Source organism: Amblyomma maculatum, chromosome 4, assembly GCF_055883805.1.
Source record: "Amblyomma maculatum isolate TAMU_Amacu chromosome 4, ASM5588380v1, whole genome shotgun sequence".
Classification (NCBI taxonomy): domain Eukaryota; kingdom Metazoa; phylum Arthropoda; class Arachnida; order Ixodida; family Ixodidae; genus Amblyomma; species Amblyomma maculatum.
The window spans coordinates 181,149,887-181,221,975 of NC_139347.1; the positions used below are offsets into that span (position 1 = coordinate 181,149,887).

Below are 72,089 nucleotides of genomic sequence, written 5' to 3' on the forward strand. Positions count from 1 at the left end.
ACTTGAGCGCCGCCTACAGTTTCCTCCTCTCCTGGCCGCTTTGATGATAACGCGGACGCCAAAATTAACACCGACACAAGCAGTGTGGGTATAGGCACCGTTCTAGTTCAGAAGTGTCGGACAACAGAAAGTTATCGCACACGCTAGCAGGTACATATATAATCCGAATTCAATTTTTTGTCGACAGAGAAGGAGCGCATTGTGATCATTTGGGCCACTTCAAAGTTTCTCCTGTACCTATAAGATTGACCGTTTAAGGTGGTAAGTGATCACTAAGCGCTCTGCTGGCTCGCCAACTTGACAGAACCTTCCGGTCACTTTGCACGATGGAGCTTGCGCCTCCAAGTATTTGACATCACGGTGGTCTACAAGTCTGCTCTCAAGTATTTCGACACAGGCTGCTTGTTTCTGGGCCCTTTTGAAGCAGCGCTCAAAGACGATAGTTATGATGCCCTCTTAGGGCCGGTAGCACCAGCAGTTTTCCACAGCGGCAGCGCACGGACCCTGAGTTGAGAGACCTAGCGGATTACCTAAAAGGCACAACTACTTCTCCTCTACTGTGTTCAAGCGTCAGTTATTGTCCTTCGGGTTGCATAACGATTACCTAGTGGAGAACGTCGCACACAAGAGGACCACATGCCTCCTTGTCGTGCCAAAGGAACTGCCAAAGAAAATGTTGTAGGTTTGCTAAGATGACCCAAAAGCAGGACATCTTGGAGCGTCACGAACACTGCATCGAGTCCAAGAGAAGTAATATTGGTCGCGGTTACCTGCCGACGTTGCACATTACGTGAACAGCTGCCGTAAATGTCTACGGTGCAAGACGCCTCCAATCAGACCTGCTGGGCTACTGAACCCCATACCACTCCCAACTAAGCTGAATCAGAAAATTGGAATTGACCTTGTCCCCCTCTCCGACTTCATCTACAGATAACAAATGCGTCATCGTGGCCACCGGTTATCTTACCCGCTACGCTGAAGAAAACTTACTACCTAATGGTACCGCTAGAAAAGTAGCCAAGTGTTTTTGTCGAGGGCACTCTCCTGTGATTCAGTGCCACCGAAGTGTTCATCACATGAGGGAGCAGCATTTACAGCGGAGCTCATTCAAGCTTTTTTGAAGTACGGCCAGACAAGCCACTGGAGCACGGCCGCCTCCAAACCACAGACGAACGGATTCACGGAGCGTCTAAACAAAACTATAGCGGCCTTGCTAACCACGTGCGTCAATGTCGAACACTAGATATGGGACACCATCCTGCCCTAATTGTTATCTTCGCCTATAATAACACCGTCCAAGAGACAGCCCGGTCAGCCCAGTTCGGTTTTTTATGGCAGGGAGCTCACGACGACACTGCACGAAAGGTTGCCGCACGTAGCGGACGAAGATAACCTTGACGTCGCAGCCTAACTTCAGCTAGGTGAGGAAGCCCGACGACTCGCTGATATGTGAATATAATATTAGCAACGTACCGACGGCCGACAATATACCTTGCGATGACGCTATGTCAAGTACAAGCCGGTAGACGAAGTTTGGGTTTGGACACCGACACGCCATCGCAGACTGAGTGAAAAGCTCATGCGGTGATAGTTCGACTCACACAATGTCATTTGGCGCACCAGACAACTTCGCTACGAAATAGAGTGGCTTCTTGGGTGAGTTGGTTATACATTATTTTAAGACAGCGCTAGAACACGGACGGATGAAAGAGACAAACGCACATTGCGCTGAAATTATAACTGAATTTTTATTCATGAAGCATATCTTTTTATACACAGGGGAAGATAAAAAGTCGACAAGCAGTTCCTTCACATCTCCTAACACGTCACCCTCTCCGATCCAAAAACACTTTCATTTGCTTGAAGTATTAGCGAAGTGCTACTAAAGCATGTTTCTTTAGCATCTGCTCTGCTATGTTTACTGCCTCAATAATTTATCTCGGTCTTTGTTCTCGGTTTCGACCTTTTACTACCGGCATGGCAACGACTACTACCGCAACTTCGTGCCGGCCTTCCTGCAAAAGGCAGGGGGAAGGATCCACACCATAGGCGAAGTTCGTTTGCCTGAGGATGTGCAACAGGTGCTGTCGCTGCGGCCTAGGTTCGCCGTGCAACCACGCAAGACCACGCTGGAAGTGCTTTCCCTTCAACGGTACCTTGCGAACTTCGCTCCTGAAGCTCAAAATGAATTTTGCATCTTGGAGGGAGTGAACGTTCTTTCAAGGAATAACCCTGCAAAACCCAGTCTTCCAATATGCCGTGCCATTTTATACGTTTGCAATGAATGTTTATGCAGAAAATGTTTGGCCTAAATGCTTTAGAAGCTTCTAGTGCGGATTTTGAAAAACGTCCCTGTAGCTCGCTGTGCAAGTTAAAAGCAGAAGGGCAAAGGCTTTGCTACAGACAAGAAATGACTAGTCTCTCTTAAAGTATTGAAAAAAGTGAATGCAATAGCCCGAAATTTATGTTTGTTGCTAAACTAACAAGGCAGAATAACAGCTGGAAGGGCGAGTTGGTGCTCCATGATACCCAGAACTGCGGCGCAACGTAAGCAAAGACGTCAATAGAAACACAACTCAGGCGCACGCTACAAACTGTAACATGAACCTGAACACGCACTTTCTCTTCAACACTCAGCTACAAATTCCACTTCTACTTCCATGTACCTCTCACACGCGCACCTCTTCTTTACCAAGCAGATGTCCAGTCAACAATAAATGTTAGCAGTGCAATCGTCATCACTCACATTGTCCAAGCATAACAGCCGCCACTTCCACCATATATACAAAGATTAGAAAATCACCACTCATCTGCAGCTGCCACATATAACGTTCATGCTCACTCCTCTTCATACAGGCCAAGCTTCCGAAACGTCCTCAGTAAGGCATCAAGTCCATTCTAAAAGCACCTCTAATAAACACAATGTCTTCCAGGAAATGAGGAGAATACCTCAAGAAAGTAAATTAAGGCTTTGCGTAAAGAGAGTCAAGCTTCAAAAACACGTGCTATCTTTCTTTCGTATACAAAAAGCCTCTAAAATTTCTCCGGCAATCTTGTCCTGACTGTTACCCAAAATCTTGACCCTATTCAGCAGCAGCTCAAACTTGCACTTTTGACAATGAAGGTGTAAATTTGACCCCTCCCCATTCTCTAGGGATTTCTTATACTCCCTTGTTCTATCATTAATACACCTCCCAGTCTGGCCAATATATATTCTGCGGTTTCTGCTTGTGCATCGGCCACCAACCACCGCGGGTTCGAGCATCGCGCGAGGCGAAGCCCCGACCAGCCTTCCCCAAGCGCGCACTGAAACACCGCAGCGCGCACTGCGAACTCAACCTCCACAGGGAGGAGAGCACTTCGCTGCAAAGACACAACCCTCCAAGTACACAATGGATATGTTTATTGAAACGCCATCCTTCAACGGTACACACACATACTCAGTCACCGCGTACTGGGAGCGCGCGAGGAATAAGGCTCACCTGCGCGCACGAAGTGACAAGGACTGCTCGGCGCAAGCACGCAAGGGCATGCTGTCATCTCTCGCGGTGGCCAAACGGCGTCTGAGAGAGAATGAGCAACCACCGCAAGGTACGCCTGTCGCGGATCGTTGGATCACGATCGACAGGCTCGAGCTGCGCTCTCAGGTACGACCTGGAGAGGGCGAACTAGAGTACCACACTCATCTGCACAGACAAAAGCCGGCGGACAAGAACAATAGCGCAGGCACCTTGCGATGTCTCCGAAAAGTATCTCACTGGGCACCGTTCGGATGTTCGCGCGAGCGCGGTCGTCGAAGCTGCCATGTTCCCGCCAAGAGGCGCCAATGAGAAAAGCCATTTGGACGCAGGGTCGGAGCTGTGGCCGAGCGAAAATGACAAGTCGTCCGGACACTCCTCCACCGCATGATACGGGAGAAAGGGAAAGAGATGAATAGCAGAGGGACGGGTAGCAGCTGTTTAAAGGGCAGCCGCGGAAAGCCCGAATCTCACAAGTTTTACACATGTCAGTGGAATCTCGTAAGCCACTCCCACCACACAGCCTATAAAACGCTTCTTGCGTACTAACCACTCAGTTTCTTTGGCGCAGAAAACACAACCGGAACATCACACATGCCTGCCACCTCGTTCAAGCATTGCGCCACTCTGTGATTGTAAGGAAGTACTTGCGGGCGTTTATTTCTCAACGTTGCTTCAACCCTTCTTTTGCCCTTCAGTTTTTAAAGAAAAGCATCTCTCACCCCACAAATAACCGTACCTTGAAGTCACGCCACCTGAAGCCTTTGTATTTGATTACTAAAGCTAGCCTCAGCTATATGAACACAGGACATTGTGATTGTGAAGAAGAAAGCTAGCAGATGAAAAATGAAAAGGTATTGCGTTATGTAATGGTCTGCAGATTACCAGTTTGGTCAAAGTGATCAGTGAAAGCAAAATGGTTTGCCTCAATGTGTTTTTTTGCTCTTAAGACTCATAAACCTGACTCGCCTTTTAAATGTATTGTGAGTGAACGTGATTCGAGGCAACAGCAGATGAGCCGGTTTCTTCTTAAACATTTGAACGGTTTGGAGCTTCATGATCCCTTTGCTACCAATAATTCTTTTGCAGTGATCCATTTCTTAAAATATCAGACTAAGATTAAGTTCTTTTGTCTGTAGATTTAGAGGATTTGTTCTATTTGATGCCACATTTAGACTTGTTTGAATCGGTACTAGAATACATTAAGTGTAACGGTACTGTAGCGTTTCAGAACTCTGCTGGAGTTAATGTTGACCATTTTTTTTCCCTCCTTGACTTTTACTTTAAGCCCACAGTCGTGTCGTTTGGGGCAGATAAGTTCAAACATCGTTACGCGTTTGAAAATCTGAGACGTAAGAAACAGCACGAGACACTGAAGCGCTATCAATTGAAATTTTGTTGCAGAGAACACACGTATGAATGCTACACACATAAAAACTTCACAAAAACGGACAAGTCAGCAATGTTGCTACGGTACCATTGAGCAAACGTGTTAAGTCTGTCTTAGAAGTTTTCTACGTCTTAGGTTTCCAAAAGCGCGAAGATGTTTGAACATGGCATTACCAACTAGCCCAATTAGAAACATTTTTGATGGGACAGATATGTATGTGCAGAGAACGAGCATTTGTATTTGGTCGTGTATTGCCCCAGTCTATTGCGACATCTTTTTATCTTCATATGACAAATCGATTTCTGTATCCCTTAATGGTCAAGGTATTAAAATTTTAGGTATGTTGATTATTTCTTAGTGATCATGCATAAGGGTTCTGCATTAACGCAATGAGTGGGAAGTGCTCTTCTATACAGAGGGTAAATGTAAAACGGTTTGCTTTTACCCATTAGCTACCTGTGGATAACAGGCTGTAGTTCCTAGATATAATATAAAAATTTGTAATGGAAAACGTGTTGGAAGTATTTTCCCCCGGCTAAAAAAAAAACTACTTCGGTATGGGTCAGCCTATTCATAAACGTAAACGAGTTATTGCTTATCTTGGTCTCGATTTAGCGCTGTTATAATTATGTGATCATATGGCTGAGGCTAACATTAATAATCAAATTCAAAGGCTTCGGGTGGCCGGATTCGCGCCATCGATTATTTTTAGTGTGGCAGACTCTTCTTCAGAAAGTAAAAGGTAAAAGAAGGGTTGCAGCAAAGTTGGGAAATAAACGCCCACAAGTAGTTTCTTACATTCATAGAGTGGCGCATTGCCTGAAGAAGGTGGCAGGCAGGTGTAATGTTCCGGTTGTGTTTTCTGCGCCAAAGAAGCCGGGTGGTTTGTGTGCAAGAATAAAGAAGAGCAAGAAAGCACAACGTGATAAGAGACATGTCAAGCGTTTTATAGGCTGTGGGATGGGAGGGGTTTATGAGATTCGATTGACGTGTGGAAAAATATATATTGGCCAGACTGGGAAGTTTATTATTGATAGAACAAGGGAGCATCAGAAATCCTTAGAGATTGGAAAGATGTCAAATTTATCCGTTCATTGTCAAAAGTGCAAGTGTGAGCCTTTGCTGAGCAGGCTCAGGTTTTAGGTAAGAGACAGTACAAGATTGCCCGGGTAATTTTAGAGACGTTTTTGATACAGAAGATAGCACATGTGTTAACGAAGCCTCACTTTGTTGCGCAGAAAATAAATTTTCTTTCTTGAGGAAGGCTCCTGACTTGTTTGAGGAATTTGTGTTTACTAGTGGTGTTTTTAGAATGGACTTGATGTCTTACTGAGGACGTTTCGGAAGATTGGCTTATATGAAGAGGATTGAACATGAACGTATACGTGGCAGCTCTACATGTGTGGTGGTTTTTCTAGCCTTGCGCCACGTGGTGGAAGTTGTGGCTGTCATGCTTGGATTATTTGAGGGATGTACTGGGATGGTTGTTCTGCTCACATTTATTGTTTGCTAGACATCGGCTTGGCAAAGAGTAGGTGTGCGAATGACGTGTACTTTGACCCTTTGTACTTCTGGACCCTTTTCTATTTTGAGATACCCTCCATGTTTTAACCTTTCTTTGCGGTCGCGCAGACTATGGGCTGATTGCGTGCTCATTCGATTTTAAAGATTTATTATTTTATACCACACTTGAAGCTGCTTCATTCTCTGGCGGATTGCATGCATAGATAGGTTTGGTAATATTTCGTTTCAATATAAAACGGGCATGTCCGTGAATAGTTTCTTTAAATGTTATCTTTTTACCTCATTTTGTGTCACTAGGGACGACGTTGTGTTCCGTGAAAACAGGACGCCTGCTCAGGTTCATGCATCGGGCCAGTCTTAAGTGATATTTTTCTTGCTTACTGTGACAATCTATTGGCTCCTCGGCTGAGGAAATTTAAAACTAAGGGTGTTAAAGTGTTCAAATTTATGACTGATTTGTTGGTGCTTGATTTCGTGCCAGAAGACAAGCTCAAAAATCTTTGCCCCCCCCCCTCCCCCCCCCACCCCCTAAAAAACAGCAGCCAGCCAGGCTGCTTGTAGAAAAAAGCTAAATGCAGTCGTGATCCCATACATCCACAAGGTATCTCATAACCTGAAGAGATTTGCTGAAGGTAGCCTTTTCCACATCAGACAAGTTGGCAAAATTTTGTGAAATAATGCCCTCTCCACAAAGGAATGCCAGTTGTTGCTAAAAAAAAACACAAAGCCCCTGCGGTCGCATGCGAAATAGAAGCTGTGCATAGTATTCCGCTGACATGCGATAAGACATACGTTGGTCAAACGGGAAGGTGTTTAAATGATAAAATCAGTGAGCACAAAAAACATTTAGGGCGTAGAAGGCACGCGAATCTTGTCGACCATTATGAGGACTGCTAGTGTGAACCGTGCTTCCAGCGGACGATAGAAAGAAGCTGAAAACAAAGGCAATCGCCAGAGAAACTAGTGAGGCAGTAAACATAGCTGATAGTAAAGAAATGTGCTGAAGCAGCACTGCCCTAATACTTCGAAGGAAAAAAAAAGTTCTTAAAAGGGGAAGGGTTTTAATATGTGTGACAGAGCTGGTTGTCGACTCTTTATCAGCCACTGTGTATAAAAAGATAGGATTTATGAATAAAAATTCAGTTGTTAGTTCAGTGCAATGTGGTGTCTATTTCTATCTGTCCGTGTTCTAGCGCTGTTTTAAAATACTTTGATACGAAGCCATTCACTACGGCAAGATCTCACACTAGCGGCGCCTGCCACGTCTAGACATTGTCCATGTTGTGCGCCAGAAGCCTTGTTAAAGCACCGCCGGGGTTGCGCAGGGGTTACGGAGCTTGACTGCTGTTTTCAAGGATGTGGGATCGAACCCCGACCTCTGCGGAAGCTTTTCGATGGAGGCGAAAAGCAAGGTGCCTATGCGCTGTGCAATGTCAATGTACCGTCTTTGCCAAATGTAACCGCGCGGCATGATATGTTTTTTGGTTGTATTTTAAAGCCAACATGGATTTCCAGAGGATCACAGCTTGCTATGAAGTGAGGACCGGAGCTCGCCTTTGTTTTGAACTGATGTACAGCTTCAAAGTGGTATGCATTCTCTAATGCGCGACTGAGAAGCGAAACACGCAGCCTGGTTACTTTTGGAAAATACGGTACGTTAGAGAACCCAGATGATAACCAACCTTTTCGCAATTATTTAGCTAACATTGTATATTTAGGTGAACCTTGTTTGTATGTAATTTTACTGTATTTGTTCTAACTTCGTATTGTCTTGTACCACTCCCCTCTGTAATGCCCCTAGACCTGAGGGTAAATAAATAAATAAATAAATAAATAAATAAATAAATAAATAAATAAATAAATAAATAAATAAATAAATAAATAAATAAATAAATAAATAAATAAATAAATAAATAAATAAAGAGTTTAAATTCTTGGAGTTTTCCACTACGGCGTCTCTCCTAGCCTGAGTCGCTTTGGAACATTAAACCCCAAAAAGCAAACCGAAACTTAATACGCGTGCTAAAGGCTGCGGCTGTTTTAATTTGTAAAATTTTGTGTACCTTTTTACGTTTTTATAAGCATAGAGCCGATGCCTTTTTAAATGGGGAGTGAGGCCGCGAATCATTTGACAACCGCTGGCATGCGGACTCGTCACTGTGATTCTAGCGCCCGGATTGACCCTGTATTCTTTGTTTGTACTTACATGCTCTGCACGAGATGCAGCTTCATCATTGTTTATGTCGCTAAAGACGCCTCGACATGTACGTATATAGCAGATTCCGACCACTCAGGTGTGTTTAGACAATGTTCCAGGTTATAAGCGCAATGATAGAAAGATGCACTGTAAGCATCTTCTGAACTTTTTATTTATAACGGGATGTCATAGCAGCAAAACTCTGCAAAAATGTTGATAACATGCAGCTATTTAATACGTTCATTGCTGATGTTAGACAACATGTCTGCATTATTCTTGTACAAAAGGCTCATATGAAAATTGCTTTTCGTTCTGAAAATATATTATACTGCTCTACAAGCAATAAACAATCCCCTTTAAGACACTATTATAGATTCAACACATCATAAAACTTGAATTTATGTATTGCTGATTCATTTATTACTCGCAAAAATTTCGTTTGAATTGCACTTTGCAGTATTTACCTCTCCGTGCTGACTAATAAACAGCATGCAGGAGTGCTATTAAAACAGTGTCTCTGATGATTTGAAGGGTTCTTTTTTTTTACATCTGCAGATTTTATTCCATAAACTATGAAGCTACGTCTGTGCGGTCTGTGCCGATCGCTTGCACAAGTTGGGTATTGTGTACTGATATAGCTTGATTATAGGCTTGTAAAGATCTACATTCAGAAACGGTTTTTATTTTTTTTTCCATGCGGGAATAATAAACATCGAACTTGAAGGCAGCTAACATCAACAGTGAGCTTTAAAATTCTCTTAATCAGTATCTGGTGTGACAGGTTGAGCACCAAAAATATGCCTTGTAAAACTTGGAAGATGGTTTCCCATAACAACAGGGGGCGGCGAGTAAAGAGAAGGACGAACACAAGACAGCAGGACTGGCGCTGTACAAGGTAGCCATGTCGTCTTGTTATCGTCGGACCGTTTTCGCTCTGTCTTTCATTATTACGAATTCTCTCCAACAATCTCAACTGAAGACCAGTTCATCTAATTGGTTTTCCACTTAGTTGTCACTGGAATTTCTTCTTCTGTGAATGCATACACAGCTTGTGTTTTTGATAATGAAGCAACTAGAATTGGGTGACAATATAAAGTGCACAAAACATTTGTTTGATACGCAGCGTGGGAAATGAAAGCTCAGCGAGGTTTAAAATGTGCATTTAATAATTCATAGTTTTGAACTACGCTTTGCAGTAAGAAAATTTAAGAACTGGGGTCCCCTTCTATATTTACGAACTTCAGTTGGAATATATACAATTCCGCACATTAAAACAGGAAAGAAAACGTTCAGTCAATTTTGCTTAAGGTCGTAATTAGATATCTAATCATTGTGCAATACCACTTATAAGCTCACTTTACCATAATATCTAGCTGCTGAGTTTACAGCAAATCCTAATGTGTTATATAATTTTGATTTTCATGCGCACATCTGCAGCACTTATTTATTATTACTTCTCTGATGTAGAAATACACAGTCAATTTCAGTTGTAGAAGTGATACACGTCAAACAACCTTTCTGCGGAAACGTAAGTGTAAACATTGTAAATTTTAACTTCAGTAAAAAAAAATAGTATATATTGATAGCTCACACAATAAAAAGGCCAAAATATTCAGATCCATGTCTTCTTTGCTAAGCAGCTCAAAAAGATAAATGGTTCCAAAAGAAATTTAATCTCTGGGGTGTTGTCGAACAGCGTAGAACAATATCCTCTCTGATTGACAAGCAATGAGTAAGTGCCCACATTGTCACATCTATTTTAGAAATATATACCACACAGATGTTGCCGAGAGCAGTTGTGGAGGTTTGAAGAATTCAGGTTGATCTTTATTGGAAGGAGTAACAATAGTTGTACATCACAATCTTTATACTTCTAGGTGCTTTGCAATAAGGTATCACTCGTAATATTAGCACGATGATAGGTGGTAACTGGACAATTCCTAACAAATGTGAAAATTATAATCGCAGCACACATGTTACGTAATAGGTTTTCTATTTTGAAAATTAACTGAACTCCAGAAGCTACAAGACTTGTTCCTAGGCATGTGACGATGCTGGCCGCCTCTTCAAAACTGAAATAACTGACACAATTAGCTAGAGTCAAGGCTTCTCAAAATAGGTTGCATGGTACGAAGGGGATCCCTGCGCTGCTTGTGTAGGTTCGCGAGCTGACACTGGACACTTGTGAATGTAGTTTTCTGCGTTTTTGTCTTGAATTTCGAGGCCTGATCAGGAGAGATCTGTAGGTGTTTAAAGGGACAGTGAACAGATAACTGATGTGGGCTTGCATCAATAGAATATCATTTCCTGATCACAAAGAGAACTTTCTTGCTAAAAATAAAATTCTAGAAAGGTAGAAAACAGCAAGAATAGAGATATAGAGATACAGGTGTCACCTCCAGAAGCAAAGCTGCCGAAACTCGCAAGCGTGATTCCGTTCTCTCATCTATAGGGTCTAGGGTGCCTCAATGGAGCGCCGATATCGAGGCATGGATGGATGGATGGATGGATGGAATATAGGAGCGTCCGCTTTGAAACGGGGAAGTAGCTGTATCTATCATGCTCATTTTTCTCCCTATATCTTAATTATTGATTTAGATTGGTTAACTAAACGATCATTCTATTTATTAAATTTTTGTTTCTACATTACTAACATTATGTCACTTCTCTGCTTTTAAGCCACCAATCTTCCAGTCGTGTTTTGCTAGTTTCGACCACCGGTTTAGTCACCCGGCCACTGGTATCTCTAAACCCCGGAGCTGCAGGAACAGTGACTGCGCCTACATCAACTTCCGGATGAATACCATTACATTCGAGTATAATATGGTCAATTGTTTCACTGGAGTTACCGCATACAGCACATGCGTCATCTTCATTGTTAAGTTTCTTCTTGTAGCTGCGTATTCTAAGGCACCCTGATCTAGCTTCAAAAGGTAGGGCACTGCCTCTTGAGTTATCAAAGAAAGCTTCCTTCCTGATCTGCATTTTCCACTTTCGGTATAATTCCACACTCTGTTCCTTTCCATCGAATTTTTCCAATTTTTACCTTTTGTGTTTTTCCCCTGTAGCTTAATGCTCTTCATTTCTCCGTCCTTGTGACTAGCATACTTACTAGTTAGTTTCCTATTTATTTTCCTCCACTGTGAGTCAACGCTTTTTAAGTACAGGTATTTAAATACTGTAGCTGCCCATCTGATACTGTCCAATTTCCTCAGGCGTTCCTCACATAATATCTTACTCTGATCTTCCCGTACTTCGAAAGATACCCAGCCCATATCTCCCTGTACCGCCTCAATTGTGGTTTTGCCGTGGGAACCTAGTACTAATAGTCGAACAGCTCTCTGATTTATTTCTAATGTCAACTTTACCTCTGATTTTAGGCACAAAACCGCATTTCCACAAGTAAGTCCGGGCACCATAATTCCTTTAAAAGTACCCCTCAAACCCTCATACCTGCTGTATCAACACACTGCCCTATGCTTTATTATCCCGGCATTCCTTCGCCCTTCGGCCTTAACTGAGTGATCATGCTTTCCAATGTATGCCAATCCTTAATTTACCCATACACCCCGATATTTATATTCGGCTACACTGGGTATTTCATGGCCTTGTATTTTAAGACCCTGATCAGTTGAGCCGTTGAAAATCATCAGACCCAACTTAGCTGCGCTAAAACTGAAGCCTAGAGCGTCCCCTTCGTCTTCGCAATACTTTACTAGAGTTTGCTATTCTTCCACACTCTCAGCTAGCTGCACAATATCGTCTGCATACGTCCAACCGGGGAAGCGCTGCTCTACCGCCTTTCCACCTAATCTATATGACAGGTTAAAACCTAGGTTACTCTCTTGTATGCTCCGTTCCATGTTTATCATATAAAGCATGAAAAGCAGTGGTGATAGAGGACCACCTTGTCCTAATTCTTTGCATACTTTGACATCTTCCCTGCTTCTTGTCCCTTCCCATGTAATTTTTACTTTGTTATCCAGGTATATTTTCTGTAGGAACTCTATTATCTCGTAACCGATACCTTCTTCTTTAATATGTTCCACAGGAGTTCCCTGTTTACGTTGTAGTACGCCCCGTTTATGTCCAGGAAGGCCAAATACAATGGTTTATTTTCCACTATAGATATGTCGATGCATTGGGTAAGCACGAACAGGCTATCATCTAAGCGCCTACCATTGCTAAAGCCGTTCTGAAGTTCTCCGAGTACCCTGTTACTTTCTACCCAAGCTTCCACCTTTAATTTCACCGCCTGCATGGCCAACCTGTACATAACAGATGTTACGGTAATCGGTCTGTAGGATTTTATGTGCATCCTTTCTCCTTTTCCTTTATAAATCAAATTCATTTTACTCTGCCGCCAGCTGTCCGGGATTTTCATATTCGTTATGACTGTTTCCAGAGCTTTTAACAACGTTTCCTTACTTTTTGGACCAAGTTCATTAATCAGATTGATCGGAATTTCATCTATTCGGGTAGATGTGTTTTTAGGAATATTTTTTCTGCCTTTTTCCAGTTTAGATATGTCAGTTCTAAGCTGCTTTGTAATCTGCTACTTTGTGTTGCTTGCTGATTTGCGGAGATTACCTTATCGTCGCTCTTAAATGACTCGGCTATAACTGATGCAATATAGTTCACTGCGTTGCTTCCCTTTAAACCATTTCACTTGTTATCTTGAATCCGATCCTTCTTTCTTTGATTCTTCTTCCCTAGCCATCTTATATGGTTCCAGAAGTTTCTTGCTCCGCTTCTAGAGGCTTCGTGTATGTCAGCCATCTAGCGATCGGTGGACTGCCTTATTTTACTTTGGACGACAGCCTGTACCTCAAGTTTCTTTGGTCGATATGATTCCCATTTTTGGTCGATTTCCTCCTGAGATACCTGTGCGTTCTTTGCCACTCGGTGTTCCTTTGAGGCAGCTCGTCATTGTTCAATAGGTTCCCTGATTTCCTTATTCCACCAGCTCCGTGGCTTCCTCTTTCCATTTCAGCAGTTTGCTACTTCAACCTCCTTAATTTTCCTCCTTATGAATAGTTCTACCTTTTCATAATCCCAGTCTTGCATGGGGCTTTTCTCTATTGCTTCCTCTATGTCTGCTGCTATCTGCCCTATTTGATCGTCTTTTAATTTTGCGTTTACTCTTTGTCTAAGTTCTATTTCTCTTTTCATCAAGGGCGCCATCTGCAGACTAATACGTTTAATATCACTTCCCAGACTACACTCTCCTTCTTCGTCTATTTCCATTTTTGTGACCTTGCTATAAATTTCCTGCGACACTAGACAATAGTCAATGGTCGTCTGCGTGTTGCGGAATTCCCACGTGATTTGGCCTTAACCATTTTTTTTCTTATTTTACTATAACTAAATCGTGTGGCTCACAGAAATCTAGCATTAGCTTCTCGTTACAATCCATGTATCCATTCAGATCGTCGATGTGGCCGATCATGTCCCCCAGCTGAATGATATTGGCCCCGTCTCCAAACTGGCTCATATCGTCACTGAGACATTCAACAAGATCCTTGTTTTCTTGCCAGAATTGGTGTCCTGTTTCTAAATAAACTACCCCTAGTCATGTCATTATGCCGACAATTGTTTCTGATACCCAGATATGTTCTTTACAAGATGATTTAATTCTTTGCCAATTTGTTCCCTGGTGTATCAACATACCTACCCCTCCACCTTTTTTTTTCGTTCTCGTTCTATTGCACCCTTCCCAGACGTAGCCTTCTATAAACGGCGGATCTTCTAGATCCCTGAGATGAGTCTCGCAAAGAGCGTACACACCGATTTTGTCATCCTTCCCCTGCTGTTCTACCTCTAGCCATATCGCTCTTTTTCTAACTCGTTGCATTTTTACGTAGCTTTCTTCTTTCTACTTTCTTCTGCTTCAATTCTAACTACCTCTGTGTACGGAGTCCTCGCGGACCCCCTACAAAAGCTACAGCCCTGCCCGCCAGGCGGCAGCCGATCTCTGCTCCCACCCTTCTGTTAAGTTCAATGCCATCTCGCTGAGAATCCCTACCAAAGCCTGCTTTATGCACCTCTCTGTTTACCCCAACCACTTCGAAACGCTTCTCCAGGCTTAACTTTCCTATGTCCTGATTAACTGTCACCACGTCCTTTCCCAGCTTTCCGTTCAATCCTAGCACCTATGGTACTGTGCATACAACTATCTGCGCTTGCAGTGCTATCTGCCCGATATCGTCAACTCCCTTAGCTAAGCTTTCCACCACTCCTGTAGCGTCACCATTTAGGACATCGTTTAGCCCTGCGGCTACTATCACCATACTGCGCTCTGCGAAATTTTTCAACCGCCTATTTTTACTCTCTTTCAGCACTGCCTTGATTGTGCTCCCCTTGAAGGCCCCAGCTAACACTCGCTTATCACCCTTTACACGATCCAAGATATCTCGCTTGCACCTGCTCCATGTTAGAATCTCCGGCGATAAACACCTGGGCCTTCTCTCTCCCTCTCCCAACTGTTGGCTCCTGCTTTCGGTTATCTGTGCCCTTCTCTCTGGGATTTTCATTATTCCTCACTTTTTCTTTTTTTTTCTGGCTTATTAGTAGCTGCTTTGAAATAACTCTGTTAGTTCGGATCCGCCTGACCTACTTTGCTTATGATTTCCATGCCAGTGCTGGTCCCAGCCACGTGGCCCGCACTGGAATGTTCGTCCTCGTTGGTTCGAAGGATAAAGTCGGCCACTTTTTTTTTCCATTTGAGGAAGCTGTCCAATCAGTTTCTGATTTTCTGCCCTTAACAAACGTACTTCATTTTCTAAATCATCCACAAGAGACACTAAACTGCCCCTTCCTAGATCAAATCTATCTAGGCGTGGCACTCAGCACGCAACATCGACTCAAAAGGTCGCTGCCTTCCGCTTCACCTACAGAGTCAAAAAGCATTTCCTTGAGACTAACCTGCGCCTCACACTGAGTACACTTTACCTTCTTTTGATTGCAAATCTTAAGCGCTCATCGACTGAACTATATCTATTACGAATTCTCAGAATATACAAATTGCCAAAAGAAGACACAAGAAAAGACTAGGAAACACGCGTTCAAAATCAATTCTGCGAATGCCAATAGCCTAGATAAAAAGAATTTATCTAAACAAAATAGGCAAAGAATGAACGCCGAGAAAATCTAGCTGCCGGCACGAAAAACCAGGCCGCTAGTACAAAGAGCTAAAAGCTATTATTTAGGCTGCACCTAACCTAACTAGTTGAAAACGAAATAAAGTTAAAAAGAAAGAATCCTCTATTTGACGCTTCGGAAGCTCCCGCTGTCGCCATTCCGTCCATTTTCGGTAGCCACGTGCAATCGGAGGAGCGATGGAACACGCGTCCGCAACACACGGCTGTCAACTGTCAACTCCTCCTGTGAGCAGCGTCACCCGGCGGCAGATAGCGGAAATATCGTAAAAATGAATAAAAGCACATTTAACGCCTGCCGTATCCGTTGCTCCAGTGGCGCATGGAACCATGTGTTAACAGGTAGAGTTTCGGTCTGTAATATAAAGAAAAATGTTTCCGTGCAAAGAGAAATCTGCATTTTGCGCACCCTCTTTAGCAGATCATGACTCTTAAAGGGACACTAAAGACAGCCAAAGATGGTATGAAAATCTAATAAACCACATTTGGTGCCATTGTCGCCGCATATCCGGCAGCAAAAAATCGAATAATTGCTGAGATATTGCGATAAGAAGTTGAGGTTTTTTCTTGTTCCCGCCGGTCGAATTCAAACTGTTCCCTCCGACTACGCAGTCCGAGTTGAGTGACGCACACTATGACGTAAGCGGAGACTCCGTGATAGCTAGCGAGCCGGCACGGCCCGCGGCGTCGCATCCCTCAAGGGCCAACATGGCAACAGCGTACTCGCAATGACGTCCACAGCCGAAATAAATAAAACGATGAAGAGAGTAACTTACCGAGCGATGGGCCCATAAAGGAAGAAGAAAAAACATAGAGCGCTTGTAATGCACAATAATTAACATGTTTCTCAAGCTTTTGAGCTCCTTCTTGCACTGTGTATAAACAAACCGAGCCCTCGGTCATCGCAACGCTTCCCGACATGTTTACATACAAATAAGATTTAGTTACCAGCAAAATAGTGTCCTCGCTGCTGCGCTTGTCAGTTTTGAAGCTTCGTCGCACTTTTTTCCTTCAAGGCTTGTGCTACAGCTCCGTGTTCGGTGAAAATTGCGTCCACAGTAGCAGAGCATGACCGAAGAGCCGGCGCCACTAAATTTGCCAGCGCTGTGAAATTCCACGTGTTAAAATGGATCCAGTGCACAATATAGTGCGCATAGGCATTCAGAACATTACTTGCAATTCGTGAGAGCAGGCAGCATGCTCCGATGGTCAAGAAGTTATTATTTTTAGACCGGCAGCAGAAACATTTTATTGTAAATGGCGCCATGACATAAAGTGCAGAAATATTTCCGGAGTGCCTGTGGCGCGGCGTAGCCGAGCGTCTAGCGCCGAACGTTACGGGGCATACAGTGGTGAGTTTGATTCTTACATACTAATGTTTTTTTTTTCTACAAATCGATTTTTTCTACCTTTTGTAATGTATTTCTGGTGCTTCGTTATTTTTAGTTTTTACTTTTTACCCAAGGCCCTTTTCGCCGTGCGACGAGCGCAATATATCGACGCTCTCCTTGGTATGAGCGGCAAGTATGCGCCTTTTATTTACGATGCCTGCAAATAGCACGCTGAAGGTCTTGTTGACGCAGTATGTGGGTCATATGTGCCACAATTTAGTGAACAATTGAATGATAATGCGTTTTTCCTTCGGTACTTAGCATATGTATGCTTTTCGCGGCGTACGTAGCTGCAGTCGAGCGCTCCGGTCAGGGTTAACGGGAGCTCGCAGTCGAAACGGCGACGGCGGCGATACACACTAAACAACTTCTCACCCTTAAGGGTGGAAAAAAGGGTGCGCCGCGTATTTGCACCCAATAGCGCACCCTTGAAACACCCTATTTGGCAGTATCTCACCTTTAAAGGTGCGAAAAAGGGTGCGCTACAAAATCGCACCTTATTTCGGCCGATGCTCCCTATGTTAATGGTGCAGAACGGGCCTTTACCTAAAGGGTGCAAACGGCGGTGCTGAAAGGGTGCGGCAACAAATGCGTGCTGCAATTAATTACATGTATTTGTATTCACCCTGTATTGATACTGTCAGCCTTACGGCTGACAGTATCAATAAAAATAATAAAATAAAAAATAATAATATATTCTAATGGTGTACACGTCACAAAGCGCCGTTCTTAATATGTATCACGAAAAAATAAAGTGGAATTGAGCGACGGTAACCACAGAAAATATTGAACGTTTGTATAGATATTTAATCAGTTAGGAAAGTTGATTAGTTCAATTTTTTTTTATGCATTGCAGTTAGCATGCACATATCATTCACATGACCTTTGCATCAGCAAAATACAATCAGTACTGGTTTGTATAGTGCATGAAAAATTGTACTGATTATAAAAAGAAAGAGAGAGTTATCTGCGTCTTCTAATCTTTGTCGGCACATCTACCAGGCAGCTTTGTTCAGCACCGTATTACCTGCACGCATAGCGAGACACTGCTGCGCACAATACCTAGACAACGGACTTCCTACTCGGGTTCCAATTCTGCTGCTTCATTTACTGTGGTGCCGAATATATATTTCAGACAGTTGCCTCTTTTTCAAAACTACTGATTTTCTACAACAAAATTTTATGTGCACTTTGTTCGGCTTCGCTAATCCATCACCGGAAAAAGATAATCGTATTAATGATGTCATCTGAACTGGCACGTGCACTTTTCAAACCAAAGCAAGCAGCAGGTCGTTATTTCACATTGCCCCCAACTGGCAATTTCCTGGGTATTGCACTGATTTCTGCTGCCGTTATTATGCCTTTATGCCAAAATACGGCACTAGAAATAACACTAAAAAACAGAACACACTCAAGTTTCATTTTTTGTAACGAAACTGAAACAGAAACGAACTATGCTTTTACCATTTCACCACCAGGCGGCCGCCGGTAGTTACCCAGGCTACCTTCCTCTCGCCAACATGGCCGCTTGCACGCTGCTGGTGTGACCACGTTTCGACGACCGTTAATCTGCAGCATCGATTGCGAACCATCGTGAAATGTGCTGCGTTTCGCGTGCATAATTGCTGCAGAAGTGTGTACGCCTGTGAAGTGCCGATAGGTGATGTTTCGGGCAAACGGGCATTTGTCGTGCCGGTTAGTTTTCAGTGTTCGTGCTCTTTGTTTTGCTCAAGCGTATTTGTTGGTTCACCGTGTCACGCTTGAGAGGTTCGAAGGAAGAAGGCGTGGAAGTGTTTTTCTGCGTGACCAACTGAACTCACACTTGTTGGTTCGGCATCGGTGGTGCGAAGGCGAACAGCTTTGTGCATGTCTCATGCATTCGTCTGTAAAGGTAAGCATATTCAATCACATTCCGAGGCGGGCAGTGCGGGAACAGTAACAATGGCCTACCGCATTGCTTCACTGTTTGTCGTTTGTTTTGGAACGTGACAGAACGGGCGGGAACGGAACGCGCTTGATTTCAGCTGACTGCAAAAATGTTATCGCTCATGAAGTTGGATGTCGCGGCGGTTATGTTCGCAGATTTGCCGCAAGAAAATGGGACTCCTTCCTTACAAAAAAAATAAATATAAAAAAATATAAGCGTACTGGGCTTCCTTGCTTTACGCGCAGGAGGTTCACGAAACGAAATTTTCTTGGAAGTTAGGTGATGAGCACTGATTTGTCAAAGTCTCTCGGCCTCGAAACTCGTTTCTATTCGTGCTAGTTCACGTTATGGGGCAAAGTAAAGGAAACACAGTATGTTTGTACATTAAATGTTTAGCTGACTTTCGAGATAACGCTAGCACTTTGCGGACGTAGGAACTCAAACCACTTTCCCATCCGTTATCGCGGCTTTTCCTCTCCGCTGATCATCCCTAGGTAGCATGTTAGATAGAGGTGAAATGGAGAAGCGCATGGGGGGTATGGTGCCTTGGGAGTGCGCGTAGCGAATTTACTGAGGCCTAAAAATATTCTTTAGCCATCCTGTATGATCATATCCCATTTGCCTCTGCGGGACGTTAAATTTACAAAGCACCATTCTGAGTAGCTACTATGCCCAACCAATGTTATTTTTCCCATCAGGATTTACATATTTAATTTCTGTGGGGGGGGGGGGGGTGCAGGGACCTCTGTCAGGCTTTCACATAGCCTTTAGTCCCTGCCTCCTCTCGCTTGTACGAGGAATCAATAAACCAATTCCAAAATCGCATCATAAGCTGTTTTTATCGTGAGGGTCTTGTATCCACTTGCCTGGAGTGTAAAGTCTTGCTTTTGGGTCGTGATGCTTTTCTTATGGTTTTTACACTTGCTTCCTACAGTCCTTTATATTTTGTGTTGTCGGTAGTGGGCATTACAATGAATGGATATTTGCAGGTGATGCTTCTGCATTCAAGTAGAAGCTAACAGCTTGGATTCTAGGCCAGAAAGCGTGCAGTAAGTTGCTGTTACAGTGTTGCTATGTTTTTTGTTCTGACCAAATGTTCACTTTCTTTGCTCTTTTCCTTAAATCTACTATTTGGAGCAGTTCTATTTGCCTGTTACAAGAGCCATAATGTAGGCCAGCTAGTTTCTTTATTTCCAGTTTCTGCGTTTGGTTTTGAATCAGCATTTTCTTTGTGTTTTGTTTTCGTACTGTACTTGCTTTGGGCACAGGCCGATCGATCACAGTCATGGCTTCAAATTGGCCTCCTCCTGGAGCTGTTCTTGCACGACACAAGCTATGGATTTCGTAGTAAGTAAAACATCGCTTTATGAGTCTTGCGAGCAAATTGAGATTAAGATTGACAAACCGCTCTAGAAGCAGAAAAAAAAAGGAATGCATATTCTCTAGATTTTTTCATTTTTGTTTAGTCCGTAAATTTTGAAAACTTAACCTCCTTGGTTTTATGGCTCGCATTCTGTTTTCTTTCTTTCGTGTGATAGTATGCCTTGCAATAAAGAACGATTTTTTATAAAAATAAGTACGCACCGTATTGTTAAAGGAAGTATACCAAGCCCCATTGATAAGTGGCATTTGCTAGATTTTCTTTAGATCCCATTCATACTGTTCGATATTAACATCTCCATTTTTTTTTGTACCGAAAGTAAGGTTTCATATTCACAGTTGAATTTTATGCTGTCATTATTGTTTTTTGAACTTAATGGATGACATCTCATCAATTGGTTTCCTTCCACAGTTTCTGCCAAGATATTTAAAAACAACTTTCTTAAACACCAAATAATAGGCTTGAATAGGCTTTTTTTTTTTTTTTTCATTCCTTCTGTGGTCCAGTATACAAAGATCTGCATGTGTTAGAACTCTGGCAATGCCTGTGTTGTACTGGCACTCATGTAGCTTCAAAGCGCCTGCTAAAAGTTAGCAGCATTTGTGGCAAATAATATTTCTGATTTTTTTTTTTCTGGGACTCACAAAGCTATCGCTTGTAATATTTCAGCAAAGGGAGGAATATTCTGCAGAATGGGGCATCAACATTTGCATATGTGCTCCAGTTTCTCTCTGCACGCTGTGGAGTATAGTTTTGTGACTGGTTATATAACTGAATATGTAACTTACTTTTACATGTTTCAGAATACTTTTTCGCCAAATCTGATTGCATTTTAGGGCATGCCAATGCTATTATTACTGCTGATCAGTCTTTTGTAATACAGGCTTGTCTACTTTACCTGCAGCTACTTTGGAACCCTCTTCTATGTCACCACTCATCACTGACAAGGACAAGGTGGCTCAAGCTGCAGTGCATTCTGTGGATCCAGCTTCAGACCATTTCTTGCCTGTCGACTGTCCTGCTGCACACCCTCTGAGCTCTGTCATATTTATGCAAGCCATCACCCGCCTGCAACTGCTTGGGATGTGCAACTAGAGAGAATGGAGTCATGCAGTCACGTTTTCAACTCAGGTTAGTTACGAGACTGGTAAACAATTCTTAATTTTGATGTATCACCTTCTTTACCATTGACATTTGTTGCTGATTAGCGTAATTCATACACCTACATGGCCTATCAGGAGACGTGGAACTAAACCATACACCACACATAGCAGCCTGCCTGCATTCCGTGCAATTTATCTGAAAAGTTTTATTGTAGTTGGAACTTACAGAATACAAAATCTTCACTTAACTCACTCTTATTTCCTGCTCTATTGAAGATACATTTGGCTGTTGGCCATTTTGTGCTGGCGCACTAAAAAAGGCTGGGCAAATTGAATACCTGTGGAAAACAGGTGGAAAATGCCATTTTTGCCCTTTCAGAAAGTTGCAACTTTGGAGACCTGCTGCTAGCGTACAGAAATTTTGTCATCCATCCCTTTTTACCCACTGAATCTATGCAGCCTTTACCTCTATGAAAATGATTAAAAACCTGCTTTTCTGTTGCACTTGAGTTAATAAAAGATCGCAACAATTACTCCAGAAACAGCGTGCTACAAAAAAGTCCATTTTCAAACCTAAATACGGGCATGATGTGCTATGTCGTTAGCGTTAAAATCGTTTTCTGTTTATTATTCAGATTTTTTGCTTATTTGCTTAATTTCACGCAAAATTGGGAGCACCTTGAAAAAAAAATATCATATAGAAACAAGTTAAACAGTCCTGGAGTTCTCCCATGAAAGTTTAAGCAATAGCGAATTTAATCCACTTCAAGCAATCATCAACACTGGCAACAAGCAGAAAGAGACTTTATAAGCATTGAGAAGGCTTTGGATATTGCATAAGATAAAATGTAACTAAATTCAGCAAATAATAAATGGAACTTTTGACTCCTACTTCTTAAGAACAAGCCATAAGCACATCTACAGAGACAATATGCATTCAGTTTTATATTTATTTTTATATCTTTAGCTTACATAGCAGAACACATTTTTGTACTTGATATTTTTAAAGTACTTAGGATTGTTTTTATGTCAGTTTAAAGAAAAATAAGATGCTGTAGTTTTTTTAAATTCAAGTCACAGTTGTCTGTTTTTTGGTAATTTAAAATATTTGCCGAATGCAAGATGATATGGAGAAAGAACAAACAAGTCTAGAACTTCCAATTTTTTGAGAAATAGTGAACTAGGCCAGGGTAATGTGCAGAAAGAGTTTTAGTGGCAACACTGCAGTATCCTGCAGTATCTAAACTCTAAGACTACTGCCACTCTTCAAAGTTACCTCTCTTTTTCTTTTTTATTACTACTCAACTAGAGGAACTTAAAAGAAGATAAAATAATGATTCTCCTTTGTATTTGCTGTATCTGTACACATTGTTTCCAGGAATACTAAGAAAGGGTTGAGGGTGAGCCTCAGTCCAGTAGCCAGCATTTAAAAAAAAGTACTTGTCCTCATCTTGGCAGTGTGGTCATCGGTTGTGGAGCTTGCATATGCTTTTGTTTCACAAAAAGAAAGCAGGGGACGGAAGGTGAATAGAGCTAAGGGTTAAGAGAATGTTATTGTTTAAATAGCTTCCTCTGAGCTGGGCTACAGCAGCAGTAGCAGGGTACTTTTGAAAAACGTTCTGGAGGTGTCAAATTATATACCAGCGTTAGATGTTCAGGAGTGTAGTGATAAAAAAAGAATTATATGTCGCATGTGACTAGTGAAAAATTATCAAATGTTATCAAGGAGCAAAAATATAAAAAGACAGAACGTTGGGTAAACACGTGGAGTCATGCATTAGAAAAAGTGTTCATTACCTACTGGCTAGAATGCTCCTGCTATAAACAAAAATTAGAGACAGGGCAATGAATGAGCATAACATTAAATAGTCATCGGGCAGGCACAAGCAAAACATTCCTGATTGCAGTCTTCAGCCGTTAAGTGAAATTAGTCATAATTTTGATTAAATTAGGGTATTTATCTCAAGTCAGCTTTAATTCTACAAAAAGCAACTATAGGGAGCCATTTTTAATCCATGAATTTAGAGCAGTGCAAAATAAATATCTCAAAAGGAACATTTTAATCCCTTAAATACAATCCCCCCGCACCATAAGTAGTTTGCAAGGCAGTCACATGCACCATGAATTGGGCAATTTATTTATAGCAAGTGTATCTCCACTAGCATAGGCTCAACATGTTTAGTAAACATTTCCTCTTTATCACTGGTGACATTGGTTACCCCTTGAATCCTTTTCGTCTGGTAATGCCTTTTTTTGGCAGGTATAGTTTACTCAAAGCCCGCACCTGACTAATATCGGGCTTTGAGTAAACTATACCTGCCAAAAAAAGGCATCACAAACGCGAATGCAAGCCCAAGTGCAGGCTCTGTGGGGGACAGCATCCAACGGGCGAGAGGGAATGCAAGAACAAGTACAAGATGCCGTATGTGCTCAAAAAACGGCAATGGGAACGCAAGATGGAAGCCAAGCAGCAACAACTGGATCCGAAAAGCTTTCCGCCGCTTCGAGAGCCGTCTGCCGAGAGACCCCGCGGAGATTCGAGGCAGCGCGACAGCAGCCGCAAGAGGGACAACAACAAGGGAGGCAGGAGCGCCAGCCGCCACAGACCGTCGCAATCGGGGGAAAGAGTCGCTGGGCCGAAACAGTCAAGGCAAACATGGCAGAGAAGAGACAACCACCGGCCCAAAACGCCACGAAGAACTTCCAAGAAGAGAACGGGGTGGTAATAAAAGCCCTAAGAGACGAGAACGAGAAGCTAAAGCAGAGAATCGCCGAACAGGACGCAACCATCAAGGAAATCAACGCGAAGCTAACGACATTAATTGCGATGCAGCAAAAGCAGCAGCTGCTGCCGAAGCCCGCACAAGAGAGGAAACAAGAAGAGATAACCGAGGACGAACCAGAGGTCGAGGTGGACCCGAGAGCCACGAAAGCGGCGGGACCGGCTCCCAAGAGGAGAGCCATAGAGGGCGCCAGGGAACGAAAGACAATGGAGAGAATCGAAAAACAGGACGACAGACTCGACCGTCTCGAGGCGATCAGCAAGGTAACCAACGAAAGCCTTACTGCGCTCACGCAAACGGTTCAGCAGATGACAACGAACATACAGAGCACGATCCAGAACATGATGGCGCAAACGCAAGCACAGCTGCAGACGCAGATACAGGCACAAATACAAGGTATGGAAGCACAGATCACCGCCAAACTGCAGCAATCATGGACGGGACAGCACGTGCAGCAACATCCACACCACCAGTGAGAGACCTCGTTTGCTCTCCGGCCAAGTCAGAACTGCTGGTGATTCCCCCGAAAGGATCGGGCAGGAAAAGAAAGAATATGGAAGTCAAGTACGAGCGTCCCAAGATCACGGTCAAGACGGCAGGAGGACAAGTAATACCGGAGGTCGAGAAGATTCGAGTACTCGGGCTGCTCATCCAGCGAAACCGAGCCAACGGTGAAACGGTCAACAAGCTCGCGGGCAAAGCGGCTGCGGCAATGAGACTCATCAAGAGGGTGTCCAACAGAAAAGCGGGGATGAAGGAGGAGAGCCTGACTAGGCTCGTTCAATCCTTCGCAGTTAGCCACATAACGTACGTGGCCGCCTTCCACAACTGGAGGCCGAGTGAACGTAACAAGATAGACGCCACCATACGCAAGGCATATAAGGCGGCACTCGGTCTCCTCGGGAGCACGAGCACCGAAAAATTCATGGCGCTGGGAGTCCACAACACGCTGGACGAAATAGCCGAAGCACAGAGAACGGCGCAACTCGAGCGTCTCTCTGAAACGAGAACCGGAAGACAGATACTGCGGGACCTTGGCCTCGAACCGAGGGAAGGCAAGCAGCAGAAAGACGTACCTATACCAGATAGCATCAACAGAAAGCTCAGGGTCTTCCCGATCCCGAAGAACGTGAACCCCGAGCACAACAGGGAGCGGAGGTTGGCGAGGGCCAGGGCTCTCGTAGACCTCCACGCCAGAGAAGAAGGCGCCGCCTACGTGGACGCGGCGGAGTATCGAGGGAACACCGACGCATACGCGGCGGTGGTTGTCGGGGCATCGACGGGTGCAACGAAGACCGCGGTGAGCGTCCGGACTCGAGAAGCGCACCGGGCGGAGGAGGTGGCCATCGCCTTGGCCGTTTCCGACCCCGGATGCACTACAGTGTTGTGTGACTCTAGAACGGCAGTGAAGAACTACGCCAAGGGTAGGGTATGTAGTGAGGCCGCGCGCATACTGCGCAAGGCCGAAGACATCGAACGCAAAAGTCCTGTGGTGATCAAGTGGTTTCCGGCCCACATGGGCAGTGACGTGTCGGAACGCGGAAACGTGAACCACAACGAGACGGCCAACTCGGCCGCGCGAGGACTAACCAACCGCGCGGCTGCAAGCACGGCCGACTCGGAGTCTTGGTCGCGGCGCAGTGCCAAGGACAAGATGACCACCTTCAACGAAATAGTGAAATGGTACAGACTGAACAGACAGACTATGCCGCCACCTCACCCGGGGCTTACCCGGAAGGAGGCAGTGTTATACAGACAGTTACAGACAGGGTCCCTGCTTACCCCGGTGCTAGCTAAGCACATGTGTCCGAGTGTGCACGCGAGCGACATGTGTAGACTATGCGCGAAGGAGAGAGCCACCGCGGCTCACATCCTTTGGGACTGTAGAGTAAATCCGCGCGAAGCCAGCGAGAAGACGACGATCCCGCCGCAGCTAGAGGCTGCAACGAGGAGCTGTGATCAAGAGACACAACTCAAGGCCGTCCAGCAGGTCTCGGCAGCTCTAGAGAGGCAGCGACCGAGCGAAACCGAGGAGAGGGGGGGCAGCACCCCCAAGAAGGGGGCGGCGGCCCTCTCGAACCCGCGGAAGTAGCGAGGGACGTAACAAGACCTCAAGGAGCACAACGCACGAGACTGACGTAGTGGCCGCGTCGCGGTAAAAGCTTGTCCTCCCTGCGTGGAGGGAGCCTAACCGATTCTGCAGGCATTTTAAATAAAAGTTGTTCTCTCTCTCTCTCTAGTTTACTCAAATTTATTTTTTCAGTTGCCCTTTCTCCACAGCATTTCATTTATGTTTTGCATGGCATTCTTAGCCTATGCTAGTACTTAACCAATTCCAAATAGCTCTTAACAACTATTTAACTGCATCTGTATTGCCTGTTCCTTTCAAAACAACATGCGCCAGCATTGAACCTGCTTTAGATGCTGACTTATCTACCCCATACTGTAGTTTTGCCTGCTACTGCCATCTTTTTATTTTGTTTTTCTGGTGCTAGACCACCCAGACCCAAATCATAGAAGTTATTACCCAGGCAAACATAATTTCGCTTCTTGCTCTGCCTCTCTTTCCCTCCCCTTCCTCCCTTTCTCAGTTTTCTTCTTGGGAAGTAAAAGGTTCTTCCCTGCCAGTGATGCTCATGGTGTCCAGATAGACAAGTGCCTTTTCAAACTTTTGACTTGGCTTGTAAACTGAAGCTTTTCTGCTACCCTTCAATTCTCTTTCATGCTATGTAGCTACCTTGCTCTTGTTCTACCCTGGATCATCTTACAACAAGTAGTATGTATATGTGCAGGTAATGGCCACAGTTCTATGGGCCTCTACTGCCCAAAAGGGAGTCTATAATCTGCAAGACTAACAGTAGTCCTGTTAATCTACATGCCAAGTAAAACCATAAATAAAAGGTGATCTAAAGGCCTAAAAACATATTATTGGATAGCTGCTGAACGTCTTTTTGATTCCGTACCTTACTGTCTTCAGGATTTGTTAAAAGCTTTACCATATAGCATGTCAAATTGTATTGTGCAGAAGAAAATAATTCCTTTAGAGCTATGATGGTAAAGAACAACAGAAGCATCAAAGAGCCCTAGAACTGTAAGCAAGAGCGGGTGGCACACTGTATCTGCAGGTAGAGTGGTTTCCCAATCATACAACATGAAAAAAAAAAAACAACTGAAATGCCGCTTTCAACAAAAGGCTAAGTTTTAAAATGTGCAGTCTTCACCCACATACTTATTGTCAGCATTCCACCTGCACCCATGCAACTTTTTTTCTGTTTCATAATGCATTTTTATTGACATCTCTAAATAACTTGCAGATTACAGTTGGCAAGGAAATTGTGTCATGTTACTTTTCATCAGTGTTTAATTTAAATTACAAACATATTGACGTGAGTAAGTTTGGAATAATTACAAAAATCCGAAAGCTGCCAGTTTAGACATTGTAGGTAAGCAACTTTTGTGTGCATAAATATCAAAGAAGCCATTTGTATTGTTATTGTTAGCGTTCTTTGTATTATAGTGAGATAATTTGTAGCATTTAAGTAGCTGCCAAAAAAAGTGAGTTTGAAGGAATACTTTAACAAATCTTGAAGATGGGTTAGATGGTGCATGGCAACTTGACGAAAGGCAAAAGCGCACAGGAAGACACACACCCGAGCGAAGACAACACAGGACACGCGGACACACAGGACAGTGTGTGTTCTGTGTCGTCTTCACTCGAGTGTCTCTTCCGGGGCACTTTTACCTTTCGTTGAAGGAATACCTCTTCAGCAATCGGCACCCAATGCAATATTTTATTGCCACTGCAGGACTCGTGTTCCAGCTACTCCTGTCAGCATATACTCTGGGGAAAATATTGAAGATGTCGACCTGCTGTGCATCAAGGTGGACCGTGAAAAGCTGTTCTCTGCGACGAGTGGGCTGGAGTGACTGGCAGCTGTTTTGTCCGCCAACATCCAGTATGACTGCAAGCTATTTTACACATGTTCTAGAGCGCCTCTTCTTTATTACGCATTTATTGTACCTAGAGTGGTGGCTACGAAGTTCTTGAACAGTCACCTAAAGTATCTTAATTTTCATGTGCAGGGAGTTGCATGTTCTGCTGTCTTGTCATAAATATACTTGCCTTTTTTGTATATCTACACATTTCTTAGCCATTCCTGTAGGAGAAGGTGCCATTCACTAAATGATTGATGCAATATTTTTACTCTGTCATGTCATAACATTTTGATATGCACTGTAATAAATTGTAGACATTCCTCCAGCCTAAGTAATTTTGAGTTGTCCAACCCTATAAACCAGCCAGATAACTTGCTGATAGTGTGAATAAACTTTGCTACCAAAACTGTAGGTGTCACTTGTATATGATTGTAAAGCTGCCTCTGAGTAACTTTGCTGCACACACTTTTTCCCATTACTGTTTCAGGAATCGCCATGCCCTATTTTTGGTATGTTTTTGTTCAGCATGGTTGTCTGAACAGTTGCCAAGCATCTCCATGACATGCACAGATAGACCTTCAAATTGAGCTGTATACACGTCATTGTGCCTCATTGAAATTACATATACCTAAACATGGAAAGTATTTGTTAGATGCTTATAGGATGCTCTTCATAGACTCGCCCTGAAGCAGAAGCCTGGGATTGTGTGGCAAGAAATGCATACACAAATATTGAATTCTGTGGCCACATATTTTTAGTTGCATTGTTTTTGCTCTCAACTCATTGATAGAACCACAGGAACTCCTCGTCAATGCTGACTAGCAACCGAGCAGACTTCTCTGCAATTCTTTAACCAGTGCAGGGAAAAGTGAAAATGACACTTCGGACAGATCACGGGTGCATGAAAACTGATATTCAAAGCTTTAATGCATCCTGACCTGTCCGAAATGTCATTTTCACTTTCTCCTGCACTGGATAAAGCATTGCAGAGATGTGTGTTCGGTTGCCAGTCAGCATAGACGAGCAGTTTTTGTGTTTTTACAAATAAGTTTAGGGCGAAAACAATGCAAACTAAGAATATGGGCCAACAGAATTCTATATTTGTGTACACATTTCCGGCCACGCATCAACCCAGGCTTCTACTTCAGATTGAATCTATGTGGAGCACCCTTTTAGCACCCATTTGGTTAGGGTGCGAAGGAAAAACTGCACCCTTAGACAAGGGTGCAACCATCGCACCCTATAAAATTTTAAGCTGGGCACCCTTCTTTAAGGGTGCGGTATCTGTACCCTATTCTTTGCACCCTATTGGTTGCACCCTTTAGGCAAGAAAGGGTGAGCGTCTGGGGACAAGCCAGTTTCCACCCTTAAGGGTGAGAAATTGTTTAGTGTGTATGTTGGCGCAGAAATGTGAACGAAGGAGCGTGTCGGCGGCAGAGGATTTCGCTCGCTCGCGCCTCCGAATGCTCAAATGGGAACGAGCCAGGCGCATCTGCTGCTCCAACCTCGTAATTCAGGCGCTGCAGGTCCAAACAAACTATCCGAGTGCGCAGGAAATGCCTGAGCCGAAACATAACCAAAACTGAAGTGGGCGCCTGTGGCGCCTGCAAGTATATTTTTGTATTTGCCTTGCAACGTTTACGTTGTCTTTTCGCCGTCATTTACGTATGATAAAAGCGTGTTATTATATTCGAGACAAAACCTACGACCGCATTCAAACGGGCAACGTAATTCGCATTTGTCAGCCTCCGTGATCCCTAGCGCGTCACGTGATTTGTAGTTGCGAGCTTCGGCTGTGGCGTCGATACCTGTATTTCTGTTCTGCCTCTTTACTACCTTATAACAGCTCTGTTTTCAGTAAGAGTGGATTTTTTGAAATCAGGAATTGATGTTCTACCGATGCAAGCCCACTTCAGTTATGTCCCTTTAAGACCAAAGGCACATGTCTGTGTGATGCGCCTGAAATAATTGAGCATCGTTTCATTATTGCAAATACGCAATTCTCTTGTGGGACGTGCTACAAACAACTCTAAAGAAAGACTTTGTTCTAAATTCGTAAAGTGTGTGGTATTTTGCTGTTACGCAATCTGATTACGAGCCATATCACATGTTTTTCCTTATTGGGCTTCATAGCTTGTGGAAGACACGCATGTCGGATCGCAACGCTGAACCGGTTGTTCCACCTAGACTAAAGTTCAGCAGAATGACGCTGGTACTGAACGATATTTAGGATAAAAATGACTTTCAAACTGATTGGTTCCCGCTGTTGACACGGTGTTTATCTTTGCCCGCCTTTTAGTCGTGTTTTCTGCTGTGCAGCTCAGCAACGGATGAGTGCCTTGTAAATAGTCTGTGCACATAACAATTTCGGCACATAACCACGTGTAATAAATACCATGCCGGAAAAAAAGTGCTCCAGTGGCCCAATGGATTGACCCTACTCACCTCAGTACTGGGTAAATGAAACACCTGTTCGGATCTTGCAAGTCCCAACCTTTTCTGACTTGTTTTTAAATAGCAACGTTAAAATAAGCTACAGAGATCTTTCCTGGGGGGTGTTTCACTTTATGTTGCATTATGTGATGTTTTTAATTTTTAATAGTCCCAAAACCGGCCAAACCGGAGCCACGAGAGGACGGCATGACAATAATAGCACTATTCAATTACCTTCACGGTAATCATTTCCTGCCTTCAATCAGTGTATGTCCCCTTTAGGTTGCGTTCAGAGATACCTCTCGATAACAATCGCCGTTTAGCCTGCCGAGAGGCAACCAGTGAGGAGAAAGCAGTTGCGATATCCTACCGTTCAGAAAACGGAATTACGCAGCTAGGAAATGCAAGTCACGTGACAATAAATCTCGTAGGCTGACAAATTTTAATTGCGCTGCATGTTTAAATCGCGTAGTATGTTTTGTCTCCGATATATTACCATACTTTTATCACGTGGAGACAACGGCGAAAAGGCAACCTAAATGGGACAAGGCAAGGGTAAATATACTTGGCGGCGCCACAGGCGGCCTTGTTCTTGCTTTCGGCGGTGTTCCGGAGCAGGCGTGCTCGCATAGTTTTGTTTTCGCGTGCAACTGAAACGGCATAGTGCTGTTCGGAAGATAATGTTTCTTTGCGCAACTGCGCCACGTCAGGCCGAAAAATTTAATGTGTGACCTGTGGGGTTGAGGACGCTGAAGTGCAGTCCAGCGGTCGTTTAGAGAACTTCGATCGTTGTCGGATTTAGAAACTGGATCCATGACTGGTGCAAGAGAAACTAGGTTGACGATGGCACAACGCAAAGGCCAGCAGTAGCTTTCTTGCTTTCATTTTGACTGCTGCTACTATACTGCTCGCCGAGGGCCAGCAGCCACAGAGTCAGTATTACGTCATAGACGGCGTCATTTTATCCTACTGCGTAGTTGAGTTGAAGTGTTTGAACTCAACCAGCAGGTAAAAAAAAAATCTGCTCAACTTTTTATCGCAATATCTGATAAATAAATGCAACTTTTGCTGCCGGACAAGTTACAGCCATGTCGCGAAATGTCGTACTATCTGGTTCTGCTATCATGAAAGTTGTCCTCAGTGTCCCTTTAAAAAAAGCTGATTTCCAAATGCAAGGAGACAAATGCTTTTTAAACTAAACGAAAAGACTAAAAAAGAAGGGCAGATAATGCAACCCCATGCACAAGCAACATCAACATCGCCTGAGGGTGACGAAGGTGTCGGGAGGGGGAAGGCCTTGGAAAGTATCGAGGGCTACTGGGCTTCTTTGAGGCAAAGTGTTTGAGGACCCTATTTATGACCGAGCCCCAATGGCACAGTGAGAATATACCTTAGATCTAACGAGGGAACAGCTGAGTTGCAGTGAATTATCGTAAGGCTTTTAACACAGTTTTTAAAAATAACATTATGCACAATTGAACATTTTGGGGAATTATTCTATCGAGAGAAGAAACAAACAGAATATAAAGAGGAAGTATGTTGCGTTTGTTGCACCCATATACGATGACGTGACACCACAGACAGCGAAAATAATAGAACCTCTTACCTTGGCAAACACAACAATGACGACTAACAAGACTATTAATCCCCTTCATAAAACAAAGTCAACAACCCGTCCACTGCTAAGCCCCGGAACATATGTATACATTATACAGGCACATTAGTCATTCAAAAAGGTGGAAGAGCTGCAACTACCAGAGCCACATATGCCGAGCTATTCACACGTCGAGAGTACGTAAGGAATTACCCGGACGGACTTGTAATGGAGCTGCATGCTATCCCCGATGTGATGGAGGCTAAAAATATTATACCGTCTATAAGCGAAGCTCACATTTGCACTGAATCTCTAGCGTCGTATAAAAAGCTTCAGAGTTACAAAAACCGTAAGCTTTACTAAGGAGATACATGCTCTAATTAAAAAAATAACAAAACGCGTTCAGATACTATAGATACAGGAAGACGTCAAAAACATTCATCATAAAAATGACCGCCTTACACACCAAGCCCCTAAAATAAGTGGCTCACCCACAAGTCTCCCATTTGATCCCCGCTTCGCTCTCCCACTCTTGGCGTCTGTTGCATGGAAAAGTGCACGTGCTCTGACGAGAATGAAAGAGGTGCCCCTTGTCAGGACACGGGCTGAGGTAGCCCTTACGCCGTTGGTGACATACTGATGGGGCTCACATGAAGTCTAGAGAAATGTCTAACACGTCCCAAGTGTCCGAGGCCGGCCGCTGAGGTGGAATTGAGCCACCGTTTACGAACATGCCTAGGGTTACAGCCATCAAGAACACGACGACTGCAAGAGGTTGGACTGTCGGCTAGAAGGGAGGAAAACCTGGAATTGTGGCTAATGGACAAATTTAAGAGCTGGAGCTTGCTCAGGTTTCTTGAAATTAATTGACTACTTGACTTACTGTAAGTTTAAGACAATGCCATTCCATGCCGTATGGCAAGTCTTCGAATAAAAAAGAAGCTGATGAATGAAGATGTTTTTTGGTTAAGAGGCTGAAAATTTCACAAGGAAAAGATAAGCAAATACTAACACATTCCCACATGAAAAATATAAGTGACAACCACACTATTCCTATATCATCTGCAAAAAGCGAGTCAGATTATCTCAAAGCACTGAAGGAGATGACAGATGGTTTACTTTAGTGCAGATATATTTCATCACAGCTATTCCAGACTTTTCCCTTGATGAGTGATTTGAACGAGTCTAATATTTATCAGGAGCTCTTACAAACTGACGACAAGTTGCATAACATTGATAAAACACCTTGCACAAGACGCTACGCTGTAAACAATCAGTAAAACGTGCGGCACTGAGTAGCACATGCATGAGCGCCGGAGCGAGCGTTGTGCAGTTGTCGTCTTCGTTGAGCGTCAGGCGTTGAAGATCCCGGAGCCGAATGGCAGTCCTAACTTTTGCCGGGCAGAAAATAGCCATCCTGGTGGCTTATGGCGATGTAACGTTGGCGCGATCGTAGTACTGTTTCATGCCGCCACTGTACACTATTTCGCAGTTGCGGTAAGAGTGGTCGGTGGACATCGTGAAGGGTTCGATGAGATAGTTGACCGCGGATTGTTGCTTGAGAATGCAGTAGGGTCTATGTACTTACTGAGAAGTTTTGATGAAAGACTACGACTGGAGGAAGGTACCCAAAGCCAGATCAAAGAGTTGGACAGTAAGCAGGATAAACTGCAGATTGTGGATCACGAGAGGTTTTCAGCTGCTACTTGGCGTGAGAAGTAAAGGACCGGGCAAGCTGACGGAACTCTTGAGCATAAGTTGCGGGTTAGGAAACTGTCAGTTCGGAAGCATCCGCTCGGTATGGAAGAATTGTGTCTACTGTACAAGAAGGCTCACGCCAGTACTGGAGTAAGTATGGAAATAATTCGGCGATTTCTTGAATGGCAAGGTTATATGCGTAGGTGATGAATGGGAGAGCGCGCGGTTCCAGTTGCAGTGGTCGGAAGTACTATGCATTGCCAGCATGTCGCCGAGGGTTCGGTTGAAACGCTCAGCCAACCATTTGTATGCGAATTTGTCTTTCGTCCGCACCTTCGCCATTTGTAATACGAAAGCTACACAGGACACTATACTGCGAACAATGAGCAGAACGTTCGGCGATCAGTCGTAACTTTTTCCAGCACACGAACGAGCGTCGGAGAGAGTGCTAAGCGATTTTCGTCCTCGTCCTTGAACATCAGACGCTGAAGATTCCGGAGATGAATGCCTGTCCTACATAACAATATTCGCTGGCGAACGTGTTTATCAAATACAGTGAAACTCAAGGCATGATGAGTCACAGAGTGGCCGTGCAAACAATATTACAGGACATGAGGTAGAATGGGAACACACAACTAAACCATCATGAAACGTGATTTTTTTTGTATTTTCTGTTTAGTCTATTGCCTTTTGTGACATAAATGCTCCGTAAAATAGGTACTATCCCGTCAGAGTAAAGGAAGTGAGGTGAATAGGAAGGAGCAATCTTGAGGCATGCAATTTATGGCAGACATTTTGCCCACAAAAATTATATGAGGTGTTGATTAAGGCAGATGTCAGTATCCTTCACTACTACTCAGAAAAGGATGCATATGATTAACGAGAATGAATGGTCGTGAGCAGGAGCGAGCACCTTGCGATGATGAGATGACAGGCGACATTTTTGCGCAGACGGCAAAAGTAGTTCGAGTCTGCATCGAAAGGAAGGAAGAGAGATGCATTTGTGCTTGTTCACTGAGTGACTGCTGCAGTGCTTTGTCGGCTCGGTCCAAACTCCGGTCTAAACGCGTCCAGCTCAAAACGAGAAACATAAGATGTCCTAACGCTCGCCACCTTCACATTGGAACTGTGGGGCCAAGTCATTAATGGGCGTTTAGATAGCGCTGTGTTAGGAGCGCTACCTCGACCCCCAACACACGCATTCTTTCACAAAATAACAGGTGAACACATCCTAGTTTTCTGTATGCTTATAACCACATATTGCGGCATGGCAGCAGCGGCTTCAGATAAAATAGTAAGTTGGTAGAAGGAAATTGCTCATCTCCACATATATTATGTGTGTCATCAATGGGCCGCTGCCGTTTGGCACAGTCGGCGGTCGGACGGATTTCTCGGAGGGACGTAATGTGTAGCGTTGCAGATTGTAAGTAAACGTTACGCGGTTGTAACGTTGGTTCGCTTCATTTAAAGCACATTTTTTATGGTTCCGGCTTTAGTACGTGGTGCTGGTGCCAAAAGCCGTTCCCAAGTACGCATAGCACGATTCGTGGAAGCACACAGCAGCGACGCTAAGCGTGCGTCTTTTCGGATCGAATCAGTCTGTACTTGCTTATAAGCAGCAACGCCAGAACCCCGATCGAAATCGATTGGGGCCAACGAGAAAAAGAATGCAGCATAGAAACGTACAACGGCAAGCCGTATCGCTAGGGACTGGATTTGTGCACGGTGCTTAATTCTGATGACGTGCGATTTATATTTATTTACTTATACACAGTACCTACAGCGCCCTCACTGGGGCATTATTGTAGGGGGGAAACATCATAAATAAGAACAAACATCTAGTACACAATAAATTAGGCGAATGATGCGGTCTACACAGAAAGTACAAAAAACCCATGCACTATGGCAGCAAAAACAAACAAACAAAAATAAAAACCATTGTAGAAAGACAAACATACCCTAAACACACACACACGCACACACGCAAAAATATATACCTTAAAATACAGCACTGCTTAAGGAATAAAGCTTTAGGAATAATCAACTTTGGAAAAATAAAAAAAAAGCAACATAATGCACTCGGACAAGAATCATTGCACTTACATTGACAGGTGGCTTTGCAAATCGGTCAGAAACGATGTAGGAGGAGCGGTAGCGACCTGCGAAAGGAGACAGTTCCAGTCATGCACTGTTCGTGGGAAAAAACTATATTTGAATGCGTTTATACGGCAATTGTACTCGCGCACCTTAAGTGGGTGGTCAGTGCGGGCGGATATGTAGCTGGGTTCATTAAGGTATTTCTCTTTTGGAATTTCAATTTTATAATTAGTCACATTATAAAAGAAAAATAGTCTCAAATATTTGCGCCTGTTTTTAAGTAACGGCCATCCCAACTTCTCGCGCAAACCAGAAGAACGTTTTTGGAAATTGTAATCGGCAGACACAAACCTAGCAGCCCATTTGTGGACGCGCTCCAGCTCCTCAATATTCAGTTTTGTATGCGGGTCCCAAACCGCGCAAGCATACTCAAGTATCGGACGTACAGTAGACATTTATAATGTCTCCTTCAGCGTAAGGGGAGCGTCCTTAAAGTTACGTCTGAGAAAGTGTAATGTGCGGCTGGCTTTAGCAGATATGTAGTTTACGTGTGTATTCCATGATAGGTCAGTAGAAAAAAAGACTCCCAAGTTCTTATAAGTTGAAACTGTGGATAATTCAGTGCTACCAAGGAAATAGTCTGTTTGGAGGAATAGTTTCCGTTTTGTAAACCGGACTAGATTACATTTGGAGATATTTAGCGCCATATTCCAGTTGTTGCACCAAGAGAATGAAGAGTTGAGGTCATGCTGTAGTGAAATTGCATCTGCTTCAGAAGAAATGTTGCGGTAGATACAACAGTCATAAGAATAAAGTCTGATTATGCTTGAAATGTTACTGGTGTGGTCATTTATAAAAATGAGAAAAAGTAGAGGGCGCAAAGCCGACCCCTGCGGGACACCTGAAGCTACACCCACACTTTCCGAGCTGACACCGTCGACAACCACGCGCTGTTTCCTTTTCGCAAGATACGCTTCAATCCAGGATAAGAGTGAGGTAGGAATATTCAATTCTGAAAGCTTCTCTAGCAATGGGTTGTAAGCAACTAAATCGAACGCTTTTCGAAAATCTAAAAATATACAATCTATGTGACCGGCAGAGCTTAAGGAAACAGAAATGTCATGTGTGAATTACACGAGCTGTGTTTCGCATGAGAAGCCGGGCCTAAATTCAAGTTGTGTCGAACAGAAAAAAACTATTGTTTTGTAGATGGTTAATTAACTCAGTATAAATGACATGTTCCAGTGTTTTGCACGACACGCTCGTCAGCGATATGGGCCTATAGTTACATGCTTTAGTTTTATCACCACTCTTGTGAATCGGAACGACATTGGCACTTCTCCAGTCAAGGGGTAAAGAAGAATTCTCTAACGATTTCTGAAATAATGCAACTAGATACGGGGCAACTGAAGCCGCACAATTTCTTAAAACGTAATTCCAAATGTTGTCAGGCCCTGGTGCTGATGTAACTTTAATTTTCTGTGATAAAAGCATGATCCCCCGTTCAGACATTTCTACGTCATTCATTCTGGTCAGGGGGCTGTAAGATTGAAAATCAGTATGTATATTAATGGGATCGGAAAACACCGATTGGAAATAAAGATTGAAACTTCTCGCTTTACCTTTTGAATCCCTTCCAAAATCAATTTCGTCTAGCATATCAGGCGCACAGACCCTGCTGTTTCTCTCATTTTTAACATATTTCCAGACTGCCTTTGGGTTTGTCTTTAGTTGGTGGCCTAGTGTGCTGAAGTATGCCCTTTTTGCTTTACGGATTTCTTTCGATAAGTTCTTAGTTTGCTTTTTCATCTCGGAGTACAAAGTTAGGGCGGGCGTATCACAATATCTGCGAAACAGCCGTTTCCGACGGTTGATCGTTGCCCGCAACTGTCTTTTCATCCAATGCATATCATCACGACGCTTGGCTGAAATTAAGCGCGATGGGATTAAAGTCTGCGTCAGTGACAAAATTTTAGTTTTAAACAAGTTCAAGAAGGAATCAATATTCAGAGATGGCCGATGTGAAAGAAACTCAGGAAAAAATGCGGTGAGTTCCCGTGATAGCGAAGCATAATCCCCTTTTTAATAAAAATACACTTTGCGTGGTTGAGTGTGGTGGGTCTTCATAGCATTACAGGATACTTTTGCTAAAACTACATCATGGTCGCTTATGCCTGGCAGCGTTATGACCGACGAGACTAGGCTAGGGTGATTGCATAAAAACAAGTCTAGTACATTAGCACTGGTAAGGCCGATTCTGGTAGGGGTTTGAACAAACTGGAATGATGAGTGAGCACCAATTACTTCATGGAAAGCGGTATACAAGAGGGATGCAGTGCGAATTACTGGTTTAAAAGAAGACCATTCTATACTGGGCATAATAAAATCACCGGCAAGGATAATATGTGTTGCGTCTAAGGCTAATAATGTGTTTCTAAGTTATAAAAATGGCTGCGCGAAGGTTGAACCGGGCGTCCTATAAAAAGAGCCAATTGTGAAAGAAGTACCATCGCCTAGCCGTACCCTGCACCAGAAAGCTTCACAGGAATCGTTTTCTAAGTTAACAGACACGCTTCTAAAACTGCAATGAACGAGGATGAACACACCACCAATGCGTACATTACGATCCTTCCTATACGTGGTATAGGATGGAGGAAATATTTCACCATCGCATATGTTGCTCTCCAGCCATGACTCGGTTTTAATTACCAGATGTGCGTTCGTCATTTGTACAGTGAGAGGAGTTGGTCAGTTTTGTTTTTTAGACTGCGACAATTAACAACAATACAGACAATTTCATTTTTAATAGCAGTTTGTGGGCTAGCTAAAAGCCTCGGTGATGGCTATTGGTTTACACCAGTTATATCGTCTGTTTGAATGTTGCACATATAGGTTTTGTTGTCCAGGTTTAGCTTATTAAACCGCAGTTTCAACTTTCCGCCACGTGCCTCAGCAAACTGCATGAGTTTTCTTCTTTGTTGCCGTACTTTGGCCGAACAGTCCTCGCTTATCGCCCAGTCAGTATCTTTTAGTCTGGCAGCATTCGAAAGAAGACGATTCTTCTATTTAAAGGACAAGAATTTAACAATCAGGGTCTGTGCTTGTCGGGCGCATATCTTCCTAGTCTGTGCGCTCTTTCAATAGCAGCGGCGTCAACGGAGAGTTTTAACTTTTCAGCGCAAATAAGAGATAATTTTAGTCTCAGACTGCTCCCACGATTCGGTTTCTTTGTCATGGATGCCGTAGAATATTAAGTTGTTTCTTCGTGATTGGTTCTCGAAGTCATCGTGCTATGAATGTAAGGCCGTGCACGCGACAGCAAGTGTCTGGAAACTTTGAGATAATCTTTCTACTTCAGGCTTTAGCGGGAGCACCAGTGACACATTATCTTTAACGCTCTTGACTTTTTCTGCGAGTTTTGTTAGTTTTTCTTCGAGATTCTTTTGCTCAAGCCGAATGGGATGTAGTTCGTCCAATATTTCGGTCTGTTGCTGTTGTATCACGGGTATTGTCATAATAGTATCGAACATCCGCTTTTCCTGCTCAGCAGACAGAGGCCCAGAGTTTTGCTCTACATCTTCCGCAGGCAAAAGCTTTCTTTGAAGCAAACCTATGTATCCTGAACAGCTCGAGGACACATCGTACAGAAGGCGTAAAAACATGCACACAGCAAAGTCGGGATCTGACGTCGACTTCCTAAACGGTTTGCCATTAACAGAAAGGTATGAGTAACAAACCTGAAGAAGAACAAGATGTAAGCGCCTGGCTGCCACGTCGGCGCCTCATCCCGGTGTGGCTGGGTACAACAGCTGATTATGTACGTCCTGCCTGTGCAGAAGGTGCCAAGTTTTATACGCGCTGCTGTCTAAAATCGGTCCAGCATGAAAGCGAACAAATCATCTCCATAGAAATAATTGTTATTTGAGAACGATTTGTCAAATGCAATTTTTATTTATGTTCCCTTTGGGGCATACATTACCCATTAGATATTTTCAGTTCAAGGGCAGACGTTTTCTTCCACAGAATGGCTGCCCATATTATCCTGCTCATCTGTTCAACGGGCTAACGTGTCCATGCATGCATAAACAATGTAACGCATCGTAAGAATACGGACTAGCAAAGACAGACAACGCTGCGATAGAAACCCAGTGACACTCGAAAATTAAGCGGCACCGCTAGTAAATCAGTATATCGTTATTAGATACCAGCGACGCATATTTTCGATCACTGGATACACACCCATGTGTCGCCAACGACTGGAAATACATAATTTCCACCTGCCAACCTGACAATTTTGAGATACACGGGCATGCATACTACTCCAGTTGAAACCGACGACGTTGTTTTCTGGGGCTGGTTCAAAGATCGACAGCGAAGTAGGCGCGTCGCGCACGCAACGAGTGAAACATTATTAACTGAATTGAGCCTAGCTTCATAGCGGAAAAAACACATATTACGAATTGTAAAAGATCCGTGGCTTGTGCGGCTGAAATTAGGCACAAAGAATCCGTTCGAAACTTTCCACAGCGCCGACCTGCCTTGCGTCGTTCCTTTCGAGAGATCTCTCTTTCACGAACTCATTGCGCACGTTACAGTCAGGCATCGGTGAATTCTGCGCTATAAAATAATCGCTGAGCGTAGCTGAAAGTGAAACCTCAGATCAACACGAAGGACCAAGAGCAGGAAAACGGATCCGCGCGACAAGAGCCTTCTTATCGACTAGCAGAGTCGTATAGAATTCACTCAGGCAGGCTCAAGGAGCACGTGACATTGTGTCCGGAATGAAAATCCAAGACATATATAAAATTAGCTGCCTCGCTTCCCGTCTAATCATCTTCCACAACTCACTGTTCGTATTTTTTTCCATACCCATGTCTATCCTCCCTTTTTTTTTTTCAGTGATAAATATGGTTCCCTCCATGGTCAAGCTCGTTTAGCAAGCGAACAACGGGTGACCGAGAGTAAATGAGAAATGGGAGGGTGCTCCTTGTTAAGAAAATTCTCCTGCCCTCAATGTATCGGGCAACGGCCCCCGCTTCCCTAGGAAAAGTGGGTGTCCCTTTATGTGTCGGAAGAGCGGAAGGATGGGAACGTTTATTAAACGTCTAGTTTTGAGTCCACAGCCTACAAGCTGCAATGTTTTAACGTGGAGTCAGTATCTCTAACCAATTGGATTGGCTGGCCGCAATTTTTCACAGCTTTCCGAAGTTGCAAACCTGCAGTGCAAATAAATATATAAAGTCTTGGATCTTCTTGCCAACGAGTATCTCGCCTCCTGTTTCAGCAACTTCCACGAAAACCAGAACAGGCTTTCTATAGTGGAAACCTTGTACAATTTTTATTAGTAGTGGGTAAGCTCCCACTTATTTATCCCAGACAATAATGCGTTCTGAGCAATAAAAGCAATTTCGGCTGTGGAGAACTACTCAGGTGCCTGGGTATGGATGTGGTGTGGATGGGACGTATGTAAACAAAACATATAATATGGTATCTCAGCAGAGTGCGTGCATACTCTAGCCCTTTGCGACACAAATTAGAAAATAGCCATGAGAAAAGTTTGCGACTGCCTGTGTATGCTCTTGGTAAAGATTATTTCACTAATATCTATAAACAACCTAATACCGTAATTATTTTAGAAATTAGGTTGCCTTCAAATATGTACAGTCGTGAGTAAAAGTGGTATACGACACTCAGTCAGTGACAGAGCTCTGGAAAGCTGCATCGAAATGTCATATAGCGACAGCGTAAGAGACAACGACATCGATACTTGCATGTGGATAAAATGAGGCACCGCTCGATCATAGGTTTTGCTAGATAAAGTTAGGATGCAGTTTTGTTGACCTCGGCCACCGGCGGAGTGTTGGATATCACTTTTGCTCAAGACTACACATGCTGTGACTGAATACAACTAAGTCAACACAAGGTAACGAAGTATCACATATGTTGAGCCATACACAGTATTTTCTGCCGTCGTTAGGGATAAGGAAAACATTTTTGGTCAGCCTGTACTTCCTTACTTTGAGTGAGTTGATAAAAACAGTCGGTGGACAGGTATTAGAAAACTTCGCCTTTCCCGTATCCAACTTGCGATTTCAACTTGCACTCAGGTTTCCTGCAGTGGTGTGGGAATCGTGCATCCACGTGTTGAGATTAGTGCGCTTTAGCAACTAAATGAACAGATTTTGTAGGACGGGTTGCGCTGTTGGGAGGAGCTTTTTGATATTTTTTTCAGACTTTTCGCAATTGGCTGCCCTCTCTTCTCCAAAGTTTTATTTGGTACCTGGCAGGCGGATAGCAGTATCGGTCTGACACTGAAGAATATTCATCGTATTCTTCCAGAGAAGACTTTCAGCACAAGCTTCTTGTAATATGAAACAACGAGTTTGCAAGCGTGAGGCATGATATTACCCTTACACGAAGTTTTTTTTTCTTTGCTCTAATTTGAAAGAGATATTATAAAATCTCCACGTTGCGACTGTACTCCAGTATAACCTATGGGCATTCCATCTCAAAACGCTTCATCTGCTCACAATTGAAGAACTCTGCGCTATGGTATAAACAAACACACAAGGAAGCAGGAAAACTGATGTACACAGCACATGCGCGCACTGAACGTCAATTTTCCAATTTTCTGAGTAATTGTTTATGTCGTAGCGCTCACATTTCTTCAAATATTCAACCTACCAGCCCCGATTGCTACTTTATCTGCTCACAACCCCAGTGTAAACGCGTGTTGAGGCCATCGTCACAAGAATGCTGTCCTTGATATCGATGCTTCCATGCTTCTCCTTTCGCGTTTATTTTTCACCCTTCAGCTTACAACCGAGAAGCCTCTCTCTCCTGATTGTTCGAGGCAACGATTCCACTACATTTTCCGCGCTCAGAAGCAACACCCACGTGAAGTGATTGTCAAAGAATACCTTTTGAGGTAGCGGAGATGTGGGAATGACTCCACAAGCCTCATTACTATACAGCCCCCTACTTCAAGGTAGGAGAACGCCTGGTCTATTCCTGCGCTTTTGCCCTGATACAATTGAAAATAACGCGCCAGGTCATCAGTGCTACACAACACAAACTCCTGAAAGTGTTTTGCGTACTTTTCGCTACCTGTTTTATGGGGACCCTACAAGCACATACCACTTTCTGCTCATTCATCTGTTCAATATAGTTATGCTCAAGCTCTTCAAGTTCACACAGAAACCTAACGTCAAGGAGCGGCCTTACCTTTCAGACCTTTTGCACGCTAATACGTTCCTTGGCTCAATCTGGTCGGTCATCTGCAATGCGCTTCGCAGGTTTTAAACATCTATTTACCTTCACTGTATCTCAATCTGGAATTCGGGTACCGTTTTGCCACTACATGTGCGCACGTAGGAATTACAGGGCTCAAATGTAAATCAGTATTTCAAAAAGCCCTTTCATCTCTTGCACAGAGCACGGAAGTTCAGTTCCTATGTTCTGCAAGCTATGGCTGTGAAATAAGTGAAGTCATCGAACACTTCTTCCTAGGAGACATACTTTATAAAATACTTTAGCGGCTTCTCTGGCGTTGACCAGCTAAGCGGCTGGTAGATGCATAGCGTGTCCACTTGATCGTAAGGTTGGGCGAGCAGTGGTTGAAGTAGAGGGTACAGCGATTCGGTATACGTTCCTTAAGCCCGCTCGTGACGCTTCTACCTTTAGAATAAAGTTAGTTACGCGCTAGTATTAGCTAGGTTCTTCGATGGAGCTTGTAACGGTCCAGATAAATGTTTGACATAATGAATGTCAATGCCGTTTTTGGTAGCGAAGAAACATCGCAGCTTCTAAGCCTTAAATATCTAAGAAAAATTAAACTTACCAGCCTGAAAACACAGAATTATAGCCACAGTGGTTTAACCCTTATAAAGCTTTTGGATGTGTATGATGAACGTATGATGCTCTTTCACGATAAAGGCACAAGAGCATCTTGCGAGTTTGAAAAGATTTTTTTTTTTCAGTTCTGAGTGTCACAATAGCATTAATGATATGGCCTTGGAAGATGAGCCCTTCAGGTTGGAAGGCGTCCCACATGTTACTGGAGACGAACAAGGGGCGATTCCTAGTAGCTTCAGGACGAATGAAGCGGCTGGGCTAAAGCCAAAAGGACGCTCAGTTATGGATGTGTCGGGAAGCGACCGGAAAGTCCGATGTTGCAAGGAGATATATCATATAGCAACATGCAATGTAAGATGTATGACGCAACGTAAACTGGATGTCGCCAAGGGAGAAATAGACGGATTGAACATTGATGCCTTGGGTATCAGCGAGCTCAAGTGGACCGGAATGGGAGAATTTAATTCCGGCGACCATTATGTCTTTTATTGTGGGCACGATTCCAAAAAAGGAATGGGGTCGCTCTCATAGTATACAGAAGAATATGCAAAGCAGTACTAGGGTACAACCCCAAAAACGACTGAATGATTTCACTTCGGATCCAAGGTCACCCTTTCAACATAACAGTTACCCAGAGTCTATGCACCAACCACTACTGCTGAAGAGAGATTTTATGCGGACCGGCAATGCCTTTTAGATCACACTCTTATCAGCAGACGTCCTTTTTCTCATAGGAGAATGGAATACTAAGGTGGGGAGTGAAGAAATATCCGGAATTGCAGGCAAGTTCGGTCTTGGTGAGCCAAATGAAGCTGGGCAGAGGCTAGTAGAGATTTGTCAAGAAAACAACCTGACCATAGCGAATACTCATTCTCAACCGCACAAGAGGCGCCTGTACACATGGACTTCACCGGACGGTGTGTGCAGGAATCAGATCGATTATATTATTTGCCGGCAGAGATGGAGAAGCGCTATACAAGCAGTAAAAACAAGGCCTGGCGCCGATTGTGGCACCGATCATCAGCTTCTTGTTGCCAGATTTAAACTTCGATTGAGGAAAACGCAGAAAACTACAAGGCCTTTCATGTATGATCTGGATCAAATTCCATCAGGATATGCTGTGGAAGTGAGGAATCGAGTTCAAGAATTAGATCTAGAAGACAGAGAGCCTAAAGAGATGTGGACTGATGTTCGTGATATAATACAAGAAGTTGCTACTAAGGTAGTTCCAAACCAAAAGGAATGAAAGAAAGCAAACTGGTTATCTGAAGAGGCTTTGCAAATAGCTGAAGAAAGGAGGATGGCAAAAAGGTATGGGGGAAAGAGAAAGATACAAAGTTCTCAATGCAGATTATCAGAAAATAGCAAGGAGAGATAAGAATGGCTTCCTGAACCTACAGTGCCAAGCCGTTCAGGACAACAGCCAATTAAGGAACACAAGAGCTCTATATAAGACAATCAAAGATATCAAAGGAAGCTTCTGTGCTAAGCTGGGCGTGATAAAGGACAAATGAGGAAAGGACCTCAATGAAACCTCAGAGATAAAAAAGAGGTGGCAGGAATACACAGAAAAACTGTACAAGAAGGACCCGGATGTGCAAAACATAAGACGGTTGTGATTACTGATCTCGAGCCGGGCATCCTGAAGAGTGAAGTTGACTAGTCTTTAGCCAGCCTTGCTAAGAACAAAGCTAGCGGAATTGATGGCACTCCAGCTGAGTTGCTTTTAAAACCTCAACCATGACGCTGTTAACATTCTGCATACTATATGTCAGAACATTTGAACAGCCCTGCAGTGGCCACAGGATTGGAGGAGGTCTGTTTACATCCCCATTCCAAAGAGAGGCAGTGCCAAAGATTGTTCCAACTACTGCACGATCGCGCTTATTTCGCATGCTAGCAAGGAGATTTGAAAATACTCCAAGGTAGGCTGCAGCAGTATGTCATTCGGGAGCTTCCAGACGTGCAAGCTGTGTTTCGCAAGGGCAGAGGAACTAGAGACCAGATTGCCAACCTTCGCTGGATCATGGAAAAAGCAAGAGAGTTCCAGAAACCCATCTACTTCTGCTTTATTGATTATGCGAAAGCGTTTGACTGCGTAGATCACAGCAGATTGTGGCATGCTCTCCAAGAGATGGTAGTTCCAATTCACCTCATCGGTCTCCTCAGGAACCTGTATGGAGGGCAAGAGTCCACAGTCAGAACTAGGCATGCTCTTACTGATTGGTTTCCGATTTAAAAAGGAGTGAGACAAGGCTGCATACTGTCGCCCTGCCTATTTAACCCATATGCAGAGTGCATCATGAGGAAGGCCGGTCTGGACTAGTCTTCAGCTGGAGTGAATGTTGCTGGAAAACGTATCAACAACCTTATATATGCGGATGATACCACTTTAATGGCAGAAAGTGATGTGGAACTTTAGAGACTTCTAATGCGCGTACAAGAAGAGGGTGAAAAGTTTGTGTTTAAACTGAACATTAGAAAGACGAAGATCATGGCGTCTTGCCCTATCAAGTCCTGGAGCATCAAGGGACAAGAAGTGGAAGCTGTGAGAGATTTTCTCTCCTTGGGCTCCAAGATTACCCCGGAATGAGATTGCAGCCAAGAAATTAGGAAACGCCTGCTTCTGGGAAAGAGAGCCATGGTTAGCCTTGACCGTCTAGTAAAGAGCAGATACATTAGTCTGCCAACCAAGATCCGTATAACTCGTTCTATGGTCTTTCCAGTTGTAATGTATGGATGCGAGAGTTGGACTGTGAAGAAGGCTGACCGCCGAAGAATTGACGCGTTTGAATTGTGGTGCTGGCGGAGACTCTTGAGAGGTCCTTGGACTGCCAAGAGATCAAATCCGTCGATATTGTCGACCATAAACCCTGACTGCTCATTGGAGGGTCAAATTCTAAAGAGAAAGCTCAGCTACATTGGTCATCTGATGAGAAGTGAGGAGTCGCTGGAGAAAGATTTGATTTTGGGAAAGGTTAAATGTCGCCGGAGAAGGGGTAGGCAGGGAACGCGATGGTTAGTTGGCATCCTCGACGCGCTGCAAATGAAGTTATGGGATGTTAGGAATATAGTGAGAGACCAGAAAGCTTGGCCTGACATGTTCCATAGGGTCACGAAGAGTCGGACACGACTGAACGATTGAACTGAACTGTGTCTAAAACAAATTTGCCACATTGTTTCTGGTTGGTATTGAATGTGCGCATTCCTTCTGAGTTCTTCATGAGTATTAACCAATGATCATCTAATGGCTTTCATTTTGGTGTTTGATGTGCTCTGGGTGGCTGATATACATGTAACTGTGTTAGTGCCGGCATTTTGAATTACAGAAACCAAAAACAGACATTGCAATCCGGCAAATTGGTCCTTTTTTTTATTCACAACGTGCCGCACAGTTCGGATGCCATTCGCCTGCCTGTTTCCTATGCTATGCAAAGAAACAACTTACTTTATTTCCCTGCACAACATAAAAGACAGGCTGTTTTTGAGATCAAGCGACGTATTCGTGAAGTGGTTGCACGTGTACCCTGAAAAACCCAAACGAAATCGCGTTGTATTACTACTCACAATACTTAAATAATTCAAGCTTCATTTCCAGCTCATGGATAGGAAGCTGATCGCCCTTCAAAAAGAGCAAATGTAAGCATTTTCTCATTTCTGTTTGGCATATGCTCATAAGAGCACTATTGAAAGCTGCCCGGCACCACAAGATTTACGACTGGGTATTGAATTGTGTTAACCAACAGCACACCTTGCTAACCTCCCCCCCCCCTCTTTGCAAAGAACAAAAAAATTCTAGAGGGCACTTTGGACCACTAAAGTGCGATGAGTCGAAAGCCAATATAGTGCCATTGTGCCTCTATCACTCTCTTCTTTCACTCCCACTTTCCTTCCTTCCTTTACAGTGTGGTACATGTGTCCGCGGAGAATTGTGACAGGTACTGCGCCTTGTCTATCCTGTAAATCAGTTTGAAACGCCGCTCATGCCTGCTGCACTAACGCCTCCTAGACATCTGGGTCTGCTTCTATTTACTGTGTGGCACGGCGTTCGAGGAAGCGGCGAAAAAGGAAGGCTGTTCAGAGTAGTGTTGCATAGCCTGTAGTATTGGATCTATTCCTCTAATTTTATTGATTACAATAGTTAGTAAGGACCAATTACCTCTTTGATGTTTGTTTTAAACAAATGTGTAAATAATCGCCTTGATATAACAGCCGACTGCAATATCTGCACCAAGCTGCTGTTTACGTTAACCGGCTTTATTCACCGACCTTAATAATAAAATATCTATATTATGCAATAAAATATCTGCAATATGCAGCTATGCCAATTCAGGAGGACAGGACGTTGGAATTCCAGCCCAATCCAAGATATTGGAAACCAAAATTGCTTTTCAGTGGAGCACTCTCCCTGATGGCCTCTTTGCTCGTGTAGTGAGCAAGAGATACCAAGCCAGCAGCTGGTCGCATCGTACCTTTCTGTTAATGGCAATAAATAAAACTGCGTAAAGGGCACCTTGGTGAAAACACTGTCTGTTTTTAAAGACGCTCAAAACATTTATTTTACATACATTGTTGCTGAAACCACAAATTAAAACGTTAACTAATGAGGTTTATTAATTTCCAAAAGTTGGAAGATGAAAAAAAAACTTCAAATTAAGCTTACAATTCATGACGTGTCTGATTTCCGTAGATTACAACACTCAGGCTTTTTAAAAGCTAGATAACATTTAGATGCGACACCTTGGTGTATATTATGTTGACTGGTGTGGACTGAACCCTGTTGACTTGACAACAGCTTTACCTATAATTCGAGCGGGAGCAAGGCCTTTTATTTCTTTTATCAAATTGAATTCCGTACCTTCCTCCAGATTGTTTCCATGTGTGGTCAGTGTAGAGGAAAAGAGGGCAGGCATAAGGACGATTATACATTCTTCAGGATCAAATTCTACAAAGGTGACCACACTAGCATTGTCAAGCATTTGTTACTGCTCTGAATTTTTGCTTAACTGCAACGTCAACCGATACTCAACATCATATCTCTGCACAGACAATGCTGAGCTGGGTGTGTTCCCAAGATTTGAGTAGTGAAGTTTGCTTCCAAAAATATATCAGACACTCAACGTCTCGCTAGCAATAGTACCGACCATGGAAGGAATTTATTGCTGTCGAGACTGACTGAACAAAGTAAAAAGTCGCAAAGAACAACTCTTCTGGAGCAAAAAACGAAAGAAATTGTGAAAACCAAAATGCTACAATGCAGTTACGTCTGTAGTAATATAAAGCACAACTCAGTTATACAGACATTGGCAACATTTTACCTAACTAATCTTAGAAGGAACCTTACGCATTCTTCACTACATGCCGCTGAAGCACTCACATGTGGAACTTCAAACACATGAGGCATGACCCACAGTGTTTTCCTGGCACCTGTACATTTCAAACCATCAGAGTTACCAGTTGGTGGGAGAAACATGCTGTAACATTCACAGAGAAAACTCAATGTCAAAACTTTCAGAGACATCATACGTGGTATGAGGTTTGGTTTTGCTATTCATAACAATGTAAACAAATTTTCTTCGGAATGATTTTTATTCACTGACTTTTATACACTTGAAGAAAGATCTAAAAGAAAGAAATAAAGCAACCAAACCAAGGCAGCTGTCCATTCATACCAGCATTTTTAGCTGTGCTTAGGTTGTGTACTTATACATCCCTGAACGTGTCATAGAATGTAGTGATGGCTTGCAGAAGTGCACTTCAGTGTGCTTCCCGGTAGACGATTTAGTGTGTTCCTCGTTCGTGCTGTGGGGTGTAGGTAAGTAGCAGGTAGGCTCCAGGCATCGGCCAGTCTGAAGTGTTCAGGTAACTGCGTATATAAAGAGGGTGAAAAATTGACAATTAAGACCGAGCACATAACTCCTGTCCCAATAATGAAAGACGGCGCAGCTATATAAGCAGTACCTACAATCACGAGGATTCCGGGCAAACAACTTTAAAACGACTGCTGAAAGCATAATTAAGAAATTACTAGACTTCAACCTCAATGCAATGTGCTGTGTTTGCCAAAAGTAACCAACCTGCATGGTTTGCTTCTCGTTTGTATTGGAGAACCTTTCCGGTTTCCCTAAAGATGAAGAGGTCATAAAAGGCAGTTAAGGTTTTACTTTGCCTCCGAAGATTAGGAACTGGGAGGTGGCACAAGCGCTCTACAATCTAAATGATAGGCAAACCTCGAAGCCTGGTTTGTAGAAGAAATTTCAAAAATACCACAAGTTTCAAAAGAAGCTATTTTGAATCACACTTTTTTCTCCACGAGAGTGAGTCTCACCTATTTAAAAAGGTAGAGAACGTATAAGAAAATTGGTCCTTAAAAGGTGTATGAATATGTCTGTTACGCAGAAAATAAAAACACAGGAAACATTTTTCCAATTATGGCATGTTTGAACAATAAGTTTCAGCTTTGATAACGTTGCTGGAAATGCACCATGTTTTCTTATAATCATTTTCATCTCCTCCTAGAAACTTGATCCTTAAATTTAAAGAAAAATTAGGAGTGGGGTTTCTTTTGCTTTAATGCCTGAAGACTACTATGTCCGAATGTGCCTAGTTAGGGACCGCGTTTAATGTGTTGCCATTCCGTATATGAAAACAAAAATATGTGTAAACACTTTGCCATCTAAGCGGTTGTCTATTCTGCAATTCTTATGTAGGTTTGTCTTATAGCCGCAGTGAAAAATTATTTACAATAGACTCCTTTCACACTTGCGGCCCCTCTGAATTTTTTTTCTAAGGCGTGACTTTCTCACAGCATCAGAAATACGCTTGGCATTCTGCACTCTTTCTTCTTTTTGCTCTGAGCACATAAAATATTATAATCAGGGAATGTATATCTCAATTCTAGGTGATTTCAAAGTTGCAAAAAAGTGCATGCAGAGAAAAGTAGCTCCTGCCACTATGTCGGTCAAATTTTTTCTTCCGAAATATTAGCAATAGCACAAAACTAATTTCACTGCTGGCATAATGAGACATGTGTGTACAATGTGTAAGGCAACCAATGAACTCTGCACAAAAAAAGGCTTTTAAAATCAAATTAGCTGGCAGCATAGCGGTCATGACATTATAGAAGGTGAAATGATTTTTTCATTTCTGGTTTGAAACTGTTTACTATTGCATCATTTCAACGCTTCCATGAAAAGCTACGACACAAAGTACCAAATAATGCAACTGCTCACTGAAAGCTCATTTCTGTCTGTGTGTTGTGAACAGCACTAAGATACGTATAATTCGTCAAAAATACAAAAGACTATGTAGTAATGAAAGCAATTACTCTTGACATGTGCATTTTACTGCGTGCGGTCACTCAAATAATTCTTTCTAATCTTCATTCTACTACAGTAGTACTACATGAGTTTGTACCTTGGCGTCAGCCATGTTTTACATTTTTTTTTGTACACGCACACGCACTAAAACTAAATGCAGCGACCACTGTGAAATATGCGTCACCGTAGCAACCTACTTTTAGCGCGCTGGTTGTACTCATCGTATTAATGCGCACCCACTGTCGATCGACGAACTGATCACATCCAATACACACTAGCTACAACTACATCTAGAAATATACACCATAACATTTTACTTATATCATACAACGGTTTTGCGGTAGGGACGAGTGTACATATGAAAAGCGACGGCTTTTGAAGAGTTGACTTGAACGGCGCTGCAGGAACAGAAGAAGACAGGAAACACACACGGACAAGCGCCAAATCTTTCTGCCGCGCCGTTAATGTCATGTGTGTCTCACAAACTCGCCCAAACGTTCACGCTTCTTGTTTCCAATAGTGATTGCCTCGCCCTCACAATAAAACAGGCTGTGTCGAGTTGCTTGCATTACGAAGAAATTTTGAGCCCACACGCAACAGCAATAACAACGCGTACTTCATTGAATCGCAAAATTAAACAAAAGTAATTTAAAGCAGCGTATTCACATTTTCAAACTATCACACCAGTCAATTTCCTTTTTCCGTGTTGAAGCCGGCGTTGCCACGGCGCGATGCAATCGATGTACGACACTGAACCAATTTACCACTACATTACCTATTTCAGAACGTCTATCAAAGTGCACATGTCACATATCAATTCTGAGGGCCCATTCAGAGCCACAAAAAAAAAGCAGCACAACATAAGAAAATAGCGCTCACAATCACACCAGACGACAAACAAAGGCAACATGGCGCCATCGCAACTTTCCGCCGCTGGTGACTACGAATCTGACCGGATTGACCTATCAGTGACTTTTCTGGCTTTTCTTTTTTACTGCCGCTTCCTAGAGGAACTTTCGGTTTCGAAATGCAGTTTGGGGGGTAATTTTTTTAAAGGCAGCGTACAGTCTGCGTCCAGGGCCATAATTAAGCACAAAGCTGCGGGCTGAGGGGAAGTGATTTCAGGGGAAATGGCAAGTGGGGAACTGTTCCCTTTGATTATTTTGCTTCAATATAGCCCATGCCATGATGTCTTCATCAATCGTGCACTTTTTCATTTTTAATTGTGACAAACAGGATTGCTGTAGCTTTTTTTGTAACATGCCCTTATTGCCTATTATTATGCTGCTTGAATATCGTCTATTTGATGGTGTATAGCTAGATTCATATTAGACATTTCTGTATCTATTTTTCTCTCAGTGGTGTCATGTGTAAGTACCTAAGGCTGCGTCTCCTTACTTGGTATTTCAAAGCTAAACTTTAAGGTCCAGAAGGAAACAAATATATTACTAATTTTTAATAACTTGAATGCTATGCTTTTCTACATGTTCTTGCCTAATTATAGGCTACAAATTCACATTTAAATATTTTTAATTTGTTACTGATCGTGTTATTAACTGAATACTACGTTTATAGTTTAACATCGCAGTCGGAAAACTACAGAACATTTTTTTATTTAACGACAGAATTTCTGTTCGGTTTTTGACGGGAAACCTGTTGTGACAACAGAAAATTCTGTCGAAACATCAGAAATATCTGTAGTTACAACAGAAAAGTGCTACAGAACTACAGACAACAAAAATATACTACAGAAAAACTACACTACGACAGAGAAGTACTACAGAACTACAGAAAAATCTGATGTTTACGACAGAACTACAGAATATTTTGTCATATTTTTGACACAGTTCTGTAGTTTTTTTCGACTGGGATGAGGTAGAAATTTTGGCAGTTTTGGCAGCCAGTCTAACATAAGTTGAAATTGACATCTGATTTTCTTCTTATGCGGAGGGGTCCAACTGTCTCCTTTCGAGTGATTACTTTGTAAACATAGCATGTGTGAAAAGAAATGTAAACGCACATTCCTGTCAAATGATCAATTTAATGCTTAGTTTTGAATTCAATCATTTCAGGCCACCTTCCTGTACAGTAGTAATGTAAGGGCATGTAGCATTCATTAACCTGTTTTAAAATACGTTGTTATATACGTCTTCCAAAATCATTCAGCCGTAAAAGTAATGCCCATGTAGTGATCGTTGCTAATAATTTTTCTATGTTGAACTGCTCAGGTTGCACTGTGTTTCAAGTTGAAACTCACTGTGCACTCTCAATGAGTGGTCGCAATGACCGTCAAAACACACATCATACTTGCCGTTGACTTTTCGCTTCTGTGCTTACACCATTACCAGTTCACAAAATAAAAACCTTTGATTTTGAAAAAAAAAAAGAAAGCATAACGTGAAATGTCAAGCGAAAATCTGGTTTAAGGCTGTTGCTAAAACACACAAAGTATTTAATGCCTGATGAGTTCCTTTGTACTCCATTAAGAAAACAATAAGACCGAACCAGAAACTCGAAACCCACTTTCTTAAATAAAGGGCGCGTTCTTCCGAAGCAACTACACTCGCATCATCAAGAACGTTGGTACCATGAAGGTCTGTTGAAAGTGAAACAACTGAAATGTCTCGAGGCTATAAAACAAGAAATTGCAATCAATTTAAACCAAAAATGACAGCAGCCACGGACAGCTCAATAATCGAGAGATCCAGGGTAATTATGAACACATTGCTGTGTTTATTTCGCTTGCAGTGAACAATGCACAGCGCGTTCCAGCACGCCGCCTCTGCTGCAGCACGTCCACCGCCACTGCAATCGAACTTGCAAAATTCAGAGCGAAAGTGGAACGCGAAACCTCCAAACCCACCTCTGGCGGTCAATGTTTGTAAAAACGAGCTGAATTATCTAGAGGGTGAAGATGTATAAACTTTGTAATAGATCTGCAGAAATCGATGGTCCTTGCGTAAACATCATTCAGACCATACTTCTAAGCATTTGCAGCAACATATTTAACTTCTGTTTAGGTTTTATAGTGACAGCTGCGACTGTGCATTTTGCAAAATATTATGAGGGCGCTGAACGCAAAAGAATTTAATGGTCAGGCTAAAATTTAATAGGATTGTACAGACACACACGCAGACGTACAACCTTCGAGCCTGCAATGCATGTAACTGACCTAGCAATGCCAGAGGCATTCTGATGAACGTTGGCGTCATTGTGGCCCATGCCGATGGCTATTCCCGCAATAGGGCTACTAATGATATGGCATCTGTGTCCCCGATTTATTCAATAAGAGATCACAAAAAGCCATACAGAACCTTTCCTTGACTTCCTGATCAATATTTTTCAGAGTGCCATCCTTCTGTATTTACTGAGCTTTTGCATTCAATATGAAACTTTCTCTTTTATCATTTCTATTCACAAATAAGTTGCGCTGTTCAAAACGTGGCGCACAGCGGAGCGAAGAAATTTGACGGTCTTTGGAAATAAATATTATGAGCATTTTTACATGTAGTTTCTAAGAAATTCAGGTACAAGGGAAAAATGTCGCCAGGAAGAAAGCGGACGCCTTCAGCTCGTGGCAGTTTAGAACCTGCAGACTAACCCGTTTTTGTGTCCTTTAGCAGCCGAGCGACGTACTCGCTTTGCTACATTAAAGCTACGCGACACATTGTTTTGGAGACATAAAACTACGCACAGGACAAATAGAAAAGATATAGATAGCCCGAGCGTAGACTAGCAACTGATTTATTAGAGCAACGCCTCCTTATTTACATAATGCATGCTCAGCAAGCACTCACACTTCTATGAGTGGTAATGATTTATGCTCATATCTGCTTCAGTTGCTAATTATTTGCCAATGACACTCATTTACTTTATTAAACTTTCCACGGCTGTTAGCGATTATGTTAATCGTGTAAACCTCGTGCTAATCAGCGAAAGGTACCTCCCTGCGTTTACGTTTTTTTTTCACCTTATTTTCTAATGTCATTCGTCATGAACGCCGGAAAATTGATTCTTCCATAAAATGATCGGGGCAGCCTTCGAGTTCTATATTAAGTCGTCATTACGGGTGTTTAAACTCATACTGTTTTTTAGAGATTTGATAATACACGTAAACAAGGCAGAATCGCAGATGAGCGTTTGTTGATAAAGCCTGATGATAGGCTGGGCTCTACGGTGCAAGGTGATCATCAGAAATGCAAAATTAATGGCAGAATTATTTGACGCAGTCTATTTACTAAAATAATCCTTGCGTCACACGCTATCACATATCTTATATACGTCCTCCATTATTGCCGAGAAAGCCTACCCATAAAAGCACGCTTTGTTATTACCTCGTGAAAAAAGACAATTTTTATCACATTAGTTGTTTGATATTATGTACTAGGGAAACAGATCAATGGAATTTATTGTCGTATAGATAATTACATCTAGCAGAACACCTTAAGAAGTCCTGCGGCTCTCCATATCACAGTGAACCGCCAGCTGATGGGAGAAGTGATTAGGCGTATGTGGACCCTATAGCAGCTGCTGAGAACTAGAGAGCAATAGCAACACGGACGAGCCAACAGCTACGTATTAAGTTTAGCAGCTGAGATGAATCGAAGGGTGAGGAATTTACATTTAGAACTCTTTTTTCCAGCCCAAAAACTTGTCCATCTACATTGCACCTAACGCTGCACAAAATATTTTGCACTTTTATGAACTGTTCACGCAGTTGCATAAGTGAGCCCTCATAACCTGTTTAATTTTTTTAACCCTTATTTTGTTAATTTCAACATGCACAGCCTTTGGGTCTCTAATTTGGCCGGCTTGTTTTTAGGAGAAATCGTTACTGTACAAAGTTATGCATGCGGATAAATTGTTTTTGTGGCTGCACTTCCTTCACATGTCTGTGATCTCCGAAAGGTAGGCGAAATATTTTGGCTCAGTCACCAGTCTTCCTGGTTCTTTTGCAAGGCTGGATTGCGAACTACTACATGCTTTTCTTCACCAGGGGTTACACCATTATGCTGCTTAAGATACAGCCTAAAACAGTCCAGAAACCGTGTTTGTGTAAAAAACACGAATAGCAGTGGTATTTTTGATGAAGGCCAGCTAGTTAATAAATCAAATCTATGGAGCGAACACAGTGACGCGCTTCATGTTTTTTTAGTAAAGTACAACTGAAATATAAAAGACACACCATATTTATGTAAGCTGTTGTACCGCTCTATGTTTATTCGTTTTATCGCACATCCTAGATATCTGTATTATATGAGCAGATTTCCTTTTTTGTAGTTTAGTGCATATTGCGTGCACACTGGGCTGCCTGCTAGCCTTCAATATATCTTATTTATTTTGTAAGGGGAGGAAAAAGTGAGTCAAGCTGGTTTTCCAGTTTTTTCTTCCAACCTTACCTCATCAGTTTGGTTGAAAATAAAGTGAATATTATTAGCACAAAGAAATAATGAACTCTGATCAGCAGCAAGAGTTATTTCCTTTTTAAAAACATAGGATGTAGGTTGAGGTTGCTGAACGCTAGTGATGAGAGTGCCCTTGATGATTACGTCGGAATATCTCCATCGCAGAATAACCACCATTTTAGTTGCAGCTTACAAGCGAGGTGAATAAGTGGCGCATTTACAATCACATAAGTGTGGAATCTACGTCCTCACACGCGCAATCAGCTACGCACAACACCAACTATTTACTGTTACCATCAGTAATCCAGATGCGAGTCCTGAAGGAACCTTAAGATAAGACGCAGATCCTTCTTTCTGAATTCGTCCTCCACTTAACTGTGCAGAGCCCCTGCCTTCAGGAGCAAGAAACACTTTCCGCGTTGTATTCTAGATAATAATAAAGTAATGATCCTCTCATACACTACTACTAGGCTGGATACTCTGCCACATCAGCAGTATTATCTTGCATAAGGCAATTGATGCACCGGCGAGAGTAAATTTGCGTTACATAGCAGCGGCCCAGCCTTCCTTGCCTATTTTTCATAATATCGTTGTTGAGGTGGATAGTTGTCGTCAACACGTTTTAGCACAACAGGAAAGACCTCTGTCTTTGCGAAATAGTTTTTAAAAATAGCAGCAACAATTTAGAGAAGCAAACATTGCGTTTACTGCCCTGCTTTTCTCAGCGCTTCACATGGCAATTTTGGAAGCCGTTCCACATTTTCGTTTTTTCAAAATTTTACTGGTTTAAACCTTCTTCCGTTCTAGGTACACTTTTCAAGAGCTTACACATCCGGGTCACAGCGATAAACGTAAGTAATGTTTCCTTTTTTCACAATGTCAAAACATTCAAACCTCTGCTAAGACTAGTTGCATATAGATGCATAGATTGAACCTCGGTTTCAGATTCGCGACATATGCATACGCGCGTACACGTGCACACCGAAACGATTGAACGCACTCACACATAAACACACATGCACGTGCACACTACATTGCACGTCCAAACACAAACCTACACGAGTGCCAAAAGTAACAAGAAGCATCCAATCGGAGACCAAATGGGGCAAGACTTTAAAGAGGACGGGACAAAACTAACACATACCTGTACATATGCATTAGTGCCTATCTCCTTATGTATTTCGTTTTTTCCCATCCTTCCTGCGTAAGCAAGTATCATATAAGACATGAACCGAATCGCCCACAGCAGAGTATTCATTGTCTAAATCATCGTACAGGTAATAGGACCGGCAAATGCAGTACGAAATATGTCCACACCCTCTGAGTTTGGCCCTCTCAACCTTGGAAATTTACCTTGTGCGCTTTTGTCCAATATTGGTGCCCAACCTGATACCAGTATGACGAATTCAGTGGAGACCTGCCACTTTAGTCGAGCGACCCTTACAAAAATGCACGGTATTCCCGAAATTCGACCTCGTCATACGTCAGTCACAAACCTAATTTCAGTATGGTTGATTGAGTGCTGATCTTCAAGTTTGGTGAGGCAGACTCAAAAGTTGGCTCGCTGTGGCCCTAAAACGTTCCCATGTCTGAACTTCGCAAAAAGTTATGTTCAGACTAATTTAAGTATGACGTATTCGGTGAACCCCCAAATTCAGATGGGCTACCCGAAAACGTCACCGTTATAGCCCCCGGGATTGTATTTAGTCTAACTTCGACAAAAACTGGTTGCTCATAGCATTTGAATGTAAAGAACACAAGATGACTTTGCATATTTGATGAGCAGTGCTGGAAATTTGACTAACGTTTCACGAAAACTGGTGTCCAAATTATTAGACTATAGCGAACTCATTGGTGGCTACAAATTGTATCTAGGTTAGTATGAAAATTTCCATCCTTAATACTTCATCGCGCATGGAGTGAGCGAAATGCTATGCAAGGTAAAAATGTGTTGTTATAATCGATTCCTTTGCGACTTGTACACCACAGCAGAACAATGCTCGCCCCTTGTTGACTGCGACACGATTATGCGACCACTCACGAACGTTACAACGTGGCCAATGAGCGCGTACCCATTTAAGGCTTATATCTAAGCGCGCTAGGTGGTACCCGTTGCAAGCCGCGTTTTCGAAAGAAAAAGTAAAGCTATACTGCTGCTCTTTCGCAATTTATTCACCATAATGAAGGGATCAAACTGGGAAATGTGTTAAAATAATTTTTTTTGTTACTATTTCTCAAACATTTGCATTATCACAAGCTGGATTAATGTGGTCCGGCGATGATTGGCCGGCACGATGTCTGGCGTTGCAAGACAACGTGACGTAAATGAACTGAGACGTGCTCAGGCAGATGGCTGTTGGCAGCATTATAAACAAGCGCCATTTGCTCGCCGAAGTAGTGGTGCGATTAAAACTACATGGTATGGACGATTTTAGATCAACGCCGCCATGTGGCAGATATGCTGTCCACGTGACTTGGCCGGTATTGGTGGCGTCATCACAAGATGAAGTAAACCACTAAAATTGAAACTTAAAACATACAAACATATAGAACACAGAAATAAATTAGAATTTCGTATTGTTTTTTGTGGACCATTCTTTTACGCTTTCCATTCTGTGCTTTTGCTGGAAACTGACTCCGAGTTTGTCTCGCTACTCTGTTTTCTATGCTAATTTGTTTAAACGACATCGGAGTCAGTTCGGATGCTTTTTTTTTTGTCGAAAAAGAACCTAGGTACCACAATATTAGCTTCTAAAATAAAGAGTAAAAGCTTAACTGCGTAAGGCGCATGCTTACATTACTCAGCGCACCCGACGAAGCACAAGAACAAGAACGAAGACAAGACGAAGTGCTGAGAAAAACGAGCGGTTCGTCCTGCTGTCCGTCTTGTTCTTGCTCTTTACCTTGTGCGCTGAGTTCTGCAAGCTTGGAATCAAACTAAATAGCCCAAAAACAAATACTGCTTAAGGCACATGCCGGCCGGTGTAAGTTTCTGTACAGATTCAAGCGAAATTCTTCGAGTCAGACATATAATGGGTCTCCCGTTTGTTCACATGCTGGTGCATCTCCGCTAGAAGCACTGAACATGTTGGAAAGAGTGGCGCTGTCATAAGCTCCTCGGATATAAAATTCTCCATTCCTCCTGACCGACCAGTAGAATCAAAAGCAAACAGAAGCTTGTATAATGTTGCACCTTATAGGGCGGTCATCAACGATAAACAGCTTAATGCATGCAGCAGCAAAAAGAACGCTTTCCTGCGCGAATTACTGCGAATTACTTCTCTTCCCTTTTGTTTCCCAAGTGGTTGCCGTGGCTTTCGCTGAACTGTAGCGCAGAAGACAAGTTGAAAGGAATGTCCGGTCCAAAGGCCAACATGATCGAAGTGCTCTCCGACGAAGCTGGTTTCACGTCAGTGCGTGGCGAGTTGCTGCTATACACAGCGTTGCGTATTTGCTGACAAGTTCGGTTCTTGTGAGGCGATAAATGGCTGCTCTAGAGCTGACAGAAAAGAATTTGACGATTATATGGCTTATGCAGACCTCCTTGATCTGGTGACGTAACTAATTTGAGCATCCTTGAAAACATGTCTTTCTCTTCACATTAGAGTATGTACAACTTTGTCGACAATGTATATCTATGTGTGGTAGACTTCCAACTTTTAGTGTTCTGAGAAGCACACTTGCAGGATCACCCATCGAAATTGGGCGTTCAGTTCAGTTCAGTTCAGTCGTTCAGTCGTGTCCGACTCTTCGTGACCCTATTGACCATGTCACGCCACGCTTTCCGGTCTCTCACTATCTTCCTAACATCAAATAACTTCATCTGCAGTGCCTCGAGGATGCCATCTAACCATCGCGTTCACTGCCTACCCCTTCTCCGGCGACCCTCAACCTTTCCCAACATCAAATCTTTCTCCAGCGACTCCTCTCTTCTCATTAGATGACCAAAGTAGCTGAGCTTTAACTTTAGAATTTGACCCTCCAATGAGCAGTCAGGGTTTATGGTCGACAATATTGACTGATTTGATCTTCTGGCAGTCCAAGGAACTCTCAAGAGTCTTCGCCAGCACCACAATTCAAACGCGTCAATTCTTCGGCGGTCAGCCTTTTTCACAGTCCAACTCTCGCATCCATACATCACAACTGGAAAGACCATAACACGAGTTATACGGATCTTGGTTGGCAGACTAATGTCTCTGCTCTTTACTAGGTGGTCAAGGCTAACCATTGCTCTCTTTCCCAGAAGCAGGCGTCTCCTAATTTCATGGCTGCAGTCTCCTTCCGAGGTAATCTTGGAGCCCAAGAAGAGAAAATCTGTCACAGCTTCCACTTCTTGTCCCTTGATGCTCCAGGACTTGATAGGGCAAGACGCCATGATATTTGTCTTTTTAATGTTCAGTTTAAGCCCAAACTTCTCACTCTCTTCTTGTACGCGCATCAGAAGCCTCTTGAGTTCCGCTTCACTTTCTGCCATTAAAGTAGTATCATCCGCATATCTAAGGTTGTTGATACGTACCGTCGCTCTAATTGGCTAAGCTGCTTCATTACGTCCTTATAGCGAATTACATCATTATTTCTCGCAGTCTGCATTTGTGTACCGCCGCTCTGACCTGCAAATAAGGTGTATGACGTAATAACGTGAATGATGTCATCCGCTTTTGCCATAGCAACCGACACCGTAATAACCTAAACGCGGTGGTTGCCACGGAAACAACCAGCATGTCACCACCCGCATTTGAAACTAATAGCTTGAAAAAACCGTGAGCATGCAACTATTCGAGGTTGCAGTTGGCAGGTGCCGATTTCGCGCACTGATTTTCTACCGGATTTCCTTACGTCAGGAGGCTAATGGAATGCTGGAGTTGGAATGAGAGTCCACCTAGGGCCGTTCCTTCCTCTTTGTTTCAGGAAAAGGAAATGTAACACGAAAACTGAACACCGTCGAACAACGCGTGCCAGCGTCGTGATTGATTATATTCTTTCGGGACGCCGCAACCGCGTCATTTCTCGCCAGTAATTAAATCTAGGGCCATTATGGATTATTCTGTGATTTACCGACCGCTGACCATGACCTCAGCCCTGACGTTGTCCTAACACTTTAGTCAAAGCAGCATTTCTCAATAAAATGACATTGACGTAACAGATAAAGCCCTCCTAATTTTATTACGATTGTACAATGCGAGCTCTTTCAAGACGCTTTCATGCGGTAGAAGCATCCGTCCGTTCGATTTAGTCACCATAAATTTAATCTGAGACGTGCCGTAAGGATTGATGATATATCTGTGTGACCAATATGCACGGGTAGAGGTGTACAGATATAAGCTTCTTACGTGAAATGAACTAGCTGGTGTAGTTTCCCTGTAGGTAAAGCACACAGTCATGCATTGCAACGGTGACGCCAACGCTTCTCAGTTCGCTGTTATTGACTACAATGTCCAGCAACTGTCGCCGCGAGAAAGAGCTCTTTGCTGAGTTCTTCAGCTAGGAGAGCTTGGGTAGGCACTGGTTAACTTATTTTGTTGCATGCCTGCTTTTCATTTTCTGGGCGACCTACGATCATCTGTAATACTTTGTTATCCGTGCTTCCAAAACCAATTTGCGGTTACCACGCAGCTACGATATATCTTGTCCCGAGGAAGGAGGTACAGGTATGATGCTAAAGGATGGGAGTTGGACCGGCCTAGTGGGAGACCGTTACAGGAACGTGAGTGACACACACAAAAAGAAGTGTACTGAATAATTAGCTAGCACATCATAATTGTGCAGCCTATCTGCTTTCTGTGCTCTAGCTGCAAAGAGAGAAGGGGCAAACAGTTTTGCGCTTGTATATATTGACTGTCTTTGGTGCGAAGAAATGAATACATTATGGACGAGGTGCGCTGTCTGAGCAGAGTATGAAGTTATCAATATTCTCACTGTATGTGCAGATGTTTCAAGTTCTAAATGCGCAGTCGTTTTAGGAGCAAAATCCCAAGCTGGCATCGTATATTTCAATTTCTGGACACGTGTATACTTTCTCGGAAATGCAATTCTAGTATGTCTGGTTGTTGAAAATTAAGGCAAGGCGTTGCAGTGCATTAGAGCTTTATTACTTATGTGCATACTTTTATTTGTGAATGTGATAAGCATTTGAGGTTAGCTTTCAACAAGCAAGGATCGATGATGAAACAGATTAGATCAGACGAATATTTTATGGTCTTAAGATAAATTACGATGTGTGCAAAAGAATCGTATTATCTATATTTGCATCGAAGATGTTCTTTTTATGCTAACTTGCTAATGTACTCTATGTCACATAGTTTTCTCATTCATTGTGATATTCAATAAACAAAGAATATATCAAGGAGCAAAATAAAATAGTTCAGCATCAAAGAATTGCAAAATACCTGACTTCTAACATAATATAATAGGTAGCCTTTGCTACCAGGGTTAATATTACTTTTGTTGTTTATTTTTGGATACCTCAGCGAGCGGATATAGCGCTCGGCCCAATGGCAATGACGTACAACCGTGCACAAGTCGCCAGTTTCCCCTCTCAGATCATCACTGAGTACTTGAGCATCCTAGCAGGACTTCCTGATCTCGTCGATATCAGCACCTTTGGAATGCTGATGGCCTTTGAATGGCAGGTGAGTACTTAAGAGTGTCGGTAATAAAATCTGACAATCTTCTAATGCAATTTCAGTCACTAAATTTTGTACCTTAATGAAAACAGGATGTGGAGCAAACAATCGACCAGCGAATGTTTCACTACAAGTTCTGGAAACTTTACTGAGTTCCCTCACGTTCCAACTCTTTCCATCTAAGGAAGGAAGGCGTAATTCTGTGTTTAAAAATGCTATTTCTGCTTCTTGCAGAATTAGAGGAAACACAGTGTGGACACTTTTTGTTGAGTGTGCTTTGCAATTAATTGCCTTCCAGCATAGCAGTGACAGCCTGGTACATGTTTTCTTAAGCATCCTTCTAAACGAAGAAAGGCAAGGTTTTGAAACAATAGGAGCAAAAAATAACAAAGTCGTGATACTTCGAAACACGATGCAGTATTTCGTGCACATAAAAAATAAAAAAACGTTAAGTGATATTTATATGCACGATGATCCCTCAATATGCATACGCATTTTTTCGACATGGGTCCATGTGACTTAATGAGTACTTGAAGGGTTGACTGGATGTCGAAAGAAGTTAGAAGTAATCACAAAAAAAGAAAACGATTATTTCTTATTCAGTGATTGCGACTAAGTCTCAAGCCATAGTGAGACGTGTTTTTGTAGTCTTCGGCCAAGACATGTTCACTAACTGTAGCGTTCAAGAATGCGATGTGCTTACTAGAAAGCTTGGGCAGCAATTTGATTCAGTAAAGATACCCAGTAACGATCTGAACCCACAACTCAGATTATTTTACACCATCTCATGCAACTTTTGGATTGAAACCTATGCAACCTTCAATGGAAAATTTGGAAGTACGAAAGGCGTCTTAATAAGCGGCGTAATATGGCTTTAATAACGGTTGCACTGAATTGAACGCCTTGACAGATTACCACAAACCCAATTTTTAAGCTAGCGCTCGGGACCCAGCAGGATGCATTGTCAAATAAATAACATTACCATTGGGCCTACAGGCACCCTACGCACCTAACTCTGGCGCGGCATGCGCGCCACTCGCGGCGGCGAGCTCGCCCCTGTCAGGACGGCTGGAGCAGGCGACTGCGCCCACAATGCTGTGCAGTGCATCACAAATGGCGCATAAAAACAGGCGGGCATCGTACTTTGTTGTAGGCTGCAGCAATACCTACATGAGTTGTTCTGCTGGAAAACAATTGCGGCTTCCCAACGTGGCACTGCGAGACGGACCAACCGCAGCGTTGCACTCGGCTGGTTTGTCGCGAAAACTAATGTTGTGTAAGTAATTGGATGGTGGATGGATGCATGGACGGATGGGTGGATATATGGACGGACGGACGGACGGACGGACGGACGGACGTATGTATGTATGTATGTATGTATGTATGTATGTATGTATGTATGTATGTATGTATGTATGTATGTATGTATGTATGTATGTATGTATGTATGTATGTATGTATGTATGTATGTATGTATGTATGTTGGTTGGTTGGTTGGTTTGTGGGGTTTAACGTCCCAAAGCGACTCAGACTATGAGAGACGCCGTAGTGGAGGACTCCGGAAATTTCAACCACCTGGGGTTTTTTAACGTGCACTGACAATGCACAGCACACGGGCACCTTGCTTTTCGCCTCCAGCGACAAGCTGCCGCCGAGGCCGGGAGTCGATCCCGCGTTCTTGGGAACAGTAGTCGAGTGCCGTAACCACTGCGCCACCCCGGCGGGGCTATGTATGTATGTATGTATGTATGTATGTATGTATGTATGTATGTATGTATGTATGTATGTATGTATGTATGTATGTATGTATGTATGTATGTATGTATGTATGTATGTATGTATGTATGTATGTATGTATGTATGTATGTATGTATGTATGTATGTATGTATGTATGTACCGTCTTTGCCAAAAGTAACCAGGCTGCTCCGAAGGCTGCCGGAGCAAGCAAGCGGCCATGTGGCGGCGTTGCGCTCGCTGTGGCTTATCGGCCAGTGCTAGTCAGCTCCAAGGGTACAACCGCTGACGTAACTTCGCACCCTCACTCTCACCCTTTGGATGATGAAGACTAGGCGCTTATGACGTGCGGGCTGCGGTTTCACGTGTGCGAAGCTTGGCTGTGCCCAGCGAGTGCGCTCAGTATAGCGACGGGGCTATTCGCTCTTCTCGGCAATTGCCCTGAAGCAGATATTAAGCCGCATTTCTCGCTATTTAATTATACGTCCTTGTGAGCTGTAATCCGCTGCTGAAACGCATCAGCACAATTGCGCTTTCCTGCGTGTTTGATGCGCCTATACATTATAGAATGATAACGCACCTCGAAATTTCAATATGCTTTCTCCTAGGTGCCTTGCGTACTGCCACTTTACGGGCCGTGATCCTGTACAAAGATATGGGAAAGCTTGTGAACCCTTTCACGCCACCTTATCTCTTTTTTAGGCCTGCAAAATTGTGTTAGCCCCTTGGGGAGGCTGTGTATAAATAAGTGCAATGATTGCTTTATGATTCTAACAAATTCTTGCATTTGCTTGTAGGTACGTGTTTGCTTAAGTAGCTATAATTAAACCTTCCTCACACTTAGCCATTATATGCACAGGATTGCTTTCTCGTTCGCGAAACCCTTATTTCAGGTCAACACTGTCTGACAAACCTAGCACTTATTCGTCCTAGAAATGAACAACCAGAGCTCACCGTGTCTTTCACCTGCTTGTCTGTTTTCCGCAGTTGCCCGAGGAGAGCGAATAGCCCCGTCGCTATACTTAGCGTCCTCGCTGGGCACAACAAGGCTTCGAAAACGTGAAACCGCAGCCCGCACATCATACGCGCCTAGTTTTTATCATCCAACGGGCGAGAGTGAGGGTGCGAAGTTACGTCAGCTGTTGTACCCTCAGAGCTTGCGAGCACCGATAAGCCACGGCGAGCGCAAGGCCGCCACACGGCCGCGCGATTGCTCCGACAGCATTCGGAGCAGCCTGGTTACTTTTGGCAAAGACGGTATGTATGTATGTATGTATGTATGTATGTATGTATGTATGTATGTATGTATGTATGTATGTATGTATGTATGTATGTATGTATGTATGCATGCATGCATGCATGTATGTATGTATGTATGTATGTATGTATGTATGTATGTATGTATGTATGTATGTATGTATGTATGTATGTATGTATGTATGTATGTATGTATGTATGTATGTATGTATGTATGTATGTGTGGATGGATGGATGGATGGATGGATGGATGGATGGATGGGTTGATGGGTGGGTGGATGGATGGATGGATGGATGGATGGGTGAGTGGGTGGGTGGGTGGGTTAGTGGGTGGATGGATGGATGGATGGATGGATGGATGGATGGATGGATGGATGAATGGATACCCAATAGGTTGTAAAGGAGGCCAAGTTTTAACCGTCCTACTTTTTCTATCAGTCTAATTAACACGAGGTAGTTGTCTCCAGCATTTAAAGGTGCCCGCGAAATAGGAAAAAATACCACTTGACAGGGGTCTACCGCTACCATTATGCAGCGCAGTGAAACGCGTTTTGAACTGAAAAAGGGTATACTCTCCTCGTCTAGAAATGAGCGGCCGACGGAGGAAACTATCAGCTGTCTCAAAACTGCGTCAGCACATTATGCCGGAGCCCAGAAGGCCCGAGCTCCGATCAACAATAAGCTTTTGGCAGGCCACCGACAGCAACCTTGGACGGTGATTTTATGGAACGATCACCCTGACGAAGCAAAAAGGGAAGAAAAAGCGCTCAAGTCGCCTAGTTAAGGCAGGGAGCGCGGCAGTTTTATAGCGCTCGAGCGCGCTCACTGAAGTTTTTATATTTCGCGGGCTTTCTCCAAATGCCGGAAAAAATGGACCCGTTGTTGTATGTTGGTAGAAAAAACCAGATATGTTGTTTCCGAACTCCCTCCACAACCTGATGAAATCTACTTGGCCCTCAAAATTGAATAATAAATAATTTGAAAAATTTATCTTAGTTCATCAACTGATTGAGCGTAATGTAAAATGCTCTAGGGAGCACTAAATGATAGAAACGTATATGCCGTTGTTTTCAACAAACTTCGCTGCCCCGTATTTTTTATTCCTTCCTTCAAGGTATGTGAGTCACCTCCTATATGAAACAGCATATCGGTCATCGGAGAGGGACTACCCATAGGACCACCATTTCGATAAGATTTGTGGGTCGCCCATTTGACGCAGAATGTTAAGGTTGGTGTCGAATTGTTCGGCAACTTCTAAAGAGAATTGCTTATTGAAATAAAGTGTAATATATGCCTGATAGTCGTACCGATGGCCTTTCTGCCTCAAAACTGTGATTATGTTGGACCTTTAGGCGGGCCATGAAGGACGAACTTTTTGTCATGTAGTCTTCCGCCTGTACCGAACGATTTGTCTTGTTGAGAGAAAAACGTTTATGTGGCGCAATACCTGATATAATGAATAAATGTTCCGAAAATGAAAAACGGGTCGATAGTAGATGGCAGTGCCTCGTATTGGAAAGGATATTACTCGTTTGAGGTAGACTGTACAATATGGCGTCATAATACCTGGCACATTTCTGAGATTTAAATTACAAGTTGAGATGGCGCAAAAATATATGTGGCATTCGTACCGATGACAATCCCTTTCCCTAACCGTGCATTCCAAAAAGATTGATGCGCCCATAGCCGAACCGTTTGTCGCACGTGGTTCCGGCATGTGTCAAAGAATTCATCGTGTTCGATAGTACGCATTTATGAAATATAATAACTGATATAAAGAATATATTTGCTGATTATAGCGAAGGTAGCTGTAGCGCAATAGGAGGGCAAAATCCATAGAAACATTTTACTATCCAAAGTTCGTACTAACATTGTCGTGCAAGCAGCGGGTTTTCTTTCATCAACCTGTGCAATTCACTACCGAATATTTTGAAACATGCATCGCCTTTTAAACGCCAACTTGTGCATATTTTAATTGTTTCTATTTAATCCTTATGGTAAACGCAGTTATCTTTGTTTTCCATTAATGTTATGATTTTGGTGAAATAATATATTTTGCCTTTGGCCAAAGTGATGTCTAGCTTATTATTGTCGTCGCTAATATATTTTATCAATGTGCTCATGCCTTAAGAGGTATCCCTGGAGTGTCCATACGCTGGGACCTCTTTCTATAATATGAAATGATTTTTTATTACTAAGTGTATTTTTTGAAATAAACTTGAATCTTGGAAGTATGCTACGCTCCATAAAGTACCATAGCTAACCCTCTTAATGAGAACGCTAAATGAGAGTTCTATGTTTTATAATATTTTATGTTGACAAGGGTCCAGTACCGTTCCCAAGCGTAGTAACCTTTTTATTGTTTTCCTTTCGGGAATGCTTATTTCTAGCTATAGTGGTTGCATTTCACGCTCTTTTTAGTGTGCTTGGATTGTGCGCGTTGTACTAATTTGAGTTAGCAGTTTGGCGAGTCCAGGAGTATGATCATGACGTTTACTGCTTTTGTTTAGGAGGAAGAAACAATATGAGCACATATATTGAAATCCTAATACCATTATAAGTACAAATGGCTCGACATTAACCTACGTTCAGAAAGTAAAAGCTCACCTCCAACCAAACAAACAGGTGACCTGCCTATAGGCAACTCCTGCTAAGCTCCAGTATATTTACTGAAGCAAAGCCGGAAACCAGTTTTGGTTGAATGGACCGGTTGAATCGTTCGGTTCAATGGAATACCTAACGAAGCTTAATAGGATTTTTTTTTTTTGTAAATCAATTGAAGACAAATATGCCCCGAGCTCGCTACGCTTATCTAAAGACTGCCGCTGTTCACTCTCTCATCGCACTATTATGAGCATCTGCTGCTGCAGGTATGGCTGGGGCTCCTCCTTTCCCTTATAGACTGAGTGGCAACCGGCGTACTGGCGGACTGTGCCCTCAGCTCAGCCGGCTACTCAAATCTCGGCCTGAAGCTCATCGTGGAGAACAACTGGTGGCTATACGTATCGGCAATGTTTTTGGAGTGTAAGCAGTTCATTGTGCGTCTGGCGCTACCACCTCCAGGAACTTCTAAATCATTTAAGTCAGATTAGAAGTCATAACTGGCATCAACCTAAAATCTTGATGTCATCACAAAAAGTGGCGTCATAAAGTCACTTGTCAAAGACCACATGTCATTTCTAAACCATTTCATGCGATATCACTTGCAAGCCTCACTGGAAGCAAAACGCGGCCAGTCTGACGTGTGTTTGACCTCCAAAATGGCGTTAAAGGGCCACTGTCCAGGGAAGGAACTTTTAGGCGAAGGAGCCCTGTGTTTTGATCAAGTACCGGAGATAGTCTGTGCAAAATGCTACAGTGACACGCGCGCCGCAAAGCAACGAAAATAAAAATCAAAGCTCTCTCATGCTCTCCTTCGGGAAGCCAGCTTCCCCGCTTCCTGCGCTGGCCCGTCAAGCCACCGTAAGGACGTACCTCCCGCGAACGACGTCCATTGGTCCGTCTCGCTGTCTGAGGGTGAAGGATGGGTGTCTACCGCTCGCTGCGCGCTTTTCCCTCGCCACGGCCTGACTGAATCCAGAGGCGCGCGCTCCCTCGCCCGTTGTATTTTTTTTCGCGCAGGAGGAGTGCCACGCCCCACCTCCCGCCAAATACGGAGGAGGAAGGGGAATTAGTCTTGCGGATGCTAGACGACTGGGTAGGAGAGTGAAAAACCTTTGCTATGGAACGGAAGGAGAGAAACACCGCAGAATCGGGTGATTGGGGTGGCTGTAACTGCGTTATTAGCCACTCTTTTCAAAAACATTTTGCGGCCTTGCGTTCTGGGGGCCAAGTCTAACAGTCACCCGGGAAGAAAATATTTTCGACCGGAGGGTGGACAGTGGACCTGTAAAATACACCATGTTAAAAGCATAAAATAACAATAAATTGGAATGGAACAAAAAAGATTCAAATAAATACTAACCAGGCCAGCTCTACACTTGCCATGGCTGTAGAGGGCGAGAAGATAAAAGGAAATCCACATTGGCAGATGCTCTAGTGCGTGACAGTGTAATAGGTCGACAGATTGCATGCCAATAATGAATCACGGTACATAGACTAGTTGGCAGGAACTTTGCCAGACGACATAGCCTAGCGCTGAACGGTCGCCGAAGTGTTTGATGTCGAGCTACCACTATGTAAGGCTAGCTCTAGAACCTCCAATAGGTACCGAAAATAAGAAAGTAAAAAATCTACAGAGAATCCTTCGGGCTGTAATAAAGGAAATATACTGGCGTAATCTTGCTCTGTAATCCTATCGCATTCTATTCTGCATTTTTGGCGTTGTTCAGTTTCCTGAGTGACGTAGTTCAAAGGAAAACTGTTGAGAAGTCCATTCTCACTGTTCCCCTATCCCATCAACTAATGTCACTTTTAAAAAACAAATGTACGTAAGTAAGCATATTAGTGTTTAGCTTTTAGGTTTAGGTTTATAAGGTGCATAAAAAAGTTTGTACAGTAGGAGGTTCCAAAATAAGACTGTCTGGGGGACCTCCCATCAAGAATACATGAGTATAAATACAAAAATGCGGCAGAGGATTTGAAAAAACATGTAATCAAATTTAAACCTAATATTGAAATTTCGGCAATAAAACAAAAAATTGGTTCGGTTTTAGTTTTGCGGCAGAACTTCTGTGAATGACTCAGTCTACGAGATGCACTCTAAGGAAGAGCCACAGAACTTTCCACCACTTGGCGCTCTTTAACGTCCATTTACATCAGAACGTGTTTGGGAAAAGGGACGTGGATTCCTTCCAATACAGTTAGTTTTTGGCGAGCGATAAATTATTTTTATTATATTCCTTTAAATATTACAGCATACATTTTATGGGTAGGAAACAACACAGCGATCTAGGTGTCATTTGTCAGCTCCGGCTGCTGCGGTCAGGTATAGTGCAAATATAGGCATTGATGATATTCTTCATAGGCGGAAACTTTCAAAATGCAGTTCCCCTTGCACAAAGTATTAGCTGCGCGCTACTGATCAGTGCGAGCACATTGAAGCTGTCCAGTAGCAACAAACGAGGCCCTGATTAACTACGCCGTAGGGATTGTAGGTTCGTTTTTTGTGGAACTGTAATCGGGAGGCCCAGCACGGTGCCTTTTTTACGGTAAGGGCACTAGACTGCTGAAGGATGCTATGATAGCAGTTGCGTTTGACGCTTTTAAACGCTCCTAGCATGTAAGATGGTAATCTGCTTCATGATTTCAATGCATGGTACACAATCCAAAATGATCAAAAGTTTTCCGAAGGTCTTTCTTTCGGCGTTCATTGTAGACAGTGAGTTTGGCTATTAACTCTTATATGCATACCTGATGCGTAATACTCTCGTTAACAGGCTTCAATGAAGTTTGCGGTATTGGCTTGTTTCCTTCATAAGTTTTCATTAGAGTTTATGACACCCGCACCTCTTTTCTTTCATGACATCTATCAAAAAGCCAAGAAAGAAATAAGAATACTCGTCTTGCTCGTTGCAGCCTCGAAGCACACGCCTTTCTGCACACCAGGACGGCTGGTTCTTGCTGCCTGGTGGCTGACGATGGTGGTGCTGATGAACGCCTTCACGGGTCACATGAAAGCCACTATGATGCTCACACCGGAGCCTGAACGCATCGAAAGTTTCAAGGACCTTTCGCTCCGCACTGGCATCACACCTTTGATATGGAAAGGTGGTGCCTATGAAGACCTGCTTAAAGTAAGAACCGTTTATGTATTCCAAAGTCGGTA

At 43.1% G+C, this 72,089-nt stretch overlaps 1 long non-coding RNA gene and 1 pseudogene across 1 annotated transcript; both read left to right on the forward strand.

Moving 5' to 3' along the window:
• The first annotated feature begins 18,840 nt into the window (after positions 1-18,840).
• LOC146193768 (uncharacterized) lies at positions 18,841-28,910 on the forward strand. Its single transcript, XR_014706478.1, has 5 exons — positions 18,841-19,068; positions 20,094-20,153; positions 20,373-20,451; positions 21,390-21,616; positions 28,178-28,910. It is a non-coding gene; the product is annotated as an uncharacterized LOC146193768 (long non-coding RNA).
• A 31,150-nt stretch (positions 28,911-60,060) lies between these two features.
• The window catches only part of LOC146193769 (glutamate receptor-like), a 22,146-nt pseudogene continuing 10,117 nt past the window's right edge, over positions 60,061-72,089 (forward strand).